This window comes from Anas acuta, chromosome 14 (assembly GCF_963932015.1).
Source record: "Anas acuta chromosome 14, bAnaAcu1.1, whole genome shotgun sequence".
Taxonomy (NCBI): Eukaryota; Metazoa; Chordata; class Aves; order Anseriformes; family Anatidae; genus Anas; species Anas acuta.
In genome coordinates, this window is record NC_088992.1 from 6,903,184 (window position 1) to 6,964,131 (window position 60,948).

The 60,948-nt window shown below is 49.6% G+C and overlaps 3 protein-coding genes across 4 annotated transcripts; 1 reads left to right on the forward strand and 2 right to left on the reverse strand.

Moving 5' to 3' along the window:
* Positions 1-12,595: 12,595 nt before the first annotated feature.
* LOC137864241 (LON peptidase N-terminal domain and RING finger protein 1-like) lies at positions 12,596-24,885 on the reverse strand. Its single transcript, XM_068698162.1, has 12 exons — positions 24,307-24,885; positions 20,979-21,097; positions 20,351-20,473; positions 19,705-19,815; positions 18,791-18,917; positions 18,509-18,602; positions 17,372-17,486; positions 16,648-16,769; positions 16,265-16,423; positions 15,430-15,592; positions 15,138-15,284; positions 12,596-14,342 (listed from the first exon to the last, which is right to left on the reverse strand). Exons 1-12 carry the CDS (start codon positions 24,674-24,676, stop codon positions 14,145-14,147), a joined length of 1,848 nt encoding a protein of 615 aa, XP_068554263.1. The 5' UTR covers positions 24,677-24,885; the 3' UTR covers positions 12,596-14,144.
* A 13,585-nt stretch (positions 24,886-38,470) lies between these two features.
* FAM114A2 (family with sequence similarity 114 member A2) lies at positions 38,471-48,117 on the reverse strand. 2 transcript variants are annotated; one of them, XM_068697780.1, is made up of 15 exons: positions 47,968-48,117; positions 47,402-47,544; positions 47,084-47,289; positions 46,770-46,866; positions 46,200-46,295; positions 45,808-45,920; positions 44,740-44,874; positions 44,421-44,579; positions 43,700-43,823; positions 42,600-42,679; positions 41,805-41,933; positions 41,453-41,592; positions 40,645-40,717; positions 40,029-40,082; positions 38,471-39,301 (listed from the first exon to the last, which is right to left on the reverse strand). In XM_068697780.1, the coding sequence occupies exons 3-15, from the start codon at positions 47,285-47,287 to the stop codon at positions 39,200-39,202; spliced, it is 1,506 nt and encodes a 501-aa protein (XP_068553881.1). In that variant the 5' UTR covers positions 47,288-47,289; positions 47,402-47,544; positions 47,968-48,117; the 3' UTR covers positions 38,471-39,199. The 2 variants fall into 2 exon arrangements, with proteins under 2 accessions (XP_068553881.1, XP_068553882.1); XM_068697781.1 differs by having other exon boundaries at positions 47,990-48,111.
* Positions 47,988-57,863, forward strand: MFAP3 (microfibril associated protein 3). The gene is made up of 3 exons (XM_068697782.1): positions 47,988-48,146; positions 51,883-52,344; positions 53,741-57,863. The coding sequence occupies exons 2-3, from the start codon at positions 52,065-52,067 to the stop codon at positions 54,484-54,486; spliced, it is 1,026 nt and encodes a 341-aa protein (XP_068553883.1). The 5' UTR covers positions 47,988-48,146; positions 51,883-52,064; the 3' UTR covers positions 54,487-57,863.
* Positions 57,864-60,948: the final 3,085 nt, after the last annotated feature.

Here is a 60,948-nt window from a genome sequence, read left to right on the forward strand (position 1 = left end):
AACAAAGAGAGCCGTACCAGAGAAGTCCCTGGTTTTGTGCACAGCCAGGTGAAACACAAACAGTGACGAACTGATGATGGACTAGAGCTCATTAGCATGAAAATCCTCAGAGGCCTTGTAAGGTTTCTCCTGTGAGTCTGCTGAAGTGATAACACTACTGGAAGTGACTTTTCCAGGAAAGAAATAGCCAACCAGGGACTATTGGTTTGATTGGATTGCAGCAAAGCTTCACATCAGGCCTGAAATACAGTCTGTGGAGCCAACAGGAGGCTGCTAACAGACAAGGCCAAGGCAGGGCTGTGTGGTGTGGCTTTGCTTTTGCCCAGCTCCAGAGCCAGGGGAGGTGGGATGGGGGCTGCAAGTGGGCAGTGCAGCAGGTGGAAAGGCTTAGGGAATTGGCTTTGTGCAGGCTGAGAAACCGAAAATTATGCAAACTGGGGAAAAAATGGGGAGCTTAAAATAGGTCTTGAATGGGTAAGTGGGAGAGCATTTCCTGGCCCCCTTCAGGAGGAGGGAGAGCCTGTCAGCCTCCATGGGCAATGTTTGGTAGCCATGTGGAGAGGCATCGCTGCATCTGTGTGCATCCACAGAGCACAGAAATGCCACAGAAAGACTTTCTTATCGAGGGTTGTTGATCCAGTCTTCTCAGAGCACCCAGACACCCCCTCCTGCCTTCCCTTGACCAATTCTTCCATCACTATCTTTCCTGTTACCTGCTTCTCTGCCAGGACCCCTGATCTCAGTGGGGAGGCAGCACTCAGCTCTGTAAGGAGACGTCTCCTGCGATCCCCAGGGCTGTGGGCAAGCAGCCCTCTGACAGCTTGCGGGGGCTGCCCATGGTGTTTCCTGCATCTCTAGTTCTCTCCTTGCCACCTAGTGTCTGCTTGTGTTAAAGACTCTGGTTTCTGCCTAGGATTAAAACAATGCTTGTGCCTCTTGCACTTTTTAGACAATAAATATACGTATTTTTCTGTTGGCCTTTGTTGACACTGAGGTCGGAGAGGACAGAATATTTCTGCTGACACCAGCCCCTCGCATGCTTTAAGAAGCAAAGCGCTGTGTGTGCATCTTTGTGGTTGGGGCAAGAAGGCACATTTCTCCAGGGGCATCTTGAAGCCTTTACAAAACCAGAGGGGAATACAGCTGCCCTTCAGCCCAAAGTCACCCAAACTTTGTGCAAGCCATCCGGATGTCATGCCCCAGCCACCACCTTTGCGCAGGGGACGTTCCTCCTGGCCGTCCCTGGGCAGCCTGCACACTTCTCTCCCAAGGGCCACTCAGAGGAGTAAGGAAGACCATCCAAATTTAAAAAACATGGCCGTGTAAATGGCCGTGTGCCACCAGCAAAGCCCAGGAGAAGAGCCCATGCAGGAGAGCACAAGGCACTCTATCCCCTCATGCCCCATTTGTGACCCCATGGCTCTTCAGCCAGTGGTGCCCTGCAGCAACAACTCACCCAAGAAGGACCAAGCCAGGAGGGTCCCTGCTTGTCCTGCCCAGTTGGTGGCTGTCTATGGGTGCCCTGGGCCCTTTCTATTCCAGAAAAAGCCATTTTAGGGAGAGCTTTTTTTTTCTGTCTTTGCAGTTTCATCAGTTATTCATCAGTAACTTCAGACCCAGCTGAGTGGTCCGAGCACTTCGCGCCTCCTGTCCTCCAGCCTTCCCTTGGTACAAGTCTCTCCTTATCAGGGAAAAATAGTCCGTGGGCTTTTTGTCACACCAACAGGCTCCGCTCCCACCCCCAGGACTGCAGTTCTTCTGTGACTCCAGCAGCTTTTAATTTCCAAGGCAATTTAGCTTCGGGCAAAAAGCAATCGCATCACCCCGGCCAGTGCCTGCAGCATCCTGTGCGCCTCAGCAGCCGCTCTGCCTGTCAGCTGCTGGGGGGAGATGCTCTGGGAGCCCCAGGCAGGCACCAGGGCCAGGGGCTGGGGAAGTCGAGGTGTTTGATGTTTGCCTGTTTACGTATTTAGCAGCCTGTGTCTCTGTGCGAGTCCCTTTCTGCGGTTAAACGATAAGCCACGCTCAGCTCCTGCTTGCCCACCCCTGCTGGCTCCCATTTCCTGCCACCTCATCAGCATGCACCAAAAAGCCCCCGCATCCATCCCTGCCAGGCTGCCCTCACTGCCCCACTCCTGAGTGCTGCCCAAGGGCTCTGGAAACTGCACACAGAGCTGCCAAGCTCAGCGAGCCCAAATGTGCGAGGGAGAGGGGAGAGGGACAAGGGATGGCTCTGGAGGTGCCCTGGGGACTCACAGGACAGGGATGCAGCTCCAGAATTAAAGCCTCACTTCATCACAGCTGGGCTGTGGCACGTCATGCAAAGCAATTTCAAAATGTTTAATTAAGTCAGCTTGCTTGCGGGGCACTGCTTTGCAGCTAAGGGTCAATGCAGCGTGTCTGGAGCTGCACAATGGGTGACTGAGGCTGTCCAGATGTGCAGGAGCAGGAGGCTGAGCCCAGCAGCTCCCGTGCTGGACCTACTTCTCCCGTGCCACCAGTGGGAGCACATCCCTCAGCACGGGAGCTGCGTGGGGCTTGCACCTCGCCACGGTGTGTCCAGCTGCTCTGCACTGTGATGCTGACCCATCCCAGCGAGCTGCAGCTGAACAGTGTCAAGAGATGCACCCCTTGTGAGGATAGCTTCAAAAAAGCAAAAGGGTTTTGTAGTGCTTCCCATTAATACAGCAGGCTCAGCGTGCCATGAGCCGAAGCGAGAAGGGGAAAGCTGCTTCTGCTGTGATACCTCCCAGGGCAGGAGCGATGCTGGTGCCCAAGCAACGATTTTGGTTTCCTCACCAAATATACTCGAGGCAAGTTGGCCAAGCCAACACCAAGGGGACATTTGTTAATGTCCACAGGCTAGACACTTGTGAGTGCTGAGCATGGGAGTGCTGAAGCTACAGAAGCATGGCTCCAGCCACTGAATCAACAGCATCCTCCGGCACACTCGGACACCTGCAGCTGTGTGCAGCCACGTCGGGGTAGCTGGGTGCCCATCCCGGCTCAGCCACGGATCTGCTGGGGCCCCTCGGCCAAATTCCCTGCTTTGCAGTGCCAGGGAGTGGGTATTGAAAGGGCTGGGGAAGACACGGCTCCTCCTCAGAGGGCTATAATTAATATTTGGAAGCTGCTGGCTGCTCTGGCAATCCCAGGCTATCCACACTGTGTCTGTGCCACTCACGTCGCCTCTCTCCTCCTGCTTAGTGGAGGATACTTATTATTATCTTTATTAATTACATACTGCAGTGCGCTTAAAACAGGGAGGAGGGGGAAGGAATGGCTGGTGTTTTCCCACCATGGAAAAGCAAAATGTTACATTTTGTACTTGTCAAAAGTAAAAATCCTTCACTTCAAGACGTGTGAGATGCATTACTAATTGCACAATTATTTTGTTCTGTGGCGCTTGCAAAAAAGAACTTGGAGTGCTTTCAGCAAATTCTGGTGTTGAGGAAATAATGACTTGTTTAAAAAAAAAAAAAGGTACTAAATTAAGTGCTCTTCCTTTATCAGAATTTTTTCTTGGGCTTCGAGGATATTTCTTCCGTGAGCCTTAAGATAAAAGAAGCAAAGCTTTGCTGCATTAGGAACACAGCGAGGTCAGTGTGGCCCCTGAGAAAAGGCAGCAATGAGTGAATTTGGCAGATTATTTCCTTTCTATAAGAGGCCAGCAATATTTAAATACTCCCAGGGAGGTGGATTTTGCAGCCCTTACACTTGGAGGTCCCAAAAGTCCTCCTGGGCTGCGAGGTGGGAGAGCCAGAGCTGAGTGGTGCTGGGCTGCCCTGTGCAAGCCCACCCTGCAGCCTTCCTCTGCTATGTCTTGGCTGGCAAAGGGTGACCCAAACTCCCTGTAATACAATTCTGAAAGCAATGACACTGAAAACAGCTCCATGGGCTTCTTTCTGCTTGCCCATCCATTGCCACTCTCCCATCTCTCTCCCACCAGCACCACCAAAAATGCATAAAACCCCAACAATGGGGCCAGACCCAGGTCTACCTCCCACCTGCACCCTGGGCTGTGGGGGCACCTGGCAGCATGCACAGCAGCCAGGATGAGTGAGAGCAGTGTTGCTTAGCTCAGCAGGTAACCGCAGATGTTTGGAAAACTAACCTCTTCTGGTGCAGGGGGAAAATAAGTCTGTTTCTGCGAGATTGATCTGCGGGCACCAACAGAGTGATCAGCTGGACTTCCACGAGAGAGGCAACAAACAGCAAATTAGAAGGTGTCAGCCTGCTGAGACTTGAGACAAATTAGAAAACAGTGGTGATGCTGCACTGTGCCTTTCAGCAGCTGCTGGCCAGGCTCAGCCACTCCTTGTTTCCCCAAAAACTGGCTTAAAAAGCCGTGGCTCTGCCGGGGTGGCCGGTGGCTGCGCCCTAAGGGAGGGACTCAGGGAATCTGCAGGGATGCCATGGGCAGGGATGCGGCATTCAGCTCCCGGAACAGTCCCTTCAGTGATCTCAATTGTTAAAGCAAGCTTGAAGCTCTTCTTGCTTATCTCAGAAGGCCTCAAAATACAGCTACAGAAATCAGCAATGCCAGGCCCTCAGTGCAGCGGGAGCACTGGGTGCACACTGCTGAGTGCTCCGCTCTGTGTGAACCCACCCATGCTTCCCCCTTCTGCTACAGCCTGCTCTGAAAATTACATTTCTGAACCCACTGAGCAATGGCCCCAAGCAACATCCCTACTAAATGGGGCAACCCGGCAGTAGAGGGGGATTTTCTTTAATGACCCAATCCCAAGGTGTGCTAAGGAGGATTTGAGGGCTGGAAATGCATCCCACAAAAAGTATGCCTTTATACTCAAATCTTTACTTAATATATAATACATATATTTATACATGTCTGTGTATATATTTTTTTCCCCCACATGCATCAGCATCTAATCTACTTCTAAGGGAGCAATGCTCCCAATGCTTTCATCCACCCAAATAGATACCACTCCTAACGTGATGGATAATTAAACATCTCTGCTGATCCTGGAGGCCTTCAGAATTAGAAGTCCATGGCCAAGACAGCACAGAAGCAGATCATGGAGTCATACAGGTGGCCAGACAAATTCTGCTCAGGTAGAAGCGTTTACGCATGTGGTTTTTGTCTAACATCCCTGGAGTCATAAAATTTTAAAGAAATTTTTGTCCTTGGTTCTAATGAGACCAAAGCTTCACCTTATGTTTTTGAATTTAGATTAGCGAAGTCTGCTTTCACTCCTCCTCATATCCCCATTCCCCTTGAATAAAGGCAAAGAGTCATCAGTTTGTCTTGCCACTTTCTAGTAGAAATGAACGTTTCTTTTTGGCTGCAATGTCTGGAACAAGTTAAAGTACCCCTGAAAAATTATTGCAATAGCTGGATGTGCAAGACAGGCAGAAGGAAGAGTCTGCAGATAAACTGGGGGAGAGAGAATGATTTCAAGTGTTTCATAATTACTTAGATTTGTTTAATCCTGTTTACATTTACCTTTGCATGTTAAATTCATAACCGTGGCATGCAACCAGGTGCAGTCGCAATATACAAAATCTTATTAAGAGGAGCAAATGAAGAAGACGGAAGGCTTTGGGGTGGGAAAGGAGGGGCATTGTGGTGGAATTAACACCTGCTGATCTTCATCCTTTCTAAAAACAAATTGCTTGTCAAGAAACTCAATGGGGACCAACTAGCATCAGTTAACTATGCACTTGAGAAAAATAATTGGAATACAAACTGCAATGGCTCACAGCAATCTCCAAAAAAAAACTGGCTCCTTGCGTTTGTATCCAGCAGGCTCTGCCTGGCTGCAGCTTGGCATTGCTCAAGGTCCTTTCCTCTTCCTTCTTTCCCTGGCTGATGCTAATTGCTGTGTCTTTTTACAAAATCTTGTTCAAACTTAAATACAAAGAAGTCGTGAGCAGTCTGCCTGGCTCAATCTATTATGTTTGCATCTTTTCAGCCCTGCCAGTAATGTCTGAAATAAAAGAGTTAGATTTTAACCAGGTTTTCTATTAGAATGGAAACAAGGCTCAACAGATTTCTGGCCTTGCTTAGAGGCCAGAACATTGTTCTTGAGCCTGATGGGTCACTGCTCATTAATAGCTTTAGAAAGGGAAGTCAAGTGTTGTCATGCTTCGTACACAGGCTCAAAGACCAGACCCCAGAGAAGTGTCTTGTTAAGATTGCTCAGAAACTCAGTGCCAAACCAGACATTTAATCCCCTGGTCAATATTTAAAATTTTCATCGCTGCTGCAGAATGAGAGGGACCCATCCAGAGGAAATGAGGGAGAACCATGTTTGCTAAAGGATTTATATTTCTATTACTTTTCCATGGTCAATAGCCAGACAACTGCCCTGTCTCTTCCTCCATGTCAGAATTTGAGAGAGCAGATGTATCAGGGGCAGCTGAATGCAGAAGGAAGGAGATTTTCCACTGCTGCCTGCTGGGCTTGCTGCTCCCAGACCTGCCCCTGTGGCTGGGCTGCATCTTTCCAAGGGTGTCATGAGAGCCCTCCTTGCATCCCACCACTATTCACCTTTACAAAGGAGGTAAAGTGGCAAATCCAGAGCTGAGCCCAGGGCTGAATCTGGGTTAAAATTCCTATGAGGAATGGAATGAACCCCCCCAGACTCAGGCAGCTCTGGATAGCAGGCTGTTGGGCAGATAACACGTTCAGTCGAGTGAAGGATCCTGAAATCTCCATGACAAGCTCTGTTGAGCATCCCTGACTGAATGCATCACCTCCTTCCCAGAAAAATCTGGGAGACCTCAGGCTGGGTGAGGGCACTGAAGCAGATAAGCCACCTTGGTCCCCTACATCTTTGTGGTGGTGGCACCCCAGGACCACAAGAACCCATGCCTGCAAACCAGTGGGTGAGCATTTCCCCATGCTGCCTTCAGCTCCGCGCTGCCGTGAAGCTGCTGGGGGAATCTGACCTTTATGGGAAATGTTAAGTCATTGTGGCTTTCATATTGTTTAATATTCTTCATTGATTAGTTTCCATCTCCCCGAAGGGAGGAGGATTTGGACGCGAGCCAGAGCTCAGCAGTACCCGGTGCTGTGGGTGGTGGTGAGCTTTTGAGAGAGAAAACTGGCAAAGCAAAATGCAGCCAGTGGCTTTCCAAACCGAAGACAAGAATAGGAGTGACTTTCAGAACGGATGTGTCTCCTGCTGGGACTGAAATCCCACTGTCATTTCCACAGATCTTTAACTCCCAGAGACGAACAAAGGGTGACGGCTTATCTCAGCTCCAAATCCTGGATCTCATTTGCTGCAGCTACAGAAATATCAAGCGGGCCTGGTTTTGGTTTTCTCCCAAAATCTGGCTGCATAGAGCATAGAACCAAAGAGCGGTCATCGCTTTTGTTGTGCTAAGTGTTTTGTGCTGTCCCATGCCAGCTTAGGCAAGGTAAATATAATAATAGCGGCAGATAGCGGAGAAATACCGGGTATTAAGAAGCAGCTGCAAATTAATCCCAGCTTTATTTATTTATTTTTAGGTACAGCAGCGCAGCTCCTGATGCCCTTATCTTTTTGGGTGCACCTGGAACTGTGAAAGATTTAGACTTGCAAATCCAAAGCTTAAACAGTGTAAATAGTTTTGCTTTAAACACTCCAGGATGAAAAAAAGAAAAAAAAAAAAAAAAGAGAGAGAGAGAAAGAAAATCATACTCTATATTTGGCTTTCGAATTTGTTACGTGTGCAGAAGAGGAAGGCTTGGGGGAGCTTATGGATTTGCATGGGAGCTGAAAAGCTTGTGCCTGCTTGGCTGGGCACTCTGCATGGATTTCCCCAGCTCTACCCAGTGCCCTTAAAATTTGCCTTTTAATGTCATTTTCCCATCTCAGAATAAAATTCTGGCTCTTCAAGCGTTATTTTTTTTGGCCAGGGTCTTGCAGACTCTCTGGGGTTGTCCTTTACATCCCTGGAGATTTGTGCCACATGGGCCATTTTTTAGCTATTTGTAGCAAAATAGGAAACTGTATATAAGAAATAAATGAGCCACAGCAGCAAATCCCTGGCCCATGGATAAGACATGATTAGGAGACCCCTCAGTTCAGCACTGGGCATTTTTCCCATTTATTCCACACTCCCCAAAGTGTCTGGAAGTTGGTCACAAACAGCGAGCAAACCTCCCCATGGGACAGAGCCCAGGAGGACTTGAGGCTGCTGTGAGTGAGGAACCCCCTGTCCTCACATGCCCGGTTTTAGGGTAGCTTTTGCAGGTCAAGAGCAGGTTAATCTTCCTGCAGGGTCAGCTCCATTTCCCAGCTTTTCTTTTGGAAGTGTCCATGTGCTTTCTGCAGGCTCAAAAACCAAGAAGCCAGAGGAAGCTTCAAATCCATTTGTATTCATTCACCTTTTTTTCCCTGTCTTAACTGTTACGGCACTCCCCAGTGTGAGCTCCTCGTTTTTCAGCGTTTGGAGCTGGCTGGCAGCTTTTCAGTTCCCATCAGTGGAATAAAGTGGACGAGCACCCCCAGGAGCCCGACAGCACCCAGGGAAAGTCAGGATGGGGCAGGGGGGACGAGGAGGGACGGCCGCACCCGCTGCTTTTCAGTAATGACCCAATTTACTTGAGTTTTTGCCTCTCTCGCTTCTTTCGCTATTAAGATTTATGGGGAGGAAGGTGCCCAGCTGCATCTCAGCGCAATAAACCTCTCGTGGTTGGTAAAAACCACGCCGCTATTCCTCCAGCTTGTTAGCAGCCAGGAAGATGGAAGGAAGTGGGAGGAATCCAGAGGGTGAGGGTTTCGAGTGCCTCACTCGTCACTGCTGAACCCGGCGCTATTTATGGTGCAATTATCACCGCAGACAGACTCCTTTATCATCCAGCCAATATTCCGGGTAGAAATCCTATTGCAGCTCAGCCACTCCATACATCATCCGGGCGCAGGCAGCAGCCAGGTGAGGAGGTTCACGCGCGGCTCTGCCACGAGGCAGGGAGGGGGAACCAAGCACCTTTTGCTCTCTGTATCTGAGAAGCAGGTTCCCCCTCAGCTCTGGTGCTTCCTACTCAGCTCCTGCACAGCCCCGTCCCCTCAACTCTTCCCCAGATTACTTTTTTTTTTAGGGAGGAACTTGCACTTTTCTCCTTCTTTTGTGCTGAATCCCCTCTGAAGTTCAGCTGCACTTTAGCAAGGGTATGTTAGGCTTGGAGAAAAATCCCATGTAATCTGTTCCTCTGGCTGGTTGGGGCAAGACCAGAGCAGAATGGTCTGTGAGCAGCACCAGGGAAGACAGTTTTCAGGAAAAAGTTTGTACAGTAGATTCTCTGGTGTCTAATAGGGGTTGAGCATCCCCATCCCCTCCCTTTGGCAAATGCATTTCTCTTCTCTATTTCACTGCCTGTTGTCAGAACTCGATATATCTGGAAACCTCTTCCCCTCTGTCAAATACAGGTGCTATGGGGCAGCTGCCAGTGGGAACCAGCAAGGACGGACACTGGCAGCTGGGTCACGGAGCCTGAGTTTCCTGCAGAACAGGACCAAGCTCCCACCCATCCCACTGCCCAGGTGTGGGACCCTGCTGCAGTGCAGATCACCTCAATCTGTCATGTTCATCAGCCCCATCACCTCCCCTTTATCTTTGGTTGCACAGAGCCAGGCTGCATTTATCCAGGATAAGCCTCAGTACTTACAAGGGGTGCTATACGGGAGCTACAATAACCATTGCTCACGATGCCTGCTACCTCCTAATTGCCACTGACTCCTGCCTTTTCACATTGCCGGTGCTTGAAAGGGGAAGAATAGATCTAGGAAATGTAATTTAACACCCCAAACATGCTCACGTAATTGCAATCCCCGTAAGCCAGCCACACAAAACTCTAAACAAATTCGATTAATTTATTTCAATTTGCACAAGTCTCCCTCTCAGACTGTAATTAATGGAGGGAAACAATTAAGGTAAACACAGCACAGCTGAGAGAGCTGTCCTTGCTAGAAGTCACATTTTATTTTAATAACGCTGTATTTATATAAGTTCCACACTTTTAACAAATTTCCCATTACCTCGATGTTTAATCAGTGCTGTAAATATTTTGCCTCGGCTGGAGTGGTTTTGTGAAATCAGAAAGCAACAGGGATGGTGTGGGGCAGGGGGGGACCGAGCCACTGATGGTTGCTCGGGGGGACACGGGATGTGGCCAGAGGCTTGGGGAAGGGTCTGGGCATTGTGTATGTGTGTATATAGGGCCCTGCATGGCCCCCTTCTCTCTGCACACACTGAGCACTGGTGGAGGTTGCTTTGCTGTGGTTTGCCAGGCTTTGGTGGCAGTCCCTCGTTGTGTTCCCTAAGAGGACACCGGCTGTATGGGTACCCAGGGGGTGAGGGTGGCACTGGATCGGACAGTTTTGCTAGTGCAATGGGCCCCAGTGGGCTTTTAAAAGCCTTTACGAAGAGCCTATCCCTGTAAATCAATTTACTGCAGGCATAAATACCTGTGGTCACCCTGACATATCGGGCAGGTCCCTCCAAACTGCTCCAACACTGGCTTTGAATCCCTTTTTTCATCACCTGTCATTTTCTAGCTTTGAAGACATCCCGTGGGTGAGTTTTCTTGAAAGAGAAGGCACATCTATCTTCACTGTTTCCCTTTTTTTTTTTCCTATTTTGAGAAACAGGAACAATGTGATCCATCTTTTATTGCACCAATTGGTCTTTGCTAAAGCACGGAAAAAAATTAGGTGCTGGTTTCCCCCCTTCTTCCCACTGTCATTAACCTTAATGTGTAACATGCTTCTCTTCCAGCGCGAGCGTGGCCTTACTAGAGAAGGAGATCTTAGTTTTAACAATCTCGTGTTGATTTTCTGCTATCTCGGGTACCGGCTGGTCTAATTACTTTGGAAATATGCCATTTGTTAAAGAAAGATGAGGCACAGCCTGACACCTGCTGTACTAATTACTTGCCTCTTTAGCTAATTGCTTGCCCACACTATTAGGTGAGGGAAGTTGTCACTGATAGTTTGAGTTGAAGATGCTGAACGGGAAGGAAATCGAGAGGAGGCTGGGGAGCTGGGATGGAGGAGAGGGGTCGGTGCCGATGCTGCTTTGCAGCTCTTCCAGGATGCAAACCCCGGTGTAGGATATGCCCAGCAGCCACGAGTGGAGGCTGGGTGGGTGGGAAGAGTTTTTGGAGAGCCTTGTTGGGTGACCTTGGGCACCACGTTGCCTCTCCCCGTCCTCGGTTCTTGTCTGTAAAGCCAGAGAAGGAGACCGACTTCTGCGTGAAAAGCTGTGATGACGAGTGTTACATAAAGGCCAGAAATCATCACCAGTTATTGTTGGGATGAGCAGGAGAGGAGATGGAAAAACACAGGGGGAAAGAATTGCGAGCAGCAGGAAGCAGAGCAGTGCTGCAGGTGGTGCGGAGCCCTCGTGATATGGGTCCAGGCCCTCATCTCACCTCAGGGCAGGGGGACTGGAGGTGCCCAGAGCTCCAGCCTTGGCCATAGCAGGCAGTACCCAGTCCGGCTCGAGGAGGAGAAGGACTTGAAGCAGGAGCTTTCAGGGCTGGGGAGGGGGCAGTTCCCTGATGTCCTCTGCATCCCCACAGAGTCTGTCCAGAGCAGCCTGGCTCCAAAATCTGCCCCAAATGGCTCTTGAAGGGAGGAGCATCCCAGCAGGGGATCACTGAAAAAAGCCAGCGATGAGCCCCAGGGCCAGCTCACAGTCCCACCGGGTGATGGGGACACCGGGGCTGGGCTGGGAGGGTGCCCTGTCCTGGCTGCCACACTGACTGTCCCCATCACCATCCCCATCCTGCTCACCTCCCACCTATGAGCTGGCCAGAGGGACCCCCAGCACCAACCCCAGTCCTGGGGAACAGGAGGTGGCCTCAAGCCTTGCCCTGCTCCTGTCCCCAGCCCCGTTTCCCTGCTGATGGAGATCTGGGGGCAGCCCGGCCCTACTCGTTGTGTGGGGCTGGAGGGGACAAAAGCATGGCCAAGGATCCGGCTGTGCGCCCCTAAAAGCGCTCTGCCTCCCCTGCTGGATGAGCTCAGCCTGCTCCTGACCCCTAGTGGCACGGCACGGCTCGGCACGGGGACCCACGGACACGCGTGGGCACCTCCACCCGGCAGATTTTGGAACCCCTTTTCGGGGGGCAGAGGTCAGCAGGAGCTGTTGCAGCAGGGCATCCCCACGGGGAGCGTCCCCTCGCCACCCAGGGCACCTCTCCCTTTGGGAACTCGTGCACGTCTCCCACACAGGACACGTCCCTGGTGCCAGCTGCCCCGTGCAAACCTGCTCCCAGCTGCAGCCCTCTGCCCACCACCATGAGGAGGGGACAGGGACGGGTGCTCGTCACAGCACTGGAGGGACAGACACCCACCAGGGTCATCCCACGCTGGCCACCATCCCTCCCAGACCCGTGTCCTGGGTTCCCATCCTTCCCCAAAGCCCTTAGCTGCAACGATGGGCAGGAAGCAGTCCTGGTGTGTTTCCACGTGCCCTTTGTCTTCTCTGAAACAATTTCTCCTTTCCCCTTGCTGTTATCTACCCTGTGTGCACTGTGCCCACCTATCCCGCCACCAGCAGTGCATCGCCTCTTCACATCTCCCCAAGATGCTCCAGCTTTCATCAACGAGCGGCTAAAAGGCAAACACCAGCAACAAAACAACAACAACAAAGTTCTTTATTTCAGTGACCAAGAAGAAAAAAGAATTCAAAGAGAGAAGGTACTAACACGGACCCCAAAGGTGCTCCAAACAAACTGGAGCGATTTGCACGAGTCCCTCCCCACAGCAAGCCGGGTCCCAGCACGAACATGGCCCAGACCCATGGAGAGACCCACGGAGCTCCCACGCCCGGTAATCAGGCAGCTTGTGGGGCTGGGGGGTCACAGGGGTGCTCACATCCACCCTGCAGAAAAGAAAGGCACTTCCCAAAATCCAGTGGTACCCTGCAGAAGGACACGGAGTGGAACGATGGGCAGGAAGGGGCCCTGTGGCTCTGACCCCACCGCCTCTCCCCCTCCCCAGGTAACAGCCACCAGACAGAGCGAAAGCAGGGACACGATTCTGGAATTAATGTTAATCCAACAACTCACTAATATTACTCCTAAATTTCAACCCAAAGTCACTGAAATTATGGATGGGAGGCAAAAATCCCAAAGTTTTAGGATCTCCATGGAGTAAAGCCTTGCCTGTGCAGGCAGAGGGGGGGCAGTAACTTTTTCCCTCTCTCTGGAGAGGAGCAGCAGCCAGGCACTTGCAGACAGGCACTTGCTCCCCTGCATGGGGTTCACAGCATTGGCCACCGGGTATTGTGCCCTCCCCAGCCCCTCTGGAGATTCCCTTTGACTTCAATCCATGCTGGTTTGGGGGCCCTGAACTGCCCTGGGTCCCAAATTCGAGGGTCACAAGAAACACTGATCATAGGGAAATTGCACTGCTCAAGGGGCAGAAAGTCTCAACAAGCACTGCCAGCCTTAATTCCCCTATCAGCCCCTTCAAGCCCACCGGTGGGTCAGGTCTGACCCCAAAGCCCAACCTGACCCAGGTCATGAGCAGCCTTGGGCAGCTGGGGACTCGTCCCCACAGCCACACGGAGGCAGCGGCCCCGCTCTGACCGGTGCCTCCTTCTCTGCCTGGCCAAGGAGGTGGCTAGAAGCAGGGCCGTGGATATCAGATCATTTAATTGAACCTTCCTTCTAGCTCAAATGGAAATTAAGGCAAACTCACAACTAGAGCCTGAGCCTTCAGCTCCTGCAGGTGGAGGAAGCCACCTGGGACCTCTCTGCCTCCTGGTGCCACATCTCCCAAACCTTTAAATCCCCCCTCCCCTGCTGCATGGAGCGGGGCCATCTACCAAAACCCCAACGTCGTCCTTCGGAGAGGAAGAGCCAAAACCCAAGCAGCCCTGGCACTCGGTCCTCTGCCCTAAGGAGAGTCCTTCTTAGCACTGAAGCACCTCACCGGGGGATTTTGGCTCCCAAGACACCTCCCAGCTTTCTGGCTTGGACCCTCCTGGTGCAGCTCATGGGGACAGCACGAACAGCGTCAAGTCACCGCCGGGCCCCGCCGAGCCGAGCAGAGAGAGCCCAGCTCCTCACCGAGGTCCCTTCCTTGGGGTTCAAACCATGAAGAAATGCACGACGAAACCCAAGGAAGGAGGAGGGGGGGGTCTCCCCTGTGAACAGAGAGGGGGCTGCCGGGGCGGGGGGCTCAGATGTGGCCCCGGGGGCTGTGCTCGGGCAGGGGGTGCGCGGCCGGGGGCTGCTGCAGCAGGGCCAGGAGGATGCGCTGCAGCTGGGTGAGGCGGGCACGCAGCGAGGTGCTGGAGAAGAGCCTGAGCTGGAAGGACGGGTCGAGGGGCAGGATGGAGATGAGCCACCAGCACCACATCGGGCCGTCGGCAGAAGCCTGCAGGGGAGAGAGGGGGAGAGCCCCGCATCAGGAGCCGCCAGGCGGGGAGGTGCACGGCCTTCGGGCGGCACTGCTGATGGGGAATATTTGCTCGGAGCAGTAAGAAGGATCCTGCAGCAATGCCTGCCGTGGCTACGGCACTCATCCGAGCAGCCCTTTTGTCTGTTCAGGCACGAGATGGCTGGATGAACTAATTCAATTTCCAGGCAAACATTCCCTTGGGACTCTCCCCCCAACAGAGGCAACCTGGAAAGCCTTTACGAAACAAATAGAGAAATGCCTTGCACATTGGCTTGCTTAAGACCACACTTTTCAACAACACGGGACAAATCCTGCACGCTCCTAGGGGCACCCCAGCACAGCAGCACTCAGCTACCACCACCAGAGCAGAGTCAGTCACCACAGCAGCTCTTTGTAATGATCCAGGCAGGTAGCACCCTCTTGAAAGAATGAAAATTAAATTTTGGTGTTGTTTTTTTCTTCCCATAATCTGAATTTGTCAGAGCAACTTAATAAGTAAATTGGATCCTGCTGGCTTAGCACCTCTTCCCTGGCTAGTCAGGGCTTTCTCAAAGGAACAGATGATGGGAAAGGAGAGCACAGCTCAGATGTGAGGTTTGTGTGTTTGTCCATTTGTTTGTTTTTCTGTATTTTGTTTGTTTGTGTTTTTTTTGTTTGTTTGTTTGTTTGTTTGTTTGTTTTGTGCAGGGAAGCTGGTGGCCAGGCAGGAATGGCCCTGATTCAAAGGCTCTCTTGGTACCATGTGAAGTATCCCTCCCCTTGGCGCATTACCTGGATGTCCTCCTCCTTCTCCGGCAGTGGCCCATGCTGCAGCAAGAGGCGCCTGGAGGCAACGTCTCCGTGCTCACAAAACCTCTGGGCCAACTCGTAGGTGCTTTCGTGGAGGCTCTGCAGCTCCTGCAGCTCCTCCCCAGCCACCTGTGGGGGGAAGAGGAGAGAGGAGAGGGGCGTGCGTGGGTACAACGGTGCCCACCTCGGGTGTTTTGGCTTTGTCTGTCTTTTCTCCACCTCCTCTGGCTTTGTCCCACCAATTCGGGGGCTTCTGCCCTGGCTCTGCCCTCACCTTCTTGTCCTCCAGGTACTCGATGTCAGCGGTGTTGTAGCCGTCCCTGTGCCCACGTCTCAGCACGCGGAACCGCCGCCCGCCCACGGTGTCCACCAGCGACCGGCCGTCCGCCAGCAGCTCCAGCTGCCGGATCTCCAGCATGCAGCCGTAGTCTGCGAAGCTGGAAGAAGAGAGGGGGAGAAAAGAGGGCCTGAGCAGGGTGCTTATGGTGCGAGAGATGCTCATCCTGCATGCACCATCTCCAAGCAAGGAAAAGGTGCGAAATCGGAAATTAATTCTGTTGTCACTTGCTGCAAGAGGGCAGGGAATAGTGAGCACTCCCTTGGATTTGTCTTGTATGAAAATGACTTGGGTCCTCATGCTGCTCTGATGAACACACCATCCCACAAGCATCCCAAAACCCGTCTGAGGCCAGAAAATGTTATCTCATTTCACTTGAGCAGGGCTGAAGCTCTGGGAAGATTTGCCATGTAAGTACAGGTGCTTAATGGAGTACTTTAGTACAGGCTGAGCACACCCAAGACCTGGAGGTGCCACCAGGAACACAAGGTGACCACGTTGCATCAAACGAAAGCCTGTTTGGCCCAGCGTGCTGCCACAGCTTGCTATGGGCAGAGTACGAGAAGTAAGGCAACCATAAAAAGTGGCCATGGGCAGGCAGCTCAGAGATGTCCCCCTGGGGATTCTGCCGGCAGGATGCAGTGGGAGATGAAATCACACCCTGTGATTTCACACCCTCTCTGAACTACTTGGGATTTTAGAAATTCGGAGCTGGTGCAGACAGGGGTAAACGAGCTGGGGTAGAAGGAAACAGCCTCATCCCGGTGCTCACCTTTTCCCGGTCTCGTACACGCACATGCCGAACCTCCTCGTGCCGGCCTCCTGGCACTGCCGGATCATCAGGCGGTAGCGGGGCTCGAAGACGTGCAGAGGGCAGGCAACGCCCGGGAAGGACATGGTGCATACGAAGATGGGGATGTTCTTGGTCAGACTAAAGGAGAAGAAGGGAGACTGCTGTGACACCCCCAGGAACAAATCCCACCAAAGGCTCTGCATCGACTCATACCCTGCCTGCTCCCCCGAACCACATCTGTCCCTTACCCCATGAAGTGATGCCGTGGTGCAGACCACCACGATGCAGTCCTATAAATGAGAAGCCTGGGAAGCCCCCCCTGCGTACGCACAACCCCACACACCGGAGCAGGTCCCTCTTACTTGGAGAGCTCGGCCATCTCGGCCTGGTGCAGCTCCCGGCGCTCGGCCAGCTGTGCGGGGAAGGTGGCCAGCATGATGTCCTGCAGCAGCACCGTGCAGCTGTAGCTTCCAGCCTTCAGGTACTGAGAGAAAAAGACCCAGAAATAGGTTGGACAAGAGCAGGACGGGAGCCCTGAGGCTGTCCTGAGCTCTGAATCATGCTCACATGTATTGGAGCTGAGGGTACATTCAGATTTGAGAGCGGGGGCTGAAGCCCACCAGGGAGGACTGCAGGACTGAGCAGCACTGGCTCAGACCTGGGGCCCATCTAACGCAGCCTCCTGTCACTGACACTGATGTGGTCTGTGTATGACAACCTAATTTCCCCAATGGTCTCCTCTGAATCCTTTTTCATTAAAGAGAAAATCAAATCCCCAGGCTAGCAGGTTTTCCATCCATTTCCATTTTTAAAAGTAATTAGCATTAACTTCCTCCTCTCTCTCTCTCCCCTCTAACTCTCAGCCCTGTTTACGATCTCACTAAATCACTCTGGCATCTCGTGGAAATGAATCTCCTGGTCTTAATTATCAGCTGTCTGGTCATTCATGCACAAGTGGAGCTGACACCGCTGGGCCAGGCGGCTGCCAGCATGTGAGCATCCTGCCTGTCCCCTGCCTCCTGTGTGCCCCCCGTGTCCCACCTGCCCCCAGCCCCACGCTGCTGGCGTGGAGACCCGTGCCCTCACCTCTCTCAGGCTCTGCTTGCAGAGGGGGCAGTTGGGCCGGTGGTCCAGGCAGCGCTCGAGGCACTCCTTGCAGAAGGTGTGCCCGCACGGCGTCGTCACCGGCTCCAGGAACATCCTGCAAAAGAGCCACCATCGATGGACAAAGGGGACTGATGTGGGGAAGGAGCACGTGTGCTATAGGCACAGCTCCCAGCCGTCCCCAGCCCTGTGCTGTGGGTATTGCATCTTTGAATCCCCTTATTGTGACTCGAACAGGACTCCAGCTTAAGATCTTATGGGATTTTGCTTCCAGCAGGATCGAGGCATTTCCGCCACCCCCTCCTGCCACTTCAAGGGAAATTCACAGCGATGCTGCAGGACAAGACACTGCTGGAAGCTGTTTCATGCCGTGCTTCCCAAGCCCGGGCAGTACGTGGCTAGGCAACTTGCTTTCACTTAAGCTGTGTTGGCTAATCTTTGCTTGTAACTCCTGTTAATTAAATGTAAAGGTTCCTGGCTGGCTTATTCCTGTAATTACAAGCCTGGGTTCAGGCTGCTGGATGTGCACACTGATGGGAGATGACAACTGTCCCCAGCCTGAGCTCCCTGGCCCTGTGGGGTGCCCATGGGCCTTCTGGGGTGAGCATTTCCCCATCTTCCCGCAGTGGGAAGGTGCCTCCTCCTTCATCTGCAAGAGCTCAGGTCACTCCCGGGTGGCTCCAGGATCAGAAATGAAATGACCGACTTGATCCCAGCTCAGTGGGGACACTGATACCAGAGGAAATCCCCCACTGCAGGTACAGCTTGGGTCTCCTTCATTCGCACTGAGCCCTGTTTCTTCCCGAACACTGCATTTCCTTGCTCTCAGAAGATTAAATTCACATAATTCAGACCAGATTCAGCCTTGAGTTCCCTCCCTGTGGCAGTTCACTCACAGTTCATCCTCCCATGCCATGCCCAGACCTGGAGCAAGCCACTGGGCAGGAGACCCTGACCATCCTGCACGTACAGCAGCACAGCGCCCAGTCCTCTGGCAGCAGCACTTGCACAACTGGGACTGAGTTTGCTATTAAGAGGTGAAGAAAGATTCAAACCAGGGAGCAGAAGCGGGCAGGTGCCAATTCCTCATCCCTAACACTCCCCAGCCGAAGGACTCACCGTATGCAGAGGGAGCACTCCAAGTCAGAAATGCTCAGCAGCTCCCCGAGGTACGGCTGGTTACACTTCGCTGCCTCTGTCCCCTCTTCGTTAGCTGGTGGCAAAAGAAGAGAAGGAAAGAAAAGACCCCCCCCCATTTTCATACTGAGAATTAACCTTTGCTTTCTGAGGTATATGGAATCGGTGCAAACATGGTGCAAACACTGAGACTTCAGTGCCAGAATATCTTTTAAAGGGTTATTCTGCAGGAGAAGAGGTTCTGGTGCCTCTGTGGACACTCACCTGCCAACAGCCCGTGCTGCCTCTCTGCCACAGCCCCTGGATCCTGCTGTTGCCCTGGGGTGAGGATCCCCTGGCCATGCTCAGACACCGAGGACCCTCTGCCAGCCTCTGGCTCCTCCTCCTGGTCCTGGACACAGCAAAGAGAAAATTGAGCCCAACACCACTTCCCCCTTTGAATACAAACCCATTCACCCCACCGAGCACTGGGACATTTTCTTGCGTGTTGCTGTCTGTTAACATCTGGCATATGCAGGACACCAGGAGAGCATGCCCCTGACAGATATCCCCATTCAACCCCAAATCTGGGAGCCAAATTTTACCTTTTTTTGGGAGGAAACACAAACAGCCCAAGAACCGGGGCACAGAGCATGCATTCAGGGCATGGTTTATCTCATGGTTAAAGCATGGGCTTTCCCTGCCCAGATGTACCACCGGGCACTGGGGTGTGTTTGAACCCATTTCTCCCATTTACCCTCTCTCCAAACCTGCCAAATTCCTCCTTAGGAGACAAAGAGCAGAAAATGAGTTTTCCTTAATAGCTCCTAGTGGTCTGAGCTGTTCTCAGATGTGTTTTTTGGATGAAAAACCACCATTAAAACTGAATTTTTCTCTTTTATTTTTCTGAACATAATGTGGCTTTTGTGTTTTGAACACAAAGGTCTAAAATCTTGTGTAAAACAGTGCAGAACAAAACTGGGAGAGGACTGGACACCAGTAGGAGCCTCCTCTGCTCCCCCAGCCCCTCAGCACCACTTCTGAGGGTGTTTTTTCTCTCCCACCCCCTGCTACCTGCAGCTGCCCACCCCTGGTATGGTCCTGCCCGGCCTCCCTTCCCCGCACCCATGTTCCCATCACTGCAAAATCCCAGTGTGGGACATCCCAAAGGGACCCCAAGTCCCATCGCAGTCTCTTACCTGGGCTCGTGCAGAGGGGGATGCAGGGTCCCCACCGTCCCCCCCTGCCTGGGGACCGCTCGAGCCCCGGTGGGCAGCGCGTGGCCGAGCAGCATCCTCCTGGGCGAGGATCTACAAGGAGAAATGGGGCTCAGCGGGGCACTGTGAGAAGGATGTGCTGGCTGAGCTCTGCCAAACTAACGCCTTAGGGCATAAGGAAGGTGGCAGCAGGAGGCACTGCATACACGAGTTTATTTTAAGTTTTCCATTACTCAAAAAAAGCAGAAAGGGAGTGCACTGTGGAGAGAACAGGGTCTGTCCCCATTCCCCTGCCCTTTGCCTCCTGGAGGGCAAAGGTCCACTCATGGCATGAAGTCTTCGTGCTAGGGACACTGCCAGCAGCCCCAGTGGTGACAATATTTTGGCATACAGGTGGGTGCTGGCCTGAGTGACACCAAAATGAAATGGCACCAGATCTCCAGTGACAGCTTTCAGCAAACTCACATCAGGGCAATGAGAAACTCATGGCCCAGTACCCAATTTCCCTTGCTCCCAAAACCAGCCCAGAGCAGCAGGACCGTGAGGGACACGAGTCCTTCAGAGGAACAGGGCACCTCCCTGAGTGACAGGAGGGCACAGGACCATGCCACACCACGGGCCCACGCACCTTCTGCATCTCGCTCTGCACAGGCTGGAAATGGGGACACAGCGTCAGGCAGTGCTCCCAGGCCAGCAGGGCTTCGGCTCCACGTCCCATCTCCAGAAGCACCTTCCCTTTCCTGAAGAAGCCCTGCAAAGCAGAAAAACCTGTGCTGACTATGAAAAAGTGGCCAGCTGAGAGCAGGTCCCTTCAGCTCCTGTGTCTACCCTGAGCTCTCAGTGCCAAGGGATTCTCCCTCCAGCATCCTGCCCGCTCCCATCCTAGGCTGAAGTACCCATCACATACCCGCCCCCACGCTCAGACCTGTCATTTGAACCACCAAACCCACACACCACATCCAACAGAGCTCCAAAATACGACAATTGCAACAGCCAAGCAAATAAACCCTGCAGAGACTCAGAGACGGGGTCAAAGGGCTTCTGCCTTTGACGCTGCAAAGCTATTGCCAACAAGTGCAAATCAGCAAGCGAGCGCCCAGGTCTGGGGTCTTCAGCCAGGATTTCTCCCAGCCTAAAGCTATCCAAGTGACATTGGGACAGTAAGGGGAAATCCTCTGGGTCTTCCAGAGGATGGATTAGCTCCCATATGCACTGAGATGTGCCTCCAAGGCTTCTCCAGCCTCCCCTCCGCTCACCTCGTGCTCTGTGGGCTCAGCCTTGCACACAGCCTCCAGGTCCTCCAGTGCCTCCGGGTACTGCCCCAGTGCCACAAACGCCTCTGCCCGGCACCGCCGCAGGGAGATGTCATCTGGGGCTGGGAAGAGAAAGGTGGGGGCTTGTGTCATGAGCTCGTGCAGGACCACATGCCCAGAGGGGGGCATATGCTGTGCAGGCAGCTCAAGCTGAACTCAGCCAGCTCCTCTTCAGCACGAGCCACCGGCCCCATAACTCTCAGCAATAAAGTCCTTTCCCCTAAATATCTGCTTCAAACTCTGAACCTCTTCTCTGTGTTTTTCCACATCTTTCCTCAGCCAGGGAGCCCCACTGCTGCTTCGGGGCTCAGCTTCAGTTGCAGTGGGATCTGGGCTCTCATCCATCTTTTTGGGGTGCAGCAAAAAGACTGCACCACGCAAGGCGAGGAGAGACTCTGGGGGAGCAAGGAAGACTCCAGATCCACCCCACCACATGGCTCTGGGCCCCGCAGCACAAGAAAAGGCTGAGGTTTCCCAAAACAGAGGAAGGGAATTGGGCACCCAGGCCTGCATTATCACAATGTCACTGGTGGGACCTCAGCGTGCAGACACTGCTGGCCAGGACACCCCAGTGGCACGGTGCAGAGCAGTCCCTCGGAAACCAGCACCCTGAAATCCCACGCGGCACGACTCAGCCAGGTGTGGCGATGCTTTGTGGGTTTGAACCGTGCAGGATTCGCAGACCCACCCCATTATATCACAGCCACGGAGGTGACCTACATCTGCTGCTGACTGCCAGCCAAGGCAGTGGCCCCGCGCCTCCCCCAGCGGCGAGCATCGCCCGACGGCTGCCAAGGGCTGGGGCCGGGGACACGCTGCAGTGGGGAAAGCACAGCTGCAACCCCTGTCCCTGCGGACAGGACACCAGTGTCATCACATCTGTCCCTGATGGCTCCCTGTGGGATGACGGTACGGCCAGCATCCGGGGCCACTTTGGAGCCAAACATCATTTCTGGTGATGTCTCCCGCACTCCCAGCCCCGGCAGCTTTTTCTCCCAGCCCCGGTTCACACCAGGCGCCGATGCAGCCGTGCCAGCTCCCAGCAGGTCCCGACTCGCAGCCCCGTGGCAGCAGGGTGCAGGAAGCCGGCGTCTGCCCTCCCCTGCTGCCACCATGCCCGGGCACCCACAACATCCAGCCACGAGGAGGAAGCTCCAGGGCAGCTCCTGCCTCCTTCCAGCACAGCGCACAGCAGGACCCCACTCTCTGCCCTGCTCCAAGTGCAAGCCAAGTGCAATCTCCCATCCCGAGCTGCCCTGCACGAATCAGGCTGAGCGGGCACCGCATGCTCCCTCCAAGCCCACGTGCGTGTGTGATGACAGCCACGACCTTGGCACCTGGAGCAGGAAGCAGGGGAACTTGCTGTGCTGTGGCCCGTCCCTCAGGCACACGTCTAGAGATGAAATGCTCCAGCTCGCGGTGACACGTGGAGATGAAAACACGGGTACAAAGTCCAGGGGCTTATTTTCCACATGGGCAAACGCATTTGAACATTTGAACTGCCTGGTAATAAAGTGTCTGCTTTGGCAGAAACGAGATGTGTAAAAGCAGGCTACAAATTCTGCATTTCTCTCCTGCTGCAGCTATTTTTGATCTATGATATCATTAGACATCGGGGACGTGAGCCAGCTGGCAGACCGGCGGCTGCAGAGTGACTGACAGCACTCCTGGCACGTCAGGAGCCCTCCTGTGTTACGCTGCACCTTTTTGTTCACTTTGTCAACTTGTTATCTTCTGGTTTTCTATTCGCTTTAGCCACGCAGTCTCCCAAGCAGAGAGCTGCTCTGGTTGGCAGCAAGTTTTGTGCAAAGCTGAGGGTCCCTGCCCTGGCAGCATGGAGTGGGACTGTGCAAACCAGCACACGCACTCCCACCGGTCAAGCTTTTATTAACCTTAGGGGTTTAAAGAGGAGCCCAGGAGAAGCTGTGCAGCCTAAAAGTGGTCAGCAGGCTGCAGGGGGTGGGAATCCTGCCCCGAAAGCACCACCCACATGGCAGAGCCCGAGCAGCACCGGCACACACAGGTTTATGGGAGCTGATTCCTGTTTCCTCACTGCCCCAACCCAGCTTCCCCTGCCCGCCAGGGAGCCGAGCACGTAGTGAAGAAAGGCCAAGGGCAGAGCTTGCAACAGTTTGCTCTTTCTCCTCACAGAGCCTTTTAAAAAGAAATACCTAAGTGTACCGCCCAACAAGACAAAAGCCTGGCACTCATGAAAAGAGAAGCCGAGGACGGCGCATGTGCGTTTGCTTTGCACAAAGGGCGCAGGGGATGTGAAGGGGGTGCCTGGGGAGGCTGCACAAAGGGACCCACACTCTGCTGCCAGCACCGGGACCGCTGGCACCTCAGCCACGCTGTGCACCCCTGGCACTTGTCTGGCAGTGGCAATGAGCGAGGAGCGAGTGCCTGCAGCAGGAGGGGAGCTCGGTGCTGCCCGCACAGCGCTGTCATAGAAACGCCAGAGGACCTCCTGCCTTCACCACCCCAGCCCCCTGCTCTCCAGACGCGTTGTGTAACCCCTTTTAGTTCAGCGGTACTCTCCAAGAAATCCACTTAGGGCTGTGTGTTAAAGCAGACAGACCCCCCCGGCCTGATCCTGATCCTGCAGGTGAATGTCACGGTGGGGCTGGGTGCAGAAGGGGGCTGGGGGACCCCTCTGCGTGCCATGGGGGGCTCAGACATGTCTGTCCTGGACTAGAGAAGTCCCAGCCATTTTACATAATGATTGCAAACCCCCCAAACTCTTCCCCTGATGCTGAAACATTGCCGGACACCGCTGGGAAGCTGCTGACGTCTCGTCTATCACTACACACCTCCTTCCTCTCCAGCTGCCCGCTAACGCCAAGAGCCCAGGGCCAGTGGGACCTGGCTGTGCGCCCCATCCTGCCCACGGCCCCGGCACTGGGGACAAACATCAGGGCTCAACCCGGCCACCACAGCCCCAGAAGGCCAAGTCCCCCTGCTGATGCTCTGGCAGGGGTGGGGATGAGTCCCTTACACCTGCAGACACTGGAGAAAAACCCAACTTCTTTACCCCTCCTCCCCATCCCATCTCAGCACTTCCAGCACTCCAAATGAGCTCCCCAGGTCTCCCAGCTCATGCTGGCACGGGTGGCACCGTGACATGGGGACAAAGCGACCCACACCGGTACCCACCTGCCCCACCAGCACCATCCACACATCCTCACCCCAGCTGGACAACAGACCCGAACCCTCCTGGGACCACCAGCCCCAACCCACCCCCCAAGCCCCTCTGGACCCAGGGGATGCTTACCCAGCTCGACGCCCTTCTGAGCCACCCCCAGCGCCTCCTTCGCCTCCCCACGGGTCAGATGGTGCCGGACACGGGCCACCAGCCCCGCCAGCCGCCTGCCCCGGTCCTCGCACTTCTCCAGCAGGTTGCAGAGCACCACGTTGCGCCTCGGCCCGCCGACTCCCAGCAGCTTGAGCTTCTCCTGGCAGAGGGGGCAGCGGGAGGGCACGGCCCCCCCGAGGCACGGCGTGCACAGCGAGTGGCCGCACGACACCGTCACCGGCTCCCAGAGCTGCAGGCGGCAGGATGGGCAGCGCAGCAGCTCCCCGCTCCCAGGGGGGCACCAAACGGGGCTATCCCCCCTGGGAGGGCTGGGAGGGTCGCGGTTCATCGCTGCTGCCCTTCAAAAGGAGCCGGGGAGCTGCTCCCAGGGCCGGCGGTGCGCGCACATCCCGGGAGCCGCCGCCGCCGGCCCCCCCCAGTGCCACCGGGCTCAGCCCATCCTCCCCACCGGGGGGGCTGCAAAGGGCTGCGGAGCCCGGGCACGGCACGGTAGGGCACGGTAGGGCACGGCACGGCCGGGACACGGCTCCTACCGTGTGTCCCCCCCCCGTAACCGGCGGGGGCACCATTGGCTGCAGCCGCCGCTGCGCTGCGCCCGCCCCGCCCCGCCCCGGGCGCGTTTCGTAACGGGGAACGGGGCGGGGGACGGGGGGGAAAACGGGGTGCTAGGGGGCACCGGGCACCGAGGTGAGACCCGGGAGGGATGAGGGCATGAGGGGAGGATGGGGGATGCGGGGCCGGTTCCCGGTGTGGGGTGCTGGGGGGCTCTGGAGCAAGAGGGGTGAGGGGTTTGTTGGGGTGCTCCCCGCTGTGGGGTGCTGGAGAGCCCCGTGGGTCGGATGGGGTGCAAGGTGCCCGGGAGGTTGGTGAGGCTGGGGGACCCCAAGTGTGCCCCTGCAGCCCCCGCCATGCAGCCACCTCGCTGCAGGGTGCATGGGACAATGTAGGGTCCCTCCAGGGCAGGTGGGACACTGCGTCTTCCCCAGGTGAACCAGCAGGGACCTGGGTGGGGAGGTCCCCTTCCTGCTCACAGCCCCCCGGGACAGGGGGGAAGCATCCCCCTGCCACACATCCCAGCAGCAAGGCGATGGCTGCTGTCAGAGAGCTGGTGCTGGGAAAAACAGCTTAGTAGTTCAGACTTTATGTAAGGATGATGCACAGCAATCCACAGGCTCTTTTGCATGTCCCTAAAAGCCAAACAAAGACGGGAGCACGCTGGCAGGGATGCTCAGGGAGGGAGATCACCGGTGAGCCAGCAGTGCTGGTGCAACTCCTGTCCCACTGAGGGAGTGGCTGGCAGAGGCTGGGGCTGTGGAGCAGGTTTTGTTTCAAAACCTACTGTGATTTCATTAAACAGCTCACGAGTGGTTTTAAAAGTTCAAAACCTAATTATTTTCTGCGGGCTCTGCAGACGGGTGGAATCCTTGGCCCTGCTCAGCAGCACAGCCCCGAGCACCTCCTTCCCCAGCCCTCCATCCCACGGGGCACTGGGGACTGCAGACACCCTTGGAGTACCATGGGGCTGCCCAGAACCCCATTAGGGACAGCCTCTGTGTTCCCATCTACTTTGGGTAGGGTCGAAGCCACCTCCATCAGTCATCCCTGGGGGGTCCCACCAGGCCTCCTGCCAGTCGCACTCCTGGACCTTTCTCAGATGCACAAGGCTCACTTACAACCAAAGCTGTCGCCTCATGTTTTAGTTCCTAGTGGCTAGTTTTTCCACCAAAACCTGGATAATGACTAAAACACAACATTGTCACCAAGAAGCCCTGACCACCCAGCTTACCCCTCCAGCAGGACGCATTGCTGAGCCATGACCCGAGGGCGATTTCAACCACCACATCCAAGTAGCCGAGTGCTCCCAAAATCTGCTGCTGTGGCTCAGCCGGGAGCAGCAGCCCTCTGGGAGCCAGCAGCAGGTGGGGGGCAGCCTTCACCACCCCAATGTGCCCCTCCAGGCGATGCTGGGCTGCTCCTGTGCCCTGCCTGCTCTGCTGCTCACCTCCTGATTCACTCCTCAGGCATCCTCGCGCGTGCGGGCCCAGCGCCTCGCCAGCAGCGAGGCCGTGCTGCTGCTTTGCGTAATGCATTCAGAAATCAATCAGCCACAACATGTACATGTGCTGGAAACGGGGCTTTGCTGGCACCAGCGTGAGGGCAGTGTGTTTTCTTCTGTCTACAGAGAGCTGAGCTGGTGGTGAAGTCCAAATGCTTTTGCTTGTCACTGGTGTGCTTGTGCCGAATCAGTATGTGCTGAAATAAAATAAAATTAAAATAAAATAAAATTAAATAATTAAGCATTAAATTAAATTAAATTAAATTTAAAATAAATACCTAATGTTAACTATTCCGCTGACCAGATGAGGACTCAGTGTTTTGCAGAACAACTCACGCTGTGCTCAGGTGCAATTTGCAGAGCACTATTGGATTTTTCTCTTTCCGCTTTAAAGGTGAGGCCCAGCCAGGCTGGGGAGCTGCAGGGGGTGTCCCAGAGACAAGCAGCCCCTGGCTCCCCCCTCTCTCTGCCATCATGCCGCCGGTTCCCCGGCTTTGGCACAGGCTCCTGGATGTGGCACAGACAGCGGAGCTGCAACGTGGGACTCGGTGCCTTCACGACGGGTGGTTGTGTGTGTGGTTCCAGCACTTAAATATTTGCTGCCAGTGTTGACATTGGGTTTTGACATGTTTGACAGGAAGGAGTGGAACAGAGGTGACAGCACCTACCTGTGGTGCCTTCACAGTGCTGGCAGGGGAGACCGGGGTGCTCCTTGGGGTGTCTGCGGAGGCACCACCGGCAGCTGCTGGGCAGGGATGTGCCCCATGTGTGCCATGGCCCCGTCACACACCTACCCTGCTCTTCCCTCTTGTGTGGATGGGGTTGTCACCATCAGACCTGCAAGTCCTGTTGTGCAGAGGTAAAACAAGTTTTTCTCTTTCAAAAACACCCGAAAGAGGAAAGAGTTGGCACCCAGCCGAGGAGAAGCAGCACAGGGGCTGCGGCGCTGCCACAGCAGGAGATGGGCTGGGCTGGAGGCAGCGGGGATGTGCAGGAGTCAGCGGGCACAGGATAAGGCTTTGAGCTTTATTCCTGCTCGGGCAAAGGGCCAGGACCAGGCTGAGCACCTGTGCAGCCCCGCTCCTGCCCCTCTGGTTCCCAGCTGGGGCTGGAGCCCAGCCCCATGTCCTTGGGGTTGGCGCAAGGAGTTGTTTTTACACCTCGGTACGTGCAAATAGCACGCGGGGAGGCACTTGCATCATACGCCTCCCAGCGTGTCTACAAGCACATCAGCTTCCTGGCATTTTTGCTTTCTTTGCCTCACAGTATTTCTGTATCCAGGATATCGTTCAGCTGCCGGGTTTCTCCGTTTGCCACACGCAGTTCAAAGCCGGTCCTGGGAAATGGAGCAAGAGGAAGTGGAAGCAGGTGGTGCGGGAGGCTCCTGCCTGCAGTCCCCGCCTGCCTTTTGTAACAAGCACCTTTTTTAACAAGCACCTTTTTTAACAAGCACCTTTTCCTCCAGGTCCCTGCGTCCAACCAGGGCAGCTGCTCCGTGCCTGGTTTTCTCTCTGGCAGACGCAGCCGATTGCCACACTGCTGCTCCTTGATGTCTGGTATTCGAGGTCTGAGCTGTGCTGACTGGGCACTGGGCAGGGAGCAACCACACAAATTACATGGTGCTGTTCCCTCAATCCCGAAACTCGGCTGGCTGAGAGCTCCGAGAGGCCCCGACTCTCAGTGAGGAGGATCGGAGGTAAACAGGGCAGGCGATTTCAGAAAACTTCAATATTTCCCTTTCAAGAAAACATCAGTATTTTCCCTTCTGAGTCACGCAGGCTTTGCCCAAGGCATCCTCATTCCTAGAGAAAGGCGCTGAGTGTCACATGGACCGGCCAGACACACTGCAGCGATGTGAGGCTATCGCAGTGCTCACGTAACCCTGCTTCTGCCTCCAGTCCTGGAAACCTGAGAGGCGAGTGGGGAGGGCCCCAGTCCCCGTCTGGCTCATTTTACTCTCTTGGGCCAAACGTCTTGGCAAAGAGGTTGATGGAATATTCTCACTCGGCCTTGAAGCACGTCCCACATTAAAAACGTGGAGAAAACCATGGGCATGTATGAGCCATGCCGGGTAAAAGCAAGGTCAGAATTGTCCCCATTACCCTAGGACGGTCTGCAGGGCAGGATGCTGGGAGCTCGCAGTGATTCCCTGCAATCTCCACCCCCCCCAGCCTGATACCTCGGTGTCCTTCTCTAGCAAGGACAAAGAGCTCTTGTGAAGCCAGCGGGCCAAATTCCAGCTAAGCCCTGTATGTGAACACGACGGAGAAAGAAGCACCTCAAAGACTCAGGGAGCCGTGCAGAGGGCTTCAGGAATGCACTGAGCAGCCCCCATCCCCACACCCAGCGGTGGGGAGTACTAAACACATGGACAGTGCTGGATTTGGGGCAGGACAAGCTGGGATACGCATGCCACAATTATAGCCCATTGCCTGGAGGCTCGCTGCAGTGCTGGTGGCCTGGGCAGAGCTTCTGCTTCCCCCACATCTGCAACCCTTTGCTCTGGGAGCAGCATTTCTGGCCGTGCCATGTTTCCGTGTTGGTTTGCTCCCACCTCTCCCTGAAATTCAGGCTGCAGGTGAACGGCCTTTGGGTACAGGAGCTGTGGACCCTTCCTCAGGGTCCAGCTGCTATTGCTCCACAGCTCTGTCACCCAGAAACTCATCCCAGAGGATCTGCTGGAGCAAACCACAGGTGTTCCTTCACAATGAGCCTGGTGCTGCTTCTTTGTGGATGTTATGAATGTATCACAGTCAGGTTTCGTGAACAAATTCCCCTCTCTGCTCTTCTGAAGGAGCCAATGCAGGACTCTCAGAAGAAAGCATTTGCAGGGTTTGTACACTTAGAGACATTTTTATGAAAAGGAATCCCAAGCACCACAGTGAATAAAGCTCTGGTATAACTTCCAGCTTTTAATTAACATGGCGAGAAGCCTTTAATTTCCAGATACTGAGAATGAGAGGACAAATTGCAGAAGGACTCAGCACGGGGAGTCTCCAGGGAGCAGGGGTGGGAGGAGAGATTTGACCTCCCAAAGCGCCCTCCACTTGTGAGACACGTGTTCTGCTCTGGTTTTGCTTTTCTTATTATTCAGCACAAAAATAGAAGAGTTGGTTTGTAGGAAACCTCTGCCTGGCACCCTGCAGAGATTAGTAGATCGTAAGCAGGGCTGCAGGAATCAGCTTTGCCGGGAAAGTCAGGATTTCTTACTGTTCCCACTTTTTGGTGGAATGAAAAAGCAGCTTTGAAATTTTCCACGAAGAAGGCCACTTGGGAACAAAGGAAAGATTTCTGTTTGATCTCTACCTTAAGAGAGGCTTGTTTCCCTAACAGGACACGTTACATAACAAAACACCCATGTTTACTCAATGCAACCCCAAAGTGCAAGATGGAAAATTTCAGAGCAAAATAAAGGTCTGACCTTACTGTTCTGAAATTATCAATATTTAGAGAAAAATGCCTTAATTCGGGGCCATCTCTGCATGGAGTGGCATGGCAATTACTTCTTTCTCCATGCCCAGGGTCTCCTGGCACCTGTATCTCTGCAAGGCCCTGGGTGGCCACGTGCCGTGCAGGGTCCCTGCAGCCACCCCTGGTGTGAGCAGGGGCAGCACAACCCTTCCTGCTGCCTCTGGGTGATTATATAAAGAGGATTAAATGTGTGTAAACAAGGCTTGCTTAAGTAACGTCACGGCTGCCAGTTTCTCTTGCTGGTCTTCTTTTCCTACTCCACCCCTCCACGAGCTGGACGTGACGGATGCTCAGCATGGCCCTGTCCATGCTCCGCTCCCAGCTGGCCAAAGACACGTCCAGGGAGACCCAGGCTGAACTATGAGGGTGTTTAAAGCACATTTGGTGGTTAAGCACCCCAGTGGAGCTAGATTTCATGCCCAGCAATACTAGGGAAGCTCTTGAGGCTGTGGGCAAGCACCAAGGTCATGCTGGGGGATACCCAGCTGTCCCCAGCCCCGTCCCACAGGACACCACTGTCCCCCACGGTGCTGCAGGGCTCGTCCTCAGCATCTCCAAAAGCCAAATGTTTGGCCTACTTTGTGTCCCTCCAATGAGCATTTTTAAAGCCCTAATCCAGGTAGCTGTCACGGATGCTCATGCTGTAAGTCCATTCATGTCACCTGGATTCAAGCCAGGGCTGAGACACAATGAGGAATTAGGGACTGCAGATAACTGGCGAAACCTCATCAGTTCAAATCAAGGCATCACTTGGGAACAGAGAGGAAGCACCCTGTATTTGCACAGAGCTTTGTGCAGTGGCCCAGAGCAGCGAACAAAACCCACAAACAGTAAGGCTTTCCGTGTCTTGGTGATCACCATCACCCAGCAATGTGGGGTTTATGTACACGTGCTGGCTCTGAGGACACGAAGCAATGGGATTTGGGGCAGTGTGAGGACGTGGCAAGCTCATTTGCAGACAGTTGCTTATAAAATTCAATGCTGGGAGCTGTGGCACAAGGTGCAGAGGCAGTTTTAGAGCTTTGAATCTCTTTAGCCCATCCCAGGGCAAGAAATCCACCATCAGGTGTAAAGAGATGCAGTAAAGAGATCAGTTCCAACAGAGCACCGACAGGCACATTTGACCTCAGAAAAATGGCCTGGCACAGCACACTTGGGAAATTCCCAAAGTTAAAAAGCAAAGGTAGGGCCATCCCTTTCATGTTCAGGCACATTGAACTTATTCCCAGAGCTTCCCAACCTGCGAGAGCGTGGCCTGAGGGGAATGCAAACTGCTCTGTGTGCTGTTTGGGAGTAGGCTGTGTCTTGTGCAAGGTTCTCGCATACTTGTGCACAAAGCAATGGAAGCCACAGGGGCCCCATGGCACTACTTTACATTGGGGTGTCCCCGTTCATGTGAAACGTGGCACTTAAACTCAGCCTTCTGACAGCCAGTTTAGCTTTTGGCATTGGCTGTTTGTTTGCTCTACATGTTTTCCCTTTAATCTCGGCGCTGGATCACTAAGAAAACATTCCTCAGCATCGCTCCTGCTGCTTGCTGGGGTTGTACAGGAACCGGCTGCGTTCGCTCCCTGTCCTGCGGTTCTATGTAAAATCCTCCCCGGCGCTGACTGCTAACCCAGGTTTCTCTGAACTCTGCATTACCCGAGGAATAACGCCCTTCTGAGGAAGCCTTACCAAACAGCCGAGCGGTTACGAAACCCTGTCCCCTGCTGCCACACGTCCCAGCCCCGGTAGATGGCGGTGGCAGATCATTTTTCCCATTTTTTCCCCTTTTTCCTGGCGCTGCGCCCTCTCCCAGCCGCAGGCAGGGACATCCTCAGCCCCCTCTCTGCCGGCAGCCTGGCAGAAAGCGGGGTTTGGGGGTTTTCTCCCCCTATTCTGACTGCTTTTAGTATGGTTTGGGTTCCGTAGAAAATCACAGCAGGTTGTAACAGCTCAGCACAGCCTCGGGCAGCTGAAACCGCCTGCTGCACAGCCCCGGAGCGAGAGGCACGGAGAGGACAGGGAAGGGTTTCTCCATTTCAGGGGCCACCCAGAGCCAGGCAGCCAGGGCTGCTGGATTTCTGTCCATTCCCTTTCATGATCTTGAACAAAACCTGCTTGTGCTCCCCCAGATGCCAGCTCCCCATCACCTGCTTTTCCTTGGCCACGCAGCTCTGGGGAGGCAGCCTGCCAGCACGAATAAATAGCATCTCTCTTTGGAGCCCGCAAACTCTTTTATTTGGCTAAAAGCAGCCAGTCCCCCCTCCGAAGTGCTGCCACCAGCATCCCCACCTCCCGGGGGTGCACAGCAAGGCTAATCTGCAGCTTCCTTCTCATCGTCCTTGTCGCTGCTGTGCTCCTGGGGCTAGAGAAGAAAAGCAACACCAGGTGAGCAGAGTGCTGGGCGCCCCATCCCCTGGTACCTCTAGGTACTGAATGCCACCCAAAAACAGCACCCGCACGGGGGCTGGGGGTGTTGGCGAGCAGTTTTGGGGATTACCTCCTCTGAGACACTTTGGGAGCTGCTGCTACTCCTGTCGCCACCTTCCTCATCTCCCTGCAGGGGCAGAAGGAAGGATAAATGTCACCAGGGCCCCGACACCCCATTTACCCCCCTTGGGATAGAGAGGTGGAAGGTTGCATGGAGAGCCAGGCTCTGTCCCCCCAGTGCCACTGTGGATCCACGAGTGACCATCACCCTGCAGAGGCCTCCAGAGCTGAGAGCAAAGATTCAGTGGCCACCGCGGTGTTTTGTCTGGGTTTAAATGGGAGGAAAAAGAGGGAGAGCTAACCAGGAACAGCAGGATCAAAGAGAGAGCTGCCTCCCAGTGGAAAAGCCATGCGCACGGTGCGATTTCCAGGCTGCGGATGGCACAGCACCATCCACCAGAGGCGTGTGGATGCCATGAGTCACTGCAGCCAGGATGTAAATCGGGCAGGGCAGGTGATTTCTAACACCCTACAAGCCCTGGCTGCCTCCCATGCCCTCTTGTACCATTTTTGGTACTCAGTGGGAAGCAGGGAGCTCTGCCCTGTGCACATCCCTGCTGTGCCCCTGTTCCCTGCAGCAGTGCTCAGGGTGCTGGGTGCCCCATGGGTGCTGCACAGCCATGGACATGGAGGTTCCCCAACACGGCTGGTTTGGGAAGTGCTGGGCTCACCCTGAGCACCATGCTGGGGACTTTGGGGCTGGAAATCCTCTGGGAAATGGTTCAGCAGCCAATCTGTGAAAAGCTCCATCATTCCCCTACCTTTTCTTCCTCTTTCTCCTCCTCCTTTTCTTTCTCTTCTTCAGCGCCCTTCTCCTCTCTCTCCTTATCTTCCCGTCCAAACCCTACAACAGACACAGGTTGAGGGTCGTTACCAGCAGCACCCAGTACACGCGCACCCATAGGAGGGGGCTGCAGGTCCCCTTCCCACCCCAGCTCCCACTGGACACTCACATTTCAGGATTGTCGACATTTTGCTGCAGCCAAAGGGCTCTGGGGCACAAGGTGCTCACACCTGTGGCACAGAGAGGAGTGACCGGAGGGGGAATAACGTGGGCTTTTCAGGGATGAAGACACCTTCCCGGTCCCCACCGTTTGGTTTTCTCTTCAAATATGCAGAGAGATGCCTTAAGACCACTTCCAAACCCACCTGGGAGCAAGTGAAAATTAAATAAATATTTAAAACATTTAAAAATGAGAGTAAAGACCACTATTTTGAGCTCTTGGGAAACCACAGCAGAGAGGAGACCTTCCCCAGGGATGGGACAGTAGCAGGGAGGGAGACAGAGCCAGCAGCGAGCAACAGTGAGAAAACTCTGAGCATTGATTAATGCCCGAAAGGTGACAGATGGCAAAGAAAGCAGATCAAAAGAAAGCCGACAGCTTTCTTTAAAAATAGCAAAAACAAACAAAATCCAAGAAATAGCACAGGCAGGTCAAACCCTCTCTGTCACACACAAAGAGCAAAATTGCCACTTGTGGCAGAGGGAAGGAGCAGGGATGAGGGAATGGGTTCCTTCTGCTGGCAGGGAAAAACAGGGTCATTGTTTGGGCTCAGCACACAATTAGGGCACAGTTTCTGCCCCGGCCACTGATGGGGGGAAGCAGCATATTAATGCTTTCAATTAATGTTTTTAAGCCCACAAAATGACACCATCTTGTGATCGGGATTTGCACCCTTGAAGGAAGCAGACAGCCTCTGGGATGATAACACTGATGTGTATTTTGTAAGCAGTTGTAAAAGCCACGGGATGCTGTGGGGCTGGGGTAGCTTTGGGGCAGAGGCAGGCGGGATGGGCAGAAAGCAGATAGGGACGGATAAAAGGTTCTATCAGCGCCGAGTTAAAATCTAATTAATAATGAATAGCCACCTAATTCATCTCCGTAATTAAGAAGTGCAACTCCTAATTGAAAATAATTACTTTTTAATCTAAAATCATTAAAAATAATCAAACATTAGCAAAAAGAAGAAAGGCAGCCCCTAGGAAGGTGTATGAGAAGGTGCAGCTGATTCCCTGCTGTGGGATCCTGCACCAAAGCTTCTCCATGCCCCACAGCTCGTGCCCAGCCCCATATCCATAGGGTGCCCCCACAAGATGTGCCTTAGGCACCCTCTTGGAGGAGCTTGGTTGTTCCTCTCAGCGGGGAGGACCGAAGCCCTTCCTAGCGAGGATCAGGCACCACCTCCCATCTCCATCCCTCAGACCACCCAAGAGCTGCCCTGGGGATGCTCCTGCCACAACCCCCTGCTTCAGCCCACGTTTCCGCTCCTCGTCCCCAGCCCCTAAAATCGATAAGGCAGTCTGTAAGCCCCCCCAGTGTACACGGAGGAGCAGGGAAGTGCCTTACCCACAGCAGGGATAGGTGAGCGGCCTCCTCCACGCCTGGCTGGCAGCGCGCAAGGCCCCGGCTATTTGAGTGTCGCCGTCTCCTCCCCAGCCCCACTTTCGGGGCAGTAAAACTGGCTCTGCCGCCCTCCCCGGCCACCACCCGACGCCCAGAACGTGACCGGTGCTCTTCACACCCGTGAGAGCCTCGCAGACATCTCTGCCTCCAGCGTGGGCAGGAGCACCCAGCACCTTCACCCTCTGCCAGCAAGCCAGGGCGGCTCCGCTGGCCGCAGGGGACCTGCCCCAGGGTCCTGCTGCGGTCAGGACCCTGTTTGATGTAAAATGGAGGGGATTTGGGGGTGTCCTAAAAGCCGTGGTGGCAGGAACCTCCACCAGGTCCTTTCTCTCTCCTCTGTGGGGAGGTGGCAGGAGTATCGGGCCCAGGCATGGCTGCTCGATGCGAGGCAGGGCTCAGCACTCCCAGCTCCTTCTGGTGCTCGTCCTTGCCGCTGGCTTTCGCCCCGACACATCATTAAGCAAGTGTCTGTCAGCAGAGAGCAGTTACCAGCAGGTCTTAACACTTGCATAATGTGCTTCCCCTCTAACGCAATGCCCTCGTTCCTAATAGCACCAATATGGGATAATAACAGGAACAATAATGGCAAGAAGGGCTTGTGTACCTGAAAGCTAATTTGTTTTCTCCACCTAATAAAAGGCATTACCTCTCCCACAAGATTTGCTCCATTTAAACCCTTCAACTCCACAGCAAAGTTGCTCCCGCAGTAATTTTACAGCTGAAATTGCTGCACACGTGGTGTCCCCAACTCTGAGTGAAACTGACCCCGGTACCGCAGAGGGGCAGGCACACAGGTCATCCACCCCAAAACCTGTACAGCTCTGCCCCAAATACAGCTAGGTTAGATCAGGACCTAGCTGTCCTAAAGGAGGGTTTTTTGAGGGAAAGGGTGGATAAAACCTTTGAGGACTCTTTCTGAGTGGAGGAGTTTAGGAAGGCTGGTGGCAGAGTCCTCACTGCAGCAAGTTTCAGAAGCAGTAGCGGTTGTGTTTGCTAGCAGAGATGTTGCAGTTGATGCACAAATCATTCATGGAAATGTTTGGGAATGAGCGATCACAGTAATCCTGCCCAGATCTAGGCACCTGGGGCAAGGATAGGGACAAAGAGCACAGCACTGGGTCCCCAGCAGCACTGGGGAGGACTTTTGGTGTCAGGAATGGCCGGAATCCAATCCTGCTCATCCCAACAGCTCCTGCCACCTCCTTAGGAGGATCCACCCCTCCAAACACTGCACTTGACCTTGTTTTTAAACGCTGACCCCAATGCAGCAGCTGCTGCTCCTTGCCAGCCCCAGCCAGGTGCTCAAAAACCACTCAGCATCCTCCAGCCAGAGCAGCCCAGGGCCTGGGGACACAAAGCATCACCCTGGGGAACTGGCTCTAGGGACCTCCGCAGCTAGCAGCACCTCACAGAACGGTGCTGGTTGCCACCACCACCAGGACACGGGAGGGGGGCAGTTGCTTCCATGTCCAGGCCCCAACCCACACATGAGCTCAGCTGTCACCCAGCAGCAGGCACAAAGCTGCCCTCAAAGAATAGAAGGGAACCTCGCAGCCAGCACCCAAAACACCAGCACAGGGCTGCAGCCGAGCTGCTGTCAAAGTGTAGAGCTGCGAGGGCCTAGCAACACCCCCAGAAAACGTTAATTAGCACAGTACTGGGCATTTACGCCCTCCCACGCTAGATCTTTTATCTGTGCCAAGGAGCCCTTGGCTACAGAAGACCAATCTTTCTGCTTAAATCACATCGCTGTCGACAGCTGCTTATTTATGATCTGGTGTGCACACCTGGGAAAGAAATGCCAAGGCTTTCCTCCTCCTCCTGCCCTGAGCTCTCCCCTTCCTGCCTCTGAGTCAGAGCATTTAATTCCTACTGCGGGTGACCTGGGATAGCTGTCCCCTTGCTCACAGCCACCAGCACTCCTGGCAGCGTAGCTCCTGCTTCTTCCACAGGAGCAGGACAACTGCTCATCGTGCCTGTGTCAGAGGTTTTGCTGCTGCTGAACGTGTGTGTTTTCCTAATGAAAAAAATGAGTCCCGGGGAAGCTGGCTGGGCAAGGGCTGGGAGCACATCTCTCAGCCCACCGGGAGGACCGAGCCTTTTTTATGTTTTAAAGCTTTCCACGGCAGCTGCCAGGAAGCAGCTTTTACAGCTGCAAGTAACGGGCTCTCTCTCCTAAGGAAAGAAAATAATTGTGGCTTTTTTCTCCTCCCAGTCACTGCCAGCATCTTAGCTAACTCTTATCTATTCTCAGCCACCTCTCACCTCCCCAAACACAACCAGAAGTGCTCAAATTACTGCCAGCTCTCATTAGGTTCATGAGCAAGGCGAGGCCAAGCAATAAGACCTCCAGACAGTTGGATGCTGAGTTCTGATGAATCCTTTGGGTAGGAAGATTTCAACAACTGTATGACTGTTCTTGCTGGCAGGCTACTGCAGTCTCTGCACTGGCACCCAAGCGAAGCCGGTTCACGCTTCGTTACTGGCTGCTATAACAAAATCCAGGTGAGCATATGACTGAAAGAATTACCATCTGCATCAAAAAAAAAAAAAAATCACCTCCTTGCCTTTAATTATTAAACTACTCTACACTTAAGCACTGCAGGTCAACTTGGGTTGACAATTTTTCTGGGGAAAAAAAAGCAGCTGGGCTTCAGAAAACCCTGTTATCATTATTCTTTCTCTTCTGACATTTCTGTAAAATGTGGCTTTGTGGCAGGAGCCAAGCTGAGATTTTGCACTGATGCAGGAATTCAGAGCTCAGCTGTGGGAGCTCTCACTCCCCAGCCAGGGTTTAGAGCTCTTTTCTATGAAAGGATAGAGAGACCTTGCCATGAGAGAGACCCCAGCTGTCTCTGCCCCACAGCAGCACCATGCCCTGCCTCAGAAACTGGTCAGGGGTGTGAAGAAAGCACACACAGTTCTTTCCTCCTGCTTGGTTAGTGCCCCACACTACCTTGATAGCTCTTACCTGAAACAGTTGTCAAAACAAATCTTTTTTAAATGTTATCAGTGTAAAGAAAAAGTATATAGTTTATTTAGTGAGATTTTTTTCCCATCCAATCACACTCCTTTCAAGTCCAGTTTTCTTTAAAAATTAAAATAAATACTTTACATTTAGAGACCTTATCAGTCTAACAAGGACTAAAGCAAGGGTTTTTCCATATATGTGTAAAATTGGAGAAGCATTAGCCAAAAAGTGTTCTAATATTAAGGACATTTCTACTGCACAACAGAGCAGAGGAATGCTAAGCCTTCAGTACTGCAGAAATTTGCAAGACCCGCTAAAACCAACACTCAGTCACCTCTGGTTTGCTGTTCTGGACTTAAGCTGCATTTAATCTGTGTTTCTGCTCTTGTGATTCCATCAGAGGCTGCTCCCTCAGAATGGTTAAGCTCAAAAGATAGGAATTGTAAAAAGGAACAGAATAGGGAACTTTCACAGCACAAAAAAAAGATAGATTATGTGAAGCAGCTTCTGAGACAAATTAGGACTCCTGCTAACAGAACCAAATTGCTTCTTCTCCCCCTGCTTTCATATATCTTCCAAAAAGGAGCATTACATTATAGTGTTTTTGCAAAGAAATGGAAAAGAGTGGTATCTGAATCTGAACAGTCTGTGGCTGACATGTCAAATTGCATTAAAAAAAAAAAAAAAAAAGAGAGAGAATCCTCCCACTCCATTCTTGCATTGGATTGCCCAAGGAAGAATCAATCCTTTTTAGCCAGTTCTCATTTATTGCTATAAAGCAAAGTACCCACATTCTTAGGGCCAGATCAGCATTTTTCCAGCTCATGCTGAAGCAAGCATTCTGCAAGAGGATGAGTAACAGCACCCTAGTGAGAGTCCCAGTCCCACATCCCTGAGTCATTAGCAGACACCTTTTGGAAGCTGGGGCTTCTCTTCAGCAACAACAGCTCCATAAGGCATCCTCTCCATTCTATTCTTTCCAGCCTGGAAATTGCAAGGGTGATAATCATAAACATTAGCCTTTTCTTGCATCTCCAATCCAAAGTTCACTTCAACGCAGAGCTTTCAGGAGCCTAATTATGTCTGACTTAAAAATCACACCATGACTTTAGCTAACTCTTTAACTAGCCAGCTGCTGCTCTTTTCTCCAGCATTGTCTCCACAGTCCAGAGAGCTTCTCCAAAGAGCTTGTTAACACATACAGCACAGGGATTTCAGTGAAAAGATACAGTCTATGAAAACAGGGAAGCAGTCTGCATTGTAAAGTCTGTCACGTTGTCCACCAGCCTGGACTATGCTAATCACATTTCTCAACGAGCTCTAAGAGCTGTCATTGCCAGACTGCACTTAATCACTGTTCTTGCAGTAGCAGTGATCAGTTAATCTTTTTCCCTTTAATATCAGCCATTACATCATTCTCCAGCATGGAAAATACGAAGTGGGAAGGTCGAAAGTTCTTAATTAGAAGGATTTTTATTGCTGTGATAGTTCCGTTCTAGCCTCAACAAGAGAGATCTGCAGTACAGGCAGCAAGAGCTGGAAGGCATCTTGGATATATGAAGCACTGTTTGAAGCCTATGAAAATAATTTTAAAAAGAAAAAAAAAAAAGCATGAATAATTATACTACCAATCAGCTTTACTAACCATAAATTCATTTCAAACAGCATTGATTAACATACGTACACGTAAGAAACAGAAACCTATTGCTTGTTGGGTCTTTAAGGTTTCATTCCAGAAATCAATTCAGTATTACTTTTGAGGGGCTTTATGCTACTCAGCATAAAAGCACCTGCCTTAAAAGCAGCCATACAAGATCAGGTGCAATCCAAATGTAGGATACTACTTTGTATAATAGATGAGAAGCATTTATTTCAAAGCAAAGTAAATGTTATGGTGTGTTCTTCCTTCCTGCCACAGCAACAGAAACACCCGTTTCCTGCCACACCTCAGGAGTTTACAAGCACTGAGAACCAACTGAACAGCCGGGAAGTGCTGGGACTCTCGCACGCTAATTTATGAGCTTGTCTGAGGTTTGACTTCAGGCATTTAAATTCCCACTAAAATGCTAGAAATCAGACTGATGAACATCTAGTATGTGTCTTCTGACCCAACATAACTGTCAGCTGAGACCATATAAGGCTCACTGTTCACTAACATTCATGTCTTGTGAAGATCTATGGGCATTTATTAACATTTCTAAGTTAGTAGAGCGGTAAAACGAATCTTAGACCATGGGCTAGAGAACTTTGCATGCTAATTTTCCAAGTATTAGCTTAAAGTTTTAACTTTAACATAACTGACCTCCAAAAACACTCCAGTGATCAAGGGATTAAGCACATCTGCTTTCTCTTTGACCTGCAGAGATCAGACATATATTATCCTGATTGAAAATTTGATCACATTTCTTCAAGCAAGATAAAGCCAAACCCTCAGTAAGGTTAAAAACACCACTGCTTGCTTGGAAGCCAAGTCCCAAGCTGCAGAGGAACTGCCCTGCAGTGTGCAGATAACAACAAAGTAACCCACATAGGCACAATGCAAGACCTACATGAAGACACACATTATATCTCCACATGAACTGTGGACTGATGGAAGATTTAGAGATAAAGACATTATCTTCAGTAACACTTGAGTGTTTTGTAACATCTACAAACTTATTTTCTTCTGTCTCATTAGTACTGTCAGAACCAACCCCCATCATCGTTCCGTGCCAGGCTGAATGCCTCAGGAAGCATTCAAAAGCTCAGATTATGTTCAGCTGCCACAGACTGGAAAACATGGGTCTAAGAGATCAGTTCACAGGGCAAAAAACTGCATGCATAAATGAGCAAGCACAAGAAGCACTTTCTGGCTAAGATCCCAAGGCTGCAATCAACTAATCACATCTCATCCCAAAGAACTATGATGCAAGACTTACCCCTGCAACTGTTAAGCATGTAGTGAACTCTTTAGAGAAAGTTGACAGTTCTTTACACAGCACAATCGTCAGTCTGTGCAAGAAAAGTGGAAAAGCTATGTAGTAAATACAATCTATGAAGAATAACTTTCTTTTAGCATTCCTGTAATACACAAATACCATCTTTACATGTATATAAAGCTAATTTAAACCAAAATTGATATACAGCATCTAAACAGTTCATGAAGATCCAGAAGTTATATGAAAAAAACTGAGGAATGGAAAGGTGAAAATAGGCAATTAAAGCTGAAGATCTGAACCCACATTCAGAAGATTGACCCCGCCATTCAAAAAGGAACTGTACGAACTAGCTTTATCACAGACGAATAACGTTTTCTGAATTAGAAAGTATTGCATATTTCATATACTTGCCAAGTACATTCTGATAAAATGAAAAAGCCCTTCCTGTTATGCATTACTGGTATTACTAGTATACTAAATGACCAGCAAAGAGGTAATCAAAAATCATTTTTATATAACTGTTTCGTCATATTTTAAATGGGTATTTACTAACTCGCACAAGCTTGGAGCAAATATTCTTCTTGGCTATATAAGTTTTTAAGTAGGGTTTCTTCTTTCTTGTCAAGAAATGTCTTTGAACTAGATAAAGCCAGATAAATTATGCTGGGAGATAGCCACCTGTAACAACAGTGATCACCTATGAAGAATTCAAGAGCCCCACATCCCTTGGAATTGTAAAGAAGCATCAGACAGTTTAATCGGTAAGCAAGTTATTGCATGCCACATGCTTACAAAAATATGAACTTACTGTGAAAGCGACTTGGCTCTGTCTGTGGCAGTCACCTCTTCTTTCTGACCATGAAGGAACAAAGCTGCAGTTTTGTGAAACATTTCAATGGAGTATGCTGTCAGTTCCGCCAGGCTTCTAATGGCAAACGCATGGATATCCTGCAAGAGTTAAAAAGATCCCCTATACCATACAAGAAGTAGCAGCTTTTATTATTTAGAACGTTGTGTCATTTACTTGTTATATCTGCCCTTTTGGACCCCAGAATTTGCACAGAAATAGAAACCCGTAAGTTCCAGTCATCACAACTGTAACTTGACAGACAGATAAACACTCTGTGGTCAGATATTGTCTTCTTCCATTGCTCAGTTACCTCCACTGATTTTTTAGCATCATGGTCACCATCTCCAGCTTCTACTTCTTGGTTGTCTTCACTCTCTTTTTCTTCTTTTGGAAGACTACTGTTGAATTGCGCTATCCATTCATGAGCAGATGTCCTCACCTGTATGAAGATGAGCCATAGTTATTTATGGAGCAGAATGAATCCCCCCTTCCCCACAACAAAACACAGAGTGCTGAATCTCTAGGGGAAGCAAACAGCTACATGAAAAGAGTAAGGACAAATTATCCTAGTGCCTCCAGGACCTGTAGAGAGTTGGCTGCACTCACCTAGTTGAAGGCAGTCATTTCTCTACACCAGGGCCATGACTAACAGTTTTAAAAACATGTCTGCAGAATGCTGCTGCCACTTGGTGGATCTGAAGGGTAGTGAAAGGAAGGAAAGGAAGGATTCTTCCTCATACCAGCTTCTGAACATGGTAAAAACAGTTGCTTTGTACCAAGAGGAAGGCTGCAATTCATGACTGTAGGTTGATTTCACTGTGTTGGCTGATGGCTTACTGCTCAGTTATCTTTGCCACCAGATATTACTGCCCAGTGACAGGGCAAAGACACACTGGTGCCTACTGCTTCAGAGCCAGAGGCATTGCAGAGCATGGTTTTGCTTCATAAAGTCAAAGATAAAGGCCTATTTCTTTCACTACCAGTGTCAAAGGATCTAAAACACTGCTTGTATTCATGTCTTTCATATTTTCATCAGCAAAGCAGGATGGAGAAGCAGTTCCTGAAAGAAATCTCTCCAGCTTTTAGAGAATGGGAAATAACTCACCGTGATCAGTTTGTCCGGCTTTGTGGAGATATGCAATTCTGAAAACAGCTCTGTTACTTCCTTCGTGAACTCCTCATCTCCTAAAGAAAAGGCTAATGAATCCCCAGAAAGGACAGATACAGTGGAAAAAGCAGGACTTCAATGCACAGTTAGTTCTGCACACATCTATCAACTGTTTCCTATATTTCTCCTTGAATCATTGATTCAGGAAAGGACGCATCACATCTGGTCTTTTTAATACAACTTACAAGTTAAGTTCTGAAAAGGCAGAGCCACCATTGCCAAAAGATTACCTTTTGCCTTCTCAATCTTGGTTCTTTAGCTAAGGTAATTCCATTTATTTATTTATTTATTTTTTACAGGCAAACAGTCTGCAATCCATCAAATAAACACGGCATTTTACAATGCACTAACTTGTGCATCACCTTGGAGAGTATGAAATATTGCTTAAAGCCCATGGTTCTCCTATTATACATGGCAGGGCAGATGTTAACAGTGGGAGGGATGCTGTGAGATCCATCATGGAAATATAAAAGATGCATTAAATGTTAAATGCTAGCAAGCACAGGTGTAAGCCCTCCCTGATGAGCCATCGAAGTAAAAGCAATGCAAGACATTTACATTTAAATCTGTGTAATCCTCAAGAATCAGATGGCTCCTCTGTATGGAGACACCTCTAAGTCTTTTGGTCTTTGCTGCTAATTCTCATTTAAAAAAAAAAAAAAATCTCTCCCACAGGTTAGACAACTCTATTCAAAGTCCTTCCCTTATGAACAGGGAAACCCAGCATCTCTTTGCATTTGCATCTTGGCTCAAGGTCAGTTGTAGGAAATGCCCAGGAACCAAGCAGATCTAATCCTGCTCTGGCAAGAAATCAAACGGTTTCTGCAACAGAATTAATGCATAGAAGCTTTCCAAAGATGAAGAGCATTGCTACCTGTCATGCTCCTGGCCACAGGCAGTTTTAGGATTAAGCATCCAGCTAAAGAATAACTTAACTGTGGCATCATGCCCAATGCTAGTGCTCTCAGGACTGGCTGGTTCTGCTCTGAGAATTTCATTTAAAACCAGCTTCTCCTCCCAGAACCCAAGGCTCTTACCCTTCTTTTCTTCCTCTTCTTCTTCAAAGAATTCAGCTAAAGAAAACGCTTCTTTGAGTTGCTCCATTTCCTCCTTTAGCGTGTCCAACTCTTCGCCAGAGAGGGCACTTAGAACCAATTTCACCTAATTAGGGGCAGCACAGCCAAAGAGAGAATCTTAAGTCCAGCAAAGAAAAGAAACAGGGTGGAAGATACAGCACTCACACTGTGTGTAAAATCATTACAGAGCAATACTAGGAAAATACCGGGGAAAAGACCTATTCTGCAAAGACCTGTTAGGTACCAATGGATTCTTACGGAGTTATTCAAATAATTTCCTTTATAAAAAACTAAATGACTTCTGAAATACGTTGACCTGCCCCCCTCCCTGCTCCAAGACAGAAGACGATCTCAGCTTTGCCTGCAGTACTCTCTTCCAGACCACAGAGCAAACAAGCTGATGTGAGGAAAGAGTAACTTGTGATAAGCTGTTGAAGAAATACAGGAAGTGAGGCTAGTTAGGTAAAGAGGATCATTCTAGGAGCTGAGGGTAGGACAGGATGCTCCCAAAGTAAACACTAGATCATAACGCAGGGGTCAAAATGACTTTGTGCAATTAATCATTTTGTAGCAAGTTCCAAGTTCTGACTACTTGATTTTGCATGTGTGTACAGACATTTCCGATCTTTTTTCTCACCCAGCTGAACTCAAAAATAGAAGGAAAATTGCTCAAGGCCATTACCTTTGATTCACTCTCTTTGGAAAGCATCTCTAAGGCCTCCAGATGCGAAAGACCTTGAAACTCGTCAAACAGTAATCCATAATGGGCTTTCTTCTCCGTAGCCATGGTAACCTCAGTAGCTGTCTGCTGCTCTTCCTTCTCCTTTGCCTCTCGTAAGACCTGAAAAAGAAAAACAAAGAACTCAGATCAACACAAGAACATATGGAATAGGGGAAGAGAAGGCTTATGGGTTTAACAGTAAGAAATATCTGCTTAATGACAGGACCACAACAGAAGGAAGAACAAGAATCAACAAGGAGTTGATATGAAACAGCCATACCTGAGATAACGTAGAGTTTCTGTTCATTAGGCCCTTTGTCTTTTTGAATCCAGGGTCTCCCTCAGCTATCACATCCATTGTCTTTTTCCCGATGAATTCCAAGGCATCTAGACCTCCACTAATCACGCTTTTCCCCTAGGAAGCAGATTTGGATAGAGTCAGTGCATAAGAGTCACAGAAGACCGAACAGCTTATACTGGGGGCTTTATACAGGCTGTGTTATGCTAGGCACTCACATACAAGCCAAACTGGTCCTTATCACTCTAGAATTCAAAACTAATCACCAAAATCACAGCAGAAAGGCATGGAAAGAGCCACAATACACTATCACCCAACAGTTTAATATAGCACTCAGACAGCTGCAGCAATCTGATGGGAAACATTTTTATTTCATGAAGGAGCTGGTTCTCAGCACATTTAAGTATTTAGTTTTTAATTGCTCCAATCAGAAAACACTAGACCTGTGGGCTGTGTTGGTTGCTAAATTCTTGTTCAAGCCCTAAAAGCAGAAGCAAGCTTTCCATCTGCAGCTCTTTCAGATTCATGGGCAAATTGACAAGACAGCAGATCACAAAAGCACAGTTTCTAAGGGTAATGGGTTCTTTGAAGTGTATTTCTCATGGTCACAGGAGCAAGCTGATTTCCAAGCAATTGAGGCCAGTTTCACAGACGTTTTTGAACACGAGAATGGATTTCATCTCTAGACAGTTCTGTGAAAATCAGTGAAAGTATTCCAGAAATTAGTCTGACCTTCCATTTGGCCACATACTCTAAAGGAAGAGAGCATGGTAACAGAGTGTAGAGGTGACATGCATGGTAATGCACACACCACACAGTCCAATGTTGGGCATCTCTGTTATGCATCAGCATTTTATATAAAACTAACAAAATTCAAGACAACTGACACAGCAAGTGCCAGTTAGAAGCATGGCATGAGATAAAGACTGTCTGAAGGCTGAGATAGTCTCTCACCATTTATGCCACAAAAGCCAAAATTAAAAGTTTCCCGATAAGATAGTTCAGACAATGCTCTCAAGCACATTTTTTCTGCCTTCCCAACTCACTCACTGTGCTTTGGACAGCAGTAGAGATGGTTGATAAAACACCAAGAGCTCCAGCAATAGGAAAGGAACTGCCATCAGCAACCTCATCTGCACTGTTATCATCAGAATTCTCACCTCCTGCAATAGAAGGTAGAAAATTAACTTCCTCACTCTCCCAAAAAGATCCTGTCACCTGCTGAGTGAAGAAAATTAACAAATATGAAGCGTCAGTCAGGATCAGGCCTAGAATTGCTATTATTCTCCCACCTACTTTTCAGAGCAGTAAGCAATAACCTGTTATTTTAGCACTTAGTTATCTACATCAATAGGAGAGATGCAGAGTAATGTTATGATATTTTGGGGCTGATTATATTATAAGATCTGTTTCAGTGTTATTCTTATGCAATAAAAACTGACCTCTTGTAGCATCTCTGGTCTCCGAAGAAATTTCACTAGGACTGGGGATCCCAAGGGTTGTTTCTGCTTTTTCTATGACATTTGAAATACCTTGACCTAGAGAAGACAGCAGTGTTACTTTAACCATGAGGTAAGTTTTATTCCTCATTAGAGCAGAAACAGGATCAGGGTTGCATATTGTTTCTCTACTGTTCTGGCTTCCTCCTGTTCAGAAGAGTTTAACCTGTGCTGACACCTACTACTCTCCATCTTGCTTGCTTGCCAGTTTAATGAACTCAGGTTTCATCTCAGGTTAGCAAAAATTTCATCTCAATTGGCAAAGCTTTAAAACATCAACTGAAAATTATGCAAAGGCCTCAAAAACTTGGAAGTAGTTTTGTTTGTGCACATCTCTTTAATGTTATTGTACCTTTTGGTACAGGTTTTCCCTTTACTTGAACAGTTCTCTTGACATTTTCCAATACTTGCTTCTGTAACAGAAACCCCATTCTCTAGAAACAAGCCCAAAAGCACTAGCTTGTAACATGACATACGGTTACAACATCTATTAAATACCAGAAAGAGACTTACCGACAGTAGCTACTGTGGCAGATGCAGTTGACAGAAGAGATTTCCCCCAGCTTCCCCAGTACCCCCATCCTGTCTGAGCTGCAGGAGAATCTGAGACCTTTAATGAAGAAAAGCAGAAGACAGTGATGCAGATATGATGGTGTCAAGAAGAACACAATCAGCCTGTGATATGTAACTTTTGTGACACTTTTTCTTTTCAAATAAACAGCGATGTCAATTTTTAGAAAAGGAACGAGGCTTACAGTCAGAATTCTTCTGAGCAAAAAGGCGTGAAACACGAAGTCATGTCATTCAGACCTAGCACAGAAACATACCTTGGGGGTGTCAGCAGTGGACTTTTCTGTGGCAGCAGACTGACTTGGGGGTTTGGGTTCAGGTCTTTTCCGAGTCATAGGCACAGGCTCTTGCTCTTTTTCTTTGCTGCTCTCAACGCGGCCACGTTCTTTTGGCTTTTGTTCATTTTCATCTTCATAAGAAGTTTCCTCTTCCAGATTTTCACTGTTGTCTTTTTCAGACATGACTGTGACAATCACAGAAAGCACAGCAGATAGAACAATCACTCCCATTTACACGTTGACATTAGTTTTAAATAATTAAACACAATTCGGATCCCTTCTTGTTGCCACACATACCTGCATTAACAAATTATGTTTTTAAGCGAGCCTGCACACCGCCTTACATCTGGCCACACGAAACGTCACACCTGGAAGTTTAAAGTCCCACGGGAACACGTGGCTTTACCTCACCACCAGACGAAAGAGACAGGCTGATAACTCTGAAAAACAAACGGGGAGGGACAAAAGGTCCTCAGATGATTAAATCCATGACCTGCTTCACCAAAAAAATAAAATAAAAGGGGAGGGTGGGGGGGAACCAAATCGTGTGGGGCTGCTCTGGAGGGTGCTGGACCCCAAAGGGGAGCAGGCCGAGGGGCGTTTGGTTCGTTATTTCGGGTTGAGGTTCTGTGGGGTGTTTGAGGCACCCAGGCCACGAGAGGACCCCGGGAGGCGCCCCAGGAGCCTGAGGAGCCCCAGCACCCCCCCAACCCCACTCCCAGGGCCCTCCCAGGGCCGGCAGGAGGCCGGTCCCGAGCTGCCGGCCTCCCAGCGCCCCCCGTGCTCCCAGCCAACAACCGAGGCCGCTCAGAGCACCTTGGGGCTCCCTAAAACCCCCGATCCCCCCCCCCACAAACCCTCACCGCGGGGCCGGGCGGACCGCACCATCGAGACGCGGCGCAGAGCGGCCCCGGCCGCCTCAACCCGGAAGCGGAGCGGGGCCCGGAAGGGCGAGCGGGGAGGGGGGGGGGGGTAAAGGCGGCCGGGTGGCGGCGGCGGGGCCGGAGGTGTCGGGGTCGCTGTGAGGCTGCCGGTACCGGAGGTACGCGGGGATGGGGCTGGGGCTGGGGCTGGAACCGGGGCCCCCCGAGCTCCTCACAGCGCCTGTGGGAGCCGGGCGGCTGCTCGGTGGTTTATTAAGGGGTGTATGGGGGGTAACAGGGGGGTTATTCGGGCGTGACGTCACGCCCGGTGACGTCAGGGCCCGGTGACGTCACGCCCCGATGACGTCACGCCCCCAAGGCTATCGGGCTGCCCCACGGCCTGGCTCTGGCCCAGCGCCTGGGGCCGGGGCCGCTCGGTTGTCCTGCACCCGCGGTGGGAATTGGGCGGGTTTTAGTAAAAATTTTTAACGATTTTTATCCAATTTTTAGAATTTTTTAACAATTTTTAGCAATTTTTAGTACTGAGAGGGGTGCGGGTTGTTGTTGCCTGCAGCGCGACCTCCCCACAGCGCGAGCCCTGGGCCCTCCTAGGCCCTTTCCCCCAGGCTTGCACCTCCCGCTGGTTTTGGGGCTGGTTTGGGGTTTTGCAGCTCTTTGGGCTGGTTTGGGGGTTTTTCGTTTTTCACCGGAGCCGCTGCAGGCCGAGGGCGAGCTCTCCCTGTGGGCTTGCCCATGCTGGCAGCAGTGGCCGTTGCTCTCCCCAACATCACACCCGTATCACCCCAACATCTCCCAAACTCACATTTTGGGGTTATTGACCACGCTGTGAGCCCTGACCATAGAGCCAAAGAACCTCTCAGGCCCCAGTTTTGCAGCGCTTTATAAAACTGAGCGGTTTTAAGCGTTCTCAGTACTCCCACTGACCTCGGTGGGAGCAGTTAGAGTGCTCTGCATTAAACACACACATTTTTTCAGGCAAAGAGCCAGCGATGACTCACGTAAGCACACACACCGTGGGTTTTCATCTTTTCACTGCAATGTGTTGTTACAGCTCGGTTTCCTAAAGGTTAAATGCGTTGAGCTCAACCTGGGGTCTGGCTGTAAGCTTGCCAGTTTCTGTTCTGCACATTTCGTCTTGCTTGGCTCCAGTACCTTCCTGAAGAACTGTACGGTTGGCACCGCTCGCGCTTTATCCTTTCTGGATCCTTTATCAGCTCCAGCAGCTGTTTTGCATAAGTGTGGTGGTCGAAGAACACGGCTTTTGCAAATCATTGTTCCCAGCAGTAAGACATTGTTGTCTGCTTAACAGGAATGGCTTTTCCAAAAGCGGAACGTGACAAACAATTTATAGCAAATCAGGCCTTTTTTAAGAGTTGAACAGTAAAATTCAGTGACCCTTCACCAATGTTTTATGCGTTATGCAAGCTCAGTGCAGCTATACCAGAGACCATATGCAATTACTGAAGATAATTATTCTTATGAGGAAAAATGTTGCTCAGTATTTCTTGTGTTAAATAATTGAGGTTTCTAATGCTGTTTTAGAAGGAAAGTCACAGACCCTTGGAAATCTAATAATTTAAATTTAATAATTTAAAGTGATGAAAATGACACAGGCAAAGTCGAGGAGGTGCTGGAATTATCTTCTAATAAATCTGAAGCATTATTAGTTGGGAGATTATTGTTTTGGAAGGTTGGAAGTTATTCCATGTGTTCGATTCAGTAACAAAGACCAGGGTTTGTCTTCACTTCAGAGCTGTGATCAGTTGGAGCGGCATCGAATCTTGTGAAGTCAGCTCAGGTGTCAGCGGTCCGTGGCGCTCCAAGTCCTCACCATACAGTAAAGAAATCTGCACGAGGTTACCCAAATGAGCAAGTCTGTTGTCAGCAGCCTTTGGCAGCAGAAATCATTTCCCCAAAGTGTCACTGGAGGAAAGGTCAAAAACAGGAACGAAAGAAGCCGTGGTAGTTTTTTTTGCTTGGTTATTTTTTGTTTGGTTGTTTGTTTTTTTACTGTTGAGCTGTGGAAAAGTAGCTTCATCAGCACAGAGGTGTAGCTGCGCTCTCAGTGCTCATCCCATCTTAAATGAACAGGCAAGAGGCATGATGGAAAATAGTCAGGCCAAAAACAAAAGAAAAGATTTCTGTTTACAGAGAAACAAGCAGAGTGCAGGTTTTCCAGTTTCCCTTGCAGGATTCGGTGGGTGAGTTGGTTAGTCAAGCTTGAAGGAGAGCTGGACACAGCTGTCTTCTTGCCTTCTTTGTTAAGCAGATTTTGGCAACAGCTGCACCAGGAGTGGGTCAGGTACACATTTCTCATCAGATGTCAAATCCGGAGTCTTGTTTGACCTTCGACAATTTATCTTGAACTGAAAAAACTCCTGATCTGGGCAGTGTGTTAGCAGCAAATGTTCCCATTCCTGAATACGCTTAATTAGTCTCCACTGGACAGACAGTTAGTACAGATCAGCTGTACTTATTTATAGTAAATTATTTTTTCATAAGCGATACAAATTCTTTCTGCTTTAGGCAGTGTTTGCCAGTGATTCTGGAAGAACACAGGGAGTGTCTGCATTATTTATTAAGAAAATGTATTCCTTTGTATTGTGGTATTTATGAAATTCAACTCTATTAGCATTTGTTATTGGTTGAAGAAAATGATGGTACCTCTGAAGTCACCCAGACAGTGAGGTGAAGTCAGATATTCTTTAAGATAACATTTAACTCGTGGCTTCTATATTTTGTTAATGTTTTTTTTTAGAGCTCTGGAGCAGTTTAGATAGAATCATAATTTCAGGAAATGCACATTGGATTAGAAACTTTCTTGAATCAGGCTTCCAGGAAAATTTATACCAGATTTTCTCTTAACAGCATCATCTCATTTTGTTGCAAGTTGATTTTATTCTGGCTTTTAAAAAAGAAAAATCTTTGTGTGCAAAGAGCCTCAAGTTAAAGTCTGTATCCCAACATCTTCAAATATCTCGTGCACATGTAAATTTGAAGTGTGAATTCTGTCCCTAGACAAAACATTTTTTCAAGCTGCTTTGAAACACGGGACACAATTTGGTGTAGTGGAGATAATAAGCGAGATACGACAGCTGAGATGTAGCAGCACAAAGCAGAAGATTTTCAATAGCAGTTTGCTGTAAAACAGCAACAACAACAAGAAAAAAGAAAGCAGAAGCAAGGGAGTTTGCAAAAAAAAAAAAAAAGAAAAAAGAAAAAAAAAGGAAGTATGTTTAGACAATCCTGTCCTGATATTCAGAAAGAGACTTCCTCTCTTTGTAGACGACTGCCAAGAGAATTTTCTCAACGCAGGAACCGATAAGCATATTAAATAGTATTTAGACATTTAACGCCGACTGTGCCTTAAAATCAAGTAAGTAGATGTATAAATGCTAAAAATCAGATGTGTGAGTGCTTTATTTCTAGATGCTAAATGGAAAACCAGTGTTGAAAAACCAGGGCTTAAAAGGACTTTCATGTCAGTGTGGAAGGAGGCAGACATTATATCCCCTTTCTTGCTTTTCTGTATCTATTAAGAAAGCCCTTTATTTCCTGTTAATAAATGCAGAGTCCACTTTCTGACCCTAAAGATAGTTGTGCATTTTGAGTAGTCAGTACAAATTGTTCTTTTTTAAAACCTTCTTTCTCTTAATGATTATTGTTCCTGAGATTATTTATTTGGATGGGAAGATGAACATCTAGAGGACCGAAGGTTGTGTTAATGCCTTCTTACCCTCGTTTCATTACTGTGGTCTGAGCAAAGCTGTGATTTGGAACCTCTCGGCTGACAGTTTATGTTATGCTAATCGAAATATGTTTACTGGAAACGAAATTTAAATACACTGTAAGCTTGCTATCATTAATAAACTTAATACTTTTTTTTTTTTTCAGTTGGATTTCCAGTTTCCTCTCCTAATATTGATGGTCTTGAACGTGCATTTGGATCCAAGACATTTTCTATCACCGAACAAATCAAGAGCCTCCTCTCCTATCTCAGAGCAGTACAGACAGTTTAATATCTTATGACCTCACTTCTCCAAATTAAATGAAAAAAGATTTTTCTCTAGCTTTCCATGAAGCTCAGCTGCTGCCTGTTAATTTTGACTGTGAATGTTGATCTTTTGATTGGATTTACACTGGAAAATGTAGCTTCTAATGGAACATCTGCCTTTGGGTCTTTCAATACATCACTTCATCCGGTGCCTCAAGCTTTACTAAGTTCCCCAGCACACCATGATATCATAGCCAAAGAGGGGACCAGTATTTTAATTGAATGTAAACTGAACATCAGCCAATATGAATATATCCTTTGGTATAACTCCAGAGGACACCTGCTTGAACAGAAAGATGAAGGTGAGCTTTTCTGCTATTTTATGACCTTGGGCATTCTGCTTTTATATGATACATGAAAACATCTGAGATTTCATTGTTGTTTTGTTTTCCTATCCTCCCATTTTTACAGTTTGGAAATAGGGAGAGAACAAGCCCCCAAAAGTGTTCTTTGTCCTTTTGCATGTGGTGGAGCAGGAATTATACCTGGGTTCGTGTGTCCTAGCCCATTCATCCTGCAATGGTGCCCTACAGAATTGTTTTGTTCACGAGACATCACAGTATGCAGTGCAAAAGAACTGTCTGCATCCTACCAGATACTAACTGATCTTTTTATTTATTATTGCTCTGGTTTATATTTTATCTTCCCAAATGCATGAATTAAACACGTTTCTCCACAGTTGTGACCTTTTACGAGCTGGCAAACAGTGCTTTAATTTTGTTAGAGGATTTTATAAAGCATGGGATAACTTACTGCATTTATTTTCTGGTTTATGCACCACTGAGACTGCGGAAACCAATACGGTTTGTAATGGCCAAGGATGAAATGCATGATATTTAACTCTTTCATACAGAGAAAGAATGTATTTTTGTAGCCTTGGCTTTTATAGTTCTGTCGCTCTTGTTTTTCATTTAGAAAAAGATGTCTTTTAGAGATCCATGTGTTGTCCTCTATTAGTATTGATGAAGGTCATCGAGCTAATTGATAGGATCTTCTCAGAGGCCGTCTTATGGCTTTAAGTATTCAGTAACCTCTGTGCAGTTAGAATGCCATCTGGAAATTAGTTCAAAGTAGACTAATTAGAAAAATGAGTTATGAAAACTGTTTTTCTTCCAAGTTACAAACCCGTAGGAAATACTGCATAAAACTAGCCTCTTTTATTGATTTCTTTTTACATGAGTTTTGTATATCAGCACTGCATGCTCAGCAGAAAGCTGCGTCTCAAGAAAATCCTGTGTTCTTTTGCCAGCTGAGCCATTTACAGATCCTGATCTTTTTCCTGGGTCACTTGACTTTTGACCGAGAATATACAGAAAATTAGACTTTATAGCAGACAATCTTTCAACACACTGTATTTCAGTGGGTGACAAGTTCTGCTTAATAATTAGATTCCCCATCAGAAAGAACTAGAAATGCAAAAGTGCTCAAGAAAGTGCAGATGAGAGAAAACAGAAGAACCAGAGTAGCGAGTGCACAGAATAATTTACCATCAAGCAGTAAGATTGGTACCTGAGTTAGGGCTTTCTGTGTCACAAGCATGAAAAAGGAGATTTCCATTCTTGGCGTAATTTGTGTAGTGCTAGAAATGGACTGCTTGCTTCAAAGCTCTGTCTCCTGTTTATGGAGCAAGTAGCATGTGTCTAGCTTGCCTCATTATTTTAGTTTCATTAGCTCAGCTTGTTTCTTTTGAATCTCCAGGTGGACGGTGGAAGATTGCTGATAATTCCCTTAACATCACAAAGGTCAGCTTTGCTGACCGGGGGCGATACACGTGTGCGGCTGTTAATCGTAACGAGACCTCGTACTACACAGTCACCCTGAGAGTTATCTTCACCTCGGGAGACATGAGTATCTACTACATGATTGTGTGCCTCGTTGCCTTTGCTATCACCCTCATTTTAAACATAACCCGTCTGTGCATGATGAGCAGCCACCTCCGCAAAACAGAGAAGGCCATTAATGAGTTCTTCAGGACGGAAGGGGCTGAGAAGCTTCAGAAGGCTTTCGAGATAGCCAAGCGTATCCCTATCATTACATCTGCCAAAACGCTGGAGTTGGCCAAAGTCACTCAGTTTAAGACCATGGAGTTTGCTCGGTACATCGAAGAGCTTGCCAGGAGCATTCCCCTTCCACCACTGATCCTTAACTGCAGGGCGTTCATGGAAGAGATCTTTGAGGCTGTGCGAGTTGATGACCCTGATGAAGTGGGCGAGGAGGAAAAGCAAACCCAAGCGTGTGGTACCCAAGCTGCGATATACCCCATCAACCCAGAGATCAAGCGCAGCGATTCGCCAGCCGGGGATTCGGACGATGGATCCATGAATGAGCAAGGTCAAGAGATAGCCGTTCAGGTGTCCATCCACCCCCAGTCAGAAGTGCAGAGCATCGACACAGTTTCTCATGACAGCTGCCAGTTTGCTCCTTCTGAGGAAGGCACCTGCTGAGAGCAGTGACACACTCGTGGAAGAAGCGTGAGTGACTCTAGGACACTGTGAGAAAGGGATCTGCAAACAAGCTGCCTCATCCCATGTGCACCAGAGTTATTTTTTTCCAAATTGCAAGGTGCCAGAACTACTACTGAAATCTGTATTTTCCATCAGTGTTCCTCGGTATTCATCTAACAGTTTCAAGTCTGTTAGAGAAGGCCATTTGAAATACCTGTGGCTTTTATTTTTGAAGCAAGCTTACTAAACTTAAAATATTTACAAGACAGGAATTCTTTGTCCTTGTCTCCTTGGTAGTTTCTGACACTTCTGATCTGTATTAGAAGTGGTCAGGCTGAGCAAAACAACTTGCAATAAGATCTTCTCCTTTGTGAACTCTTAATTTCCTTCACAAAGTGAAACCAGAATCCCTTTTAGCCAATTTTAGTGTCCTGATGAGTTGTGTGCTCTTCTTGAATTGCCTTTTGGTGCGTGTAGCCCATCAGAACCACGGTGAGCTTGAACAAATCTGTTTTGTGTAGTGTGCTTCTATGTTGCTATCACAATGTACTGTACTTAGAAAAAGAATGGCACCAGGATCGGCTGGTGCGTGAAACACATTGGTATAGTTTCAGAGCAGCTTAGAGAACAACCAGGGGATCTCAGTTTTCCATGCATCTGCAGAAAACTTGTGTGTACTCCAGTGTGTGGAAGCGAGTTGTTACAAAGCTTGTCACTTAACCTTGGTGCTGACTGCCAAAGCGCCTTACCCTGGTTCTGTCTCGCAGAGCAGTAAGCAGTACTGCTGGCACCGTCTGTCTGCTGCCTCTGCTGATTCAACTCACTATAGAAAATCCAAAGTTTTGCATTGCATTTGACATTGTTGTGAGAAAGGAATGACAGTAATCATCTAGTGACATAACTTAAACATGAATTTGTCTACAGATCGGGTATCTCAGGCAGTTCTTTCTGAGCAGCATTATAATAAAAGAGGGGAAAAGCAATGACACTCACTTTGCTCTGGCTCGTACTTTCAGAAAGCAGCAGAAGAGAGAGGGTTCAGCAGAGGGGCTGACTGAGCTGCTTGCCCAGCATTGCTTAAAGGACCGGAGTAACTCTGTAGCATGCCCTCTCCTGTCTGTTGAAGGAGTGGCAGAAGGGTGAGGTGCGAGTGCTCACGTCCCTGCCTACACAGCACAGACATACTGCACCGAGGATCTCCTGCATGGCTTCCTCAGCAGTAGAGACCCAGCCTTGTGGAAGTTGTGTGCAGACACGATTCAAGTTTCTCCTTTCACTCGTTGGTGCTGATTTTTTTCTCCTTAGCATTTATAAGTTGTATCACTTAAATAGCATTTTATATCCTGTTGAGATTTAGTAGATGTAAGGCTTGCAAGCACTCCATAAATTAATTTCGTACAACTACTGGAACCATATTGCCATATAATTTTAACAACTTGGCAACAGGAGCACCATTTAATTTCCCACAACTCTTTTTTCTTTTCCTTATTATTACAGAAATGTCAGTTGAACGAGTGATTCTGGAAGGCTGTTCAGGATTCTTAACAGGAATTGACACTACATGACTAGAGATGGAAAACAAGCAGGCACAGTGGTAATAACAGGATGGGGCCTCCTGTTGTAATGCATCCTCATAAAAAAGGATCTAAACAGATTATATTTATCATATCATATCAGAGGATGGGAAACTGACGCATCTATTACTATTTTAAAATACCTCCCGGGGCAAGTTCTGCAGCCAGCCACCGGTAAATGCAGCCTAGTTGGCTTTGGTGTTTTGGGTAAGAGCTGTGTTTTTCAGGAAGAATTAAAATTGCTAGCCCTGTTTATAGCAGTGCTCTGACCAACCTGGTGCCATTTCCAAGTCTGTAGCAAACATTATCTGCTTCAGGGGAATAAAGCCTGCTGTAGACACTTACGACAGACACTGCCCTCAGCAGTAACTTCTTAGCTTCCATAGCTTGATGGCACTTTATGTCCAGGTGAGAAGTTTGTGTAGTTTTGTGTGACCTGTCTGGTTTCTTCAAAAGTTTTTGGTGATCAGTGTTAAAAGATACTCTTGTGGATAAAGGCGTAGTTCTCATAGAAGCCCTGCTGAGGTGCTGCTGGCTTCGCTTTTGTACTACAGCCAGCTCTGCAGGCTTATTGCACATGCATGAGTGTAGATTTGGGAGTTTGCACCATTTTTGGATGTCCTATTTGAAAGAGATGGTGGCCACAAAAGAGGAAAACCTGTTTTAATCTCCTTTGTGCCACACACCTTTGGGATTGTATCCACACCTGCCTTTTTTTCCCTGAAACAGCTCTCCTTGCTTCTGTGAAGCTGTTGCATTACACATGGCAGTAGCATCTTTGACATTTTCCCACATACTATATATGCAATGGAGAGGTGCAGCTACAAAATCGAAGCTCCATTTAATTGCTTCCTAAGAAGCAGTTATGCAACTGTGATTGACAGATGTCTCATCAGACGTGGCAGCTTACAGGCAGCAGAATGACACTAGAGGTGTGTCAGATGGGTGTCAGGAGAGCAGTTTCTAGATTAATTCAATCTGTTCTTTGATTTTTATACTTTATTTACATAGCCCCGAGTTCTTACTAAGCACAGATACTCATTGTCTTCTTGTGTCCTTGTTTCTGCTGGAGAGGAAGGAATGATCTTGCATACAGGTCCTCAGAAATGCAGTTGCCATGTCAATTGCCATAATAGTAAAACTAAGAATTGCCCTAAATTATTACAATATTTTGTTCACTGAATTGATTTCATTCCTGGGAATGAGGCTGTTTTGCAAGAATTTCAGTAAATCAGTGATACTTATTAAATGTAGGAACTGATTCTACTCCCACCGAACTCAATTAGAGCAGATTAGAAGCTCTGGTGTATTTTACAACCAATGTCGCAGGATCTTTATGCATCTGAAAGTGAGGACAGTGGTGATGTTATATAGTAAGTGTGATTTTCAGAGAATGAAACCCGACAGTGATTTCCACACAACTTGTGAACTATTCTTGTTATGTTAACTAGATGTGTGCACTTAAATTTGGTTGATGTGACTAATTGAAAATTAACATTGAAAGATTCCATAAACATCAGTGTTTCTCTCTAACCTTTTCTAGCACAAGGAGATTCTGCAGTGGTTTCCTTGGTCTAAACTAAATTCTTTGACAATCGCAAGGCTATTTTCTCTCTTCTTTGTAACTTCTTTTTATTTTAAATAACGTAAAATCTACTTGTTACCCAAGAGTACCTAAAGATAACTTTGTAGTGGTTATTTGTATTACATGGATTGTAGTGTAACTGTTTAATGTAACCACATAGGATTTCATACTTTCATAAAATGAATTGGTAGATTTGCAAAATAAATTAAAAACAAAAACATCGTTTTGTTAGGGTTTTATTTATTTATTTATTTTTAATCAGTAAGGGGTGGTGAGCAACAGTCTGTCTGAGGTTAAACAGCAGCTGTGTTCAGCTCTGCAGAATGCTGTTAGCAACCCTGATAAAGGTTGCCAGGACATTCAGCCATCTGACAGACAGTTCTTGCTATGATGTCTTTGGGTTTGATGTGTTCTCTGTCTCAAAGTCCCCAGCAGCATCCGTAAAAATTGCTGCCAGCTGCAAAAACAAGTAGTTGCAGACCTGAAATGATCTCGGTAAGGCCTATGCTTTCTCAGTTTCACTTTTGCAAGGTAAGAAGTTAATTGTGGAGTGCAGGAGCCCTCAGCCACAAACCTTTATTTTCTGTTCTTACATTTTTATGTGATTGTACAAGTCTCTAGTATAATCACCTCTTTTTCCACCTCATTTTGGTGACCAGGCTTCACCTCATTCCAGTGGCCAGACTTGGATTCCTAACTGCTTTACAATCAATTCAAAGCATTAACTCTGCCCAGGGATATCCCAAAGCCGTCAGAGAGGAGCTGACCTATCACCACTGGTTGCCCCAGGAAGCCCGATTTCCCCTCTGAGTGCCTGATGCTGCACAGCAATGAACATCTGTATGGACTTCTGCAGCTGTGCGTGCCAGCCTGGAGCACAAAGTAAACATACCCCTAATAAAGTTCATATTGCAAATTCCCCCTCCCTGCCCAAAATACAGCATCCTGAAACCCTCTGTAGTATAGTCAGTGGGGTTGTTTGAGCAAACGAGAGCTGACTTTGCCCACGCTGTTTAAAGAATAGTCTCTGGTTGCCAGTCTCTGCATGAGGAAGAGAGTAGAATTAAAGCTGAATCTTGGGGATTTTCCTATGAGAATTAGTTGCTTAAAGGAAGAATTATTGGACCCACGCTCCTCAGGCTGAGTCAGTGTTCAGTCAGCATCTTTCTATCCCTACATTGTGAGATAAGCATCAATGATAAAGGGTCTTTTCCTTAAAATCCTGTAACCAGACTCCTCATGGTCCTAACTACAGTGAAAAAGTTCATCTACGTGAGCTTAAAGCACTTTTCCATTGGGATAACAACAGATAATTGAGAAGGGAGTTGGGCTAAGGGCAATTGTACTTTAATTTTTGGTGTGTTCCTTAAAAAAGATAATTTTATGTTGCAGCACTCTTGTCTTGCGAGTGCAGTCTCCTGCAGGAGACGTGCTTTGGAGAGGCCACCATATCATTCAACTCAGGCGAGTTACAGCTTTATGGACTTCTGTTCAGCCAGGTCATTTCACACCAGCTGGGTATCTCTTCTGTTCATTTTTTTAATTATACAGCAGCTCGTTCAGATGTCTTCAAATACTGCCAGCTTTTTTTGCATGTGGAAGGGAAAATTACACTCTCGCTCCCAAAAAAAGAAAACAAAAATATATATATATATTTTTAGACATTCAAATGTAATTAAAAAACCTGAAAAGCCAGAAAGTGGAGCTTTCTCACTGGTAGGACAGTGCCTGGTCACGCCTGGCTGCCAATGATTATAATAATATCAAGCAATTAGGCCTTTCATTTTCATTAAGCTAATTAATTGTTTGCACAGCGCCCTGAATATGGAATCATTTTCCTTTGGAAGGAATAAAAAGGATTAGAATGGCTGCATCCCAAGATGCTCGGAACGTACTTTATTTATTTTATAGGAGAAAAATTCTCTCGTGCCCCCAGCGCAAGCCGTGTACTCGAGTGTTAATGCCCGCGCCGGGACGTTTACATCAGCGGAGATGCACACAGATTATACATATGTCCATCCATCTGCCTCCACGCTCCATATGCTACCCGGGGCTCCTGCTGCATGTCAATGAGCCCAAAACGGAGCCGGCGCTGTGTGCGTGCTGCCAGCTTTGGCTGTCAGGAGCTGGGCGAGATGCGCGCGTCCCCTTGGAAGTCGCCGTCCGTGTGCGCCCCAGGCAGCGCCGTGTGCTGGGACAGCACTCGCAGGGTGCTGCGGGGTGTGCAAGGACTGCAGGCTGCCTCGAGAGGGTTTGTGCTCCAAGTGACTCAAATGAAAGCCAGGCTAGGGTTTCGTGACGAAGGGTACCCAGTGGATGCAACGTGCAGAGGTTATTGCTCGCTCTCTGATTTGTTATGTTTGGCCTCTCTGTTCGGTGCCTCTTTGTGCTGCCGTGTTATTAAATATATATTTCATATTAAATTGCTTCAAGTGTGACACAAGCTTGCAGGAAGCCGTTTCGGTGGAGAGCAAGGGGACATACCCAGCCTAAAGATTAGGGGAGAGGCTCCCACCACAAACTTCAAGTAAATCAGTTGGAGACAGCTGGCTGGAGGTGTCTTTTTAGTCTGCTCCAAGGCCTGCTATGGGCCATCTGCAAGAGGGAGAGTGAAAATCGTGTCCCGTGCTACCTCCTCTGAAGAGCAGGGCACTGAGAAGAGCCCTGGGCTGGAAGGCAGCGAGGCCGCCAGGACGCGCTCGCAGCCACTGGCAGATGCCTTGGAAAGAGCCAGGGGCAGAGATGCCTCATCTCCCAGGCAATCTGTTCCCTCGCTAAACTATCCTGACTGCTGGAAAGATTTCCCTAACATCTGCCCCCGAGCAGCTCTAAATCCATCACTCATCTCATCCTGTCCACGCCTGCCGCTGCTACATCCCCAGCACCACGCGCTGCCCAGACCTGGCTTCATGTGGGCTTGGAAAGCAATCCCTACAAAGGATGGGACTGTGTCCTGCCAGCATTTCAGGAGCTTGTCAGCATTTCATTTACTTTCTCTTATATTTTGTCCACAGTAAGTATTTTGAGTTTTTTTTTGCCTGGTCGATGGGAAAATCGCAGATTTTCTTTTTTTTTCCTCTGTGAGTTTTTCCCAAGCTTAGCTCTCCTAAGTAATGAGTAGTGAGGAAGACAATGGACCAGAACAGACATGAAGGAGTTCGGACAACTGCCCTAAATTAGAGGATGGGTTTGCTTTGGAAATCCTCTACGCATCACACTCTGTTATAGAGAGTCGGTTTCAGCAGCAAATCTCTTCCAACAGGGTGTCACTTCGCTTCCGTACATCCCTTGAAATGCTTTATT

What these genes read in the sequence shown, in the direction of transcription:
- MFAP3 (XM_068697782.1), top strand. Translation starts at nt 52,065, where the DNA reads ATGAAGCTCAGCTGCTGCCTGTTAATTTTGACTGTGAATGTTGATCTT. An exon ending in GCTTGAACAGAAAGATGAAG is followed by an intron (nt 52,345 to 53,740) that starts GTGAGCTTTTCT and finishes TTGAATCTCCAG; the next exon opens with GTGGACGGTGGAAGATTGCT.
- LOC137864241 (XM_068698162.1), bottom strand. Translation starts at nt 24,676, where the DNA reads ATGAACCGCGACCCTCCCAGCCCTCCCAGGGGGGATAGCCCCGTTTGG. An exon ending in GCAGCACGGGCTGTTGGCAG is followed by an intron (nt 18,603 to 18,790) that starts GTGAGTGTCCAC and finishes TTTTGCCACCAG; the next exon opens with CTAACGAAGAGGGGACAGAG. An exon ending in GAGATGGCCGAGCTCTCCAA is followed by an intron (nt 16,424 to 16,647) that starts GTAAGAGGGACC and finishes CTTCTCCTTTAG; the next exon opens with TCTGACCAAGAACATCCCCA.
- FAM114A2 (XM_068697780.1), bottom strand. Translation starts at nt 47,287, where the DNA reads ATGTCTGAAAAAGACAACAGTGAAAATCTGGAAGAGGAAACTTCTTAT. An exon ending in CCACTGCTGACACCCCCAAG is followed by an intron (nt 46,867 to 47,083) that starts GTATGTTTCTGT and finishes TCTTCATTAAAG; the next exon opens with GTCTCAGATTCTCCTGCAGC. An exon ending in AGAGCCAAGTCGCTTTCACA is followed by an intron (nt 40,718 to 41,452) that starts GTAAGTTCATAT and finishes TTTCTTGCACAG; the next exon opens with ACTGACGATTGTGCTGTGTA.